At 33.8% G+C, this 72,089-nt stretch overlaps 1 protein-coding gene across 1 annotated transcript; it reads right to left on the bottom strand.

Annotated features, from left to right (window-relative positions):
• Positions 1-47,787: 47,787 nt before the first annotated feature.
• On the bottom strand, positions 47,788-56,563 carry LOC143072970 (uncharacterized). The gene is made up of 2 exons (XM_076248161.1): positions 56,349-56,563; positions 47,788-48,492 (listed from the first exon to the last, which is right to left on the bottom strand). The coding sequence occupies exons 1-2, from the start codon at positions 56,460-56,462 to the stop codon at positions 47,950-47,952; spliced, it is 657 nt and encodes a 218-aa protein (XP_076104276.1). The 5' UTR covers positions 56,463-56,563; the 3' UTR covers positions 47,788-47,949.
• Positions 56,564-72,089: the final 15,526 nt, after the last annotated feature.

The following is a 72,089-nucleotide window of genomic DNA, read 5'->3' as shown; positions in this document are numbered from 1 at the left end:
ATTATCTCGTTTAAAAATTACATGATTTAAGAGTGTGTGATATCGATTTTCTTGATCTTGAACTATATTTATGCATTTTAGTGATTATCGGTATATCTTGGTGCAGCTACATAACCACACAAGGGCATTTCTGAAATTGTTTATTTCATCCACAATCAGCTCAACAGAGATGATTGATGTCAAAAGGTGAACATGGTGAATAAAAAGTAATCCAACAATTTAAACATTTTTTTTTTACTATAACAGTCCACTTAATCTGGATTTGAAATAATACATATAATTTAATATGAAAAGTAAGTAAAATTGTATATAATTTCAGAGAAATACATCTGGGATGACTCAAGCATTAAAAGGCTGATTGAGTATCGTAAGGAGCACTCGTATAAATTTGAGGAGAGAAGGATAACAAAATAGGCAGTATGGGAGATTATTGCCCTGAAATTTAACGCAACTAGTAGTAAAAAGGCTCATTCTGTCACTTGGATGCAATTAAAATCCAAGTGGCAGAAGCTTGAAACAAAATTTAAGCAGGTGGAAGATAAAAACAGGAAGAGTTGAGAGGGAACCCATAATTTTAAATACATGGAGGAAATGGAATAAGCTGTCGGGGACAACCCCAACATCCGTCCAACTAAGACCATTTCCTCCATGGATTTGAGTTTGGAAAAAAAAATAGAAAAAGAAGGAAAAGGAAAACAACTCTTTTAAAGAAGAGCTTCTGAATTAGCAGACTCCTTGGGGAAATGAAAAGGGAGAGATAAGATAGATATGAGAGGTTTGAGTGTATGGTGTCATGAACATAGAAAGAGACCTTAGAACGTTATGTTAGGTAATTGTTTCCCGTACTTTCGCGCACACTATTGTAATGTAACGTTACGCTATTGTTACGTATCTTTATCTTACGATCAAATAGCATCTCAACTAGCAAAACGTTATTTTCTTCCACAAGTATTACAAAGTTAATAACCCTCAAGATATTGGTGCCGCGACAAAAAACCACAACTAAAGACGAGTACGAAACTAAAAACAGTACGAGGAGCACATCGACGAGCAGTAATAAAGCTACTGAAAAAAAAGAGACCACACAGAAGATGTTGTTAACCTGAAATCTATAATGGAGCTGATCAAAACCAAGCAGAAGACATTGTCCGACCTTAATGATAAAATTTTGGAAACTATTGAATTAAGAAGAAGACTTCGACGAAGAAATTGAAGAAATCGACAGATACGACAGATACGAGTTGGAATAACGAAAATTGAGAATTTCATCAAAGAAGTAAGAAGTAAGTCAGTCTAAAAATTAATCCGCATTAAACCCTAAAGCACAAGACTTCGCATATACTAACCCCAGTGTGCAAGAACATTCAAGTCCGATAATTTTCATTTCAGAACAAACAAGCGTAAGCCAGTTAAACATGCTCAACTCTATGTCGTCAAGTCATTATAACAAATCGCAAAAACTCAACCTGCCCACTTTTGGCGGAAATTTACAAGAATGGTCAGCCTTTTGGGATTCCTATAATTCTGCGGTACATGAAAAAGAAATCCTTCGTTGAGAGATGTGCAAAGGTTTAACTATCTAAAATAGCAACTTTACGGAGAAGCTAGCCAGCGTATATAAAGAATGCAAATTACTACTTAGTAGTACAAATTATAACCAAGCAATACAAAAAAAACTTTAAATTTTATATTTAAGCCAGACGCGCGTTTCGTCTACAAAAGACTCGTCAGTGACACTCGAATAACTTTTTAAAAAGGCCAAATAAAGTACGAAGTTGAAGAGCATTGAGGACCAGAAATTCCTTTAAGTGTTGCCAAATACAGCTTAGGTAAATAGAAACCAATCAATGGTAAATAGTACCCAATCAACAGTATTTGGTAACTAAAATGCTGAAGTTGAATACAAAGTAACCAGTTATTGCAAAAAAGTAAACTTTCACCGCAAAAATACGTAACCACTTGCGTCCATATATATTGTATCCATGTTCTCATAACACATGTTCAAGACAATGCAAATAACAGAAAATATTGCAAATTTTTCTGTAAAAATATATTTGTTTTATGATTACCAGTAATTCTCAGTATTGCCTATTTTTAATGAGGGTGATCTTGGTTTTTTTTTAGTTAAATGGTGTATATTTGTCATATAAAAGGTATTGATTGTATTTTTTTTACTTACAGACAAAACAGGTTTCACATAAATTTACCAAGTCAACGTCGACATTAATCTATCAGAGCCAAAACAAAAAGTACATTCAAAAAGACCTGTAGGGTAAATCAATGAGTCAGTACCCATCGCTCAATAGAACAAGAACAATCACATATTAGAAAAAACGTCCGTTTCTGCATCCGTGACTACAATTCATGAATTTACATAGGCTTCGGTTTTCAAGCTCAATATTGGACGGAATTTAGTTATTCTACAGGCAATTTTTGATTTCAACAATACTTTCGCAATATCGACTTTGAAACAGGTCACACGAAACGACCACAGAACACTGCAGGTGGTTTTTTTAAAACGACAGGCAAATACTGCTATTCATTGAGATATAGTTGAAATTAAAACTGCTGAAGAAATGTATCATTTCGCTACTAAAAATTTAACAATACCAAATGAAACTGCAAACTGAACACGTAGGATTTTAAGACTATTAGATACTATCGACCGTGACGAACCAATTCCATTGAAACTAGTGACGGACAATTATTATTATAAGTCTATTCACCGTGTTCATTGCGTTGAAAGTAGAATCATTTCGGTAAAAAAAAATATCCCCTTATTCATTTGATTCATGTTTAAATGGCAACTATTTGAATTGAACTATCACCGAAATGAAACATACAATAACATTGATAAGAGAATATGAGCCTAATAGGGGAACCGATTTTGAGGCTTAGGATGAAACCGAAATTAAAGACTTACTCAACAGAGGATGCCGATGACGTATACGATCGAAACAAATGAAGTTGAAGATTGATTAATCAAATTTAAACTCCAGCAGCGCAAAACAGCTTCAGTATCGGCATATGATTAGTATTTAACGACGAGTTAAAATCATGTGATAAGTTTAGCGACAGACTCTGAAGGCCTTAGTCTTTTGTTACGTTAGGTTTTTGAGAACGTTTTAATTTTATACGTATTTCGTTGTGGGAAAACGTAAACTTCTATTTAAAAGTCACAGTATGTCGTGACGAATATTCTTTATATTTTTTTCAAGCGGTTAACGCCAAGATGAATTTATTTCACATGTTTAGAACAAATGGGTTTCATTTTAAACCTCTTTAATATCTCAATGTTAAGAAATTCTATTTTCTATTTGAATTTATTTATTTCTACCCTGTCCTTATCTATTTCCAAGAAATTGACCCTCCCTCACATTAACGGGATAATTTTCTATTTTCAATTTTCTTAATTATTTATGAGAATGTGGAAATATATTTGTCAAATAATAATTGCACACATACTAGTAAACTGTTAACTGTAAACAATTGGACTATAATATAAAGGCAGTCTTTTCATCTTATTGAGTTAACCATTTGCCTTTCATTACAGTATAAAACATATTGATCAAAGAGTTCAAAAGAAAGACTTGTTACATATTTAAAGTGTGTTACGTCATTAACTAAAGATGTATTGTCTAATTTTCAGGTATACGTAACTTTGAAACAGGTCACACGAAACGACCACAGAACACTGCAGGTGGTTTTTTTAAAACGACAGGCAAATACTGCTATTCATTGAGATATAGTTGAAATTAAAACTGCTGAAGAAATGTATCATTTCGCTACTAAAAATTTAACAATACCAAATGAAACTGCAAACTGAACACGTAGGATTTTAAGACTATTAGATACTATCGACCGTGACGAACCAATTCCATTGAAACTAGTGACGGACAATTATTATTATAAGTCTATTCACCGTGTTCACTGCGTTGAAAGTAGAATCATTTCGGTAAAAAAAAATATCCCCTTATTCATTTGATTCATGTTTAAGGGCATATCCAACAGTTTATTTTTGACGGTGAGAATTTCTTCCCTTGAAGATATTTCATTCTTCAATTGACAGAGAATCAAATTTTGCCAAAAAAAATATTAGTCGTCGATTTCGTTTTTTCAAAAAATACTGCTGAAAATTGAACATTTTTGCAATTTTTGAGTAAAAAACGTTTTTTATTTGGAAAAATTAAATGTGATTTTTTAATTAACATATACTTTTTTAATGGGGCTCAAATTAAAGCAAAATAATTCAAGATGGTTAGAAAAATCTAAATTTACCATTTAAAGCATTAATTCTTACTCAAATAAAGCCAAAACGTTATGATGGACTCAAACAACGGCAAGAAATGAACATTTGAAATGCACATTTTTAATTTATTAAAATATTTCTAACGGTGTCGATTTGGCCAAAGTAAGATATGTTATTCTTTGAAAAAAATGGAACGTCATAACGGTTTGAAAAATATTTGTCACCGTACTCGTTTTTGAGAAAAATCGAGAAATATGATATTGTTTACTAAATCCCTTCCGTAAGCCTCACAAATTGCGCCAAAAATTAAGACGTTTCGGGAAATAACGTTATATTTCCCCGCTAATTTTTTAAAGGCAGTGCGACGGCAGACAAATGTATTTATACACTGCGACTTTGTTGGATAGTTGTCTAGATAGCACTCATATCTCATATAGCATCTTCTTATTTATAATGAACTAGTATATGGACGAGATGACAATTTAGTTAGTTTTACAATGAAGTGTTTTTCTTACACTGATTTATATTAACCGTCTATAATTTCACATATCGAAATTAATAAAGAGCTAGTGAAATTTTGCAACCAAACACTTGTCTAAAAACTCACTGACTCTGTATTATTTATTCATGTTGCAGTTTTGGGCTTTTTATTATTTATAGGTTTCTAGCTTTAACAAAAATATGTATGTTGACTCTTAGTGTTTTGAATTATATGTGTCGTTCGGTTGCTGTCGTATTAATGTATATACATTTAATTTTTTTTTTCAAAAACAAAAGGATTGATTGGACAGGATATAGAAATATTCACATCTCTGCACTTTTCGCAGTATATCTTTGCTATAATTGGGTGCGGCCGTTTAGCTGCTCAAATGTATAAATTTACAGCCTCGTTTAGTCGAAATAAAAATGTCGTATATCCTATGCATAGTGTAGTGAGAGTTTCGCGCACCTACACGTTAAAAAAACAATCTAAATAAATGGTTCAAGGGATATCCGAACTATTAATAAGATCGCTTAACAACAACAAATGTCACATTAACCTTCAAATAAGTCACATGGCTGATTTTAACACATCTGTTAGATGTCATGAAAAAAACCTTTAATTTACAAAACAGATCAGAAAGGCAATAACTTGAGAATAAACTCCACCTGGTTTGGCTGCATACAATGTAACCACTGAAGTAGACTACTATATAACTATATTATTATTGATTATTCAAACAAATAAATTCAAAGAGAAAGATGCGGAAAGAAATTCTAAAATTTAGTTTAAAAATAAAATATAGATAATATTTTTTTAACAAAACTGGAAACCTGTTTAAGACAATTATCAGTTGAGAACTAATGATTATGCATCACTATATGCAACTAATAAATTGATTGCTCCCGTGCTCCAGTGGCAAATATATCACGCATATTTACGACGAGGCGAAAGTGTATCTGAATAAATAATTGATACATTATTAAGATAAAGGGTTTGCTAGCGGTAAAACGTATGCCGTACTAGAATATTTTATATTGAAGATAATTTTAATAAAACGGAAACTTAAGTGAGTATGGTCTATAATTATAAAGATAAATTGCAGTTCTTTTATAATGGACCAAGAGGACAACATCTTTTAAGATTTGACTTCTATTTCTGTTAATATTCTGTATGAGTTTTCTGCCGATTCCCGCCGTGCCCTTTCCTTTGAGGAAAGAAACCGCCCTTGTCAGACGGCCATAGCCAATGGTGATTCTGTTATGACGTCGTCGAAACAACGTTAAATTACGGGAAACAATAGACGACGGTTACGTTTGTTATTACCTCCCCTGAAACTGTTGGATATGCCCTTAAATGGCAACTATTTGAATTGAACTATCACCGAAATGAAACATACAATAACATTGATAAGAGAATATGAGCCTAATAGGGGAACCGATTTTGAGGCTTAGGATGAAACCGAAATTAAAGACTTACTCAACAGAGGATGCCGATGACGTATACGATCGAAACAAATGAAGTTGAAGATTGATTAATCAAATTTAAACTCCAGCAGCGCAAAACAGCTTCAGTATCGGCATATGATTAGTATTTAACGACGAGTTAAAATCATGTGATAAGTTTAGCGACAGACTCTGAAGGCCTTAGTCTTTTGTTACGTTAGGTTTTTGAGAACGTTTTAATTTTATACGTATTTCGTTGTGGGAAAACGTAAACTTCTATTTAAAAGTCACAGTATGTCATGACGAATATTCTTTATATTTTTTTCAAGCGGTTAACGCCAAGATGAATTTATTTCACATGTTTAGAACAAATGGGTTTCATTTTAAACCTCTTTAATATCTCAATGTTAAGAAATTCTATTTTCTATTTGAATTTATTTATTTCTACCCTGTCCTTATCTATTTCCAAGAAATTGACCCTCCCTCACATTAACGGGATAATTTTCTATTTTCAATTTTCTTAATTATTTATGAGAATGTGGAAATATATTTGTCAAATAATAATTGCACACATACTAGTAAACTGTTAACTGTAAACAATTGGACTATAATATAAAGGCAGTCTTTTCATCTTATTGAGTTAACCATTTGCCTTTCATTACAGTATAAAACATATTGATCAAAGAGTTCAAAAGAAAGACTTGTTACATATTTAAAGTGTGTTACGTCATTAACTAAAGATGTATTGTCTAATTTTCAGGTATACGTAACTTACAAAAGTTACAATCAACAACATATGTTAAGAATGACTCGGTGTTTATAGACAAGGTACAAGACTATATTACGAGCACATCAAACTAATTTAATAGGAAATCATTGGTTTTTTTTTAAGAAAGACAAAATGTTTGTCTTTACTTCCAGCATGTTTATTCTTTGGAGTGAAACGCGCAAAATTTGTCAGCATCCGCAAACATTTAATAGTTGAAGTAATTTAAAGTATGATATATGATCAGAAAAAGGGCATACTATTGCTAAAACCTCTTCTGTACTCCTTCTACTGACTATGCTTTTCATCTAGATTAAGTGTTATAGTGTTAATGTTATCTTTATTTGTATAATTTTAACCTTCTCGTTTAGTCCATTATGGTAATATTCTTTTGACGTTGCAGGGTATTTCTTCATCCCGCCCATATTGCGTGGTTGTGACAAACTATGGTATAAGACTATTCACAGGTTTCAATTACATGAGCAACACGACGGGTGCCAAATGTGGAGCAGTATCTGCTTATCCTTCCGGAGCACCAGAAATTACCCCAGTTTTTGGTAGGGTTCGTGTTACTTAGTCTTTAGTTTTCTATGTTGTGTCTTGTGAACTATTATTTGTCGGTCTTTTACTTTCTTATAATTATTTTGATATGAGCGTCACTGATGAGTCTTATGTAGACGAAACGCGCGTCTAAATTATAATCCTGGTACCTTTGATAACTATAAGCCATGGCGTTGTCAGTTTATTTTCTATATAGGCCTAATGAGTTTGAATGTCCATCTGGTATCTTTCGGCACTCTTATGTATTATTGTATTTCTTTATTGATTATAAGCTTTTCCATCGATTGATGTGTTTGGGCTTTTGATATTGCCATTTGCTTAAGGACTTTTCTTTTAGAATGTTCCTCTTTTTTCTAAAGAGCTTCCACATCCCATGGTTTTTTTTTCTTTATTGGCATTGTTTGTTTAGTAATGATTAAAATAATAACACAATGATACCTACTGTACCCTAATTTTTACGATTGATATCTGTTTGTTTTGCTGAGAAATTGTTGTCAATATAGTGAAATTTTACCAGACTGATACATGTTCGTTACTGTGTGTTACATTTAAACGTTGTGTCGTTTGTTTCCTCTTATATTTGAGTGTGAATTCACATTACTATAAGACGTGTCACGGTACTTTTCTAGCCCAAATTCATGGATTTAGTTTTGATGTTATATTTGTTATTCTCATCTGATTTTGCCTAATGCTTACCTCGTTTCTGTGTGAGTTACATTTTAATTTTGTGTCGTTGATTTTGCCATTTCTGAAAAGACTAAATTCTGAATTTTTCTTTGAGGTTTCAGTTTATTTTGTGTTTTTACTTTGCACATTCATGGACGTTTGAATTTTTCATTTAGGGATCTGTTGGGAAGCGTGTTGCTAAGCAAACATATTTACGCCATTAAGAAATTAAAATAACAAAATTGCCCGAACTTGGATATTTGAAAAAGAAAGTCCCTTATCAAATAGCAAAATCAAAACCTCAAGTCCACCAAACAAATTAATGACAATTCACTTGGTATAGGCATTTTCTTATGTAGGAAATGATGGATTAAACCTGGTTTAATAGCTAGCTAAACCTCTCACTTGTATGGCAGTCGCACAATATTCCATTATATTTACAACGATGTGTGAACAAAACAAACAGAATTAAATGGTAAAAATGTCGAAAATAGGGATACAGCAGTCAACATTGTGTTATAATCTTAATCAATAAAGAAACAAAGATATATGACAAAAAACAAAAGAAACGCAAAAAGGCTTATAGACAAAGCTCATTACAATGCAAAAATGAAAGACAAGACTACATTTTTTTTTGTATAGCACAATAACACAATGGCGGGATGCATAAGTACCGAGCCACGTCATATGTAGATGACAAAATATAGATTAAACAGTAAATATAATAATTTGTAAAGACAAATAAAGGAACACTATAACAATTTCAGTACCTACAATCTATACTTCAAGACCATCGTGTATTATTTCTGAAATTGATACGAAAGAGTTTACAAGGTCTTGATATCTTCCGATGAACTTTTTTTTTATTAAACGACAAGACGCTCATTTGATTTCCGTAATGCAGTCGAATTGTAATTCCTTGCCTTTTTTTTATTTGGTGAAGGTATTTATTAGGAATATACAACAGGTACATAGACCAAAAAGCAGGTATGTAGCCAGTATACATACATTTATTTCACTCTGAGGGTAAGATAAAGGGCAACAGGAGTATACCGCTGTTCGAAATTCATAAATCGATTGAGAAAAAAACAAATCCGGATTACAAACTAAAACTGAGGGAAACACATCAAATATAAGAAGAGAACAACGAAACAACAGAAACACTAAAATGAAACACATACAGAAAAGAGGTATAATATAACAATTGCCATGTTCCTGACTTGGCGACTCGAATGTATTTCCAAAACCTTTTAATTTTTCAAAGGTAAATTAAAAGAATTTTTTACGCATTCATTTGAATTTGAAACTAAATAATTTCTATCTGGACAGTAATAACCCTAATTGATTCGAGCGTCACTGATGAGTCTTATGTAGACGAAACGCGCGTCTGGCGTATATATAAAATTTAGTCCTGGAACCTGGAATCTATGAGTTTATTTGAGTATAGTTTTAGTTAAAACTTTTTATTTAACTGAAATATCATTAACAATTAAGTTTAAACTTGTACTTCAAAATTGTTTGAAGACCAATTTACCCTGAACTTGTTATGTATACCAGAGTCATTTTTAAAAGTCGTCTTATACTCAACTTTATAGTATCAGGCACTATCCTCACAAGAGATATATTTATTAAATGTATAGGTCAAATGACGTAGTAACATTCAAGTGATAGTTACTTTATTTATTTATTTATTTATTCATTAGTTACTGTAAACATGTGTGTGTGTGATTATGTTCAATTTGATTAGATGTCGTATTCCCGAACTGCCGGTTTTTCGGGTATATGCGCTCATGGGATTCGTGAAAAGCATGCATAAGTATTACTTGGGGGGTTCGTTTGTTTTTTTTTGGAAAAAAATGTCTCGAAAAAATTCCCTAGCCCTCGAAGCGGGAAATACTATTTTTAAATACTTTAAAAGATGCTGATAAGAAAAAAAGATGTTTCAAGATTTTGTCATTTGAATGAAATATGCAGGGTACTCATTCATGAAAATTCAACAACGTTGTTTTAGACTTCTTTGAAATATGGGGCATATTTTAATAAGCCAGACACTCGATTCAAACTGTGAGTCCAAATGATATACAGTTTAATTATCGACAAAATGTGGCTTTAGTCCAAATGAAATACTAGTACACAGTTACGAATTGACAAATGTGGCTACCCTGCAATGCTCGGGTTACAAAATAAGTGTTTGACACCATTCGATATAACAGTAAATTTACAGTAAAACAACATCAATGGTTAATATATGTTAATATACTTACTATACGGCTTGTGATACTCTCGAGTACGAAAGGTGTGAATCGTAGGTCCAGCATTCACAATTTCCTACCCAGGACCTGATATTTGTTTTCCTCTAGGTCCTATGTCCTTGACCTTCAATCTTTTATATTGACACTTTATTGACTAGAGTAAAATACTGAACTCCGGGGATAATTATAAAACGCAAATGGCAAAGTCAAAAGCTCAAACACATCAAACGAATGGATAACAACTGTCGTATTGCTGACTAAGAAGCGTTTCGAAAATGATGGATTACAACTAGTTTTATGGCTAGCTTAACCTCTTAATCTTGTGACAGTCGCCTAAAACTCCATTATATTGACAACGATTTGTGAATATGACAAACAGACATGATAGGTAAAAATGTCAAAGGAAGAAGTAGAGAAGTCAACATTGCCTTATAATCCTAAACACTATGAAACAAACAAAGATGTTACAAAGAAATATAAAAAGGCACATAGGCAGAGCATAAAAGCATAACTGAAAGACAAGAATACAAAAATTGATCAAAGAACAATGGCGGGATGCATAAGTACAGAACCACGTCATATCAAAGAAACACAAAAAGGCATATTAGCTAAAATAAAAGACAAGAATACAATAAAATATTAGAACAAGAACACAATGAGGGATAACTAAATACCGAGTCACGTGTAATGGATATCACCAATATGGTTTTCAGTCTGTTCGATTCGTAAACATTTCAATTATTTTAATTCAAAAGGCTTTAGTTTTTTTTGGCAGACATTTACCTCATTGTTCTTCATTGTGCAACAACAGTTAAACTTGTTTTATAACTGCACTGGTTAACCCGAATAATTCAGACATTATATCCGCTGATCTACGATTACTTCATTAACAAGTAAGAAGAAGAGATCAATAACAGGGGAGGGACTGACTTACTCGCTACTAGGTTGATGTGTAATGTTTCTTCATTTGTTGTGGTATTTTATCTCTTCCTATAAAGTATTCCGTCTTTGACAAATTTTGTTTTTCTAATTCAATTTTTTTAATCCACCATTTTCTACATTTGAAAATGCCTGTACCAAGTCAGGAATATGACAGTTTTTGTCCATTCGTTTTTGATGCGTTTTGTTATTCATGTGATTATGGACTTTCCCAATTGATCTTCCTCTAAGTTCAGTATTTTTGTGATTTTAATTTTTTTTCAATAGTGTACTACATGTATTCGTCTGATTGGGATTGTTTCAATTAATCGGGGGTCAACACTTACCTCGGTACTGACATGATATAACAAACTCCACTAAATATGCCCGTTTATAAATTTTGAAATTTTAAAGAAACTAAGGTTTCAACTTCCTCAGGCAAAGTTGGCTTTAGGTGAATTTTGCTATTTATTTTAGGTATTTTTGACATATATCTCTTCAAGAAAAGTGCTTCGGACGCAAGAAATTATTAAACGCGTTGTTTTCAATTTTTTAACCATGAACGGGACGTACGGATAGACGAGGGTAAATCGATATGCCCCTTTCACATACGTGAAATTGAAAGGGAAAAAAAGGAATACAGAAGTTAAGAAACCCCCTTCCATACCCTCATATATCGTACATTTGTCTTAAATGTGATACTTATAAGATGCTATAAGAGATCGCCCGTATGCATCGTCTTACTAAAAATAGCATGTTTTTACAATATATATACAATCTATGTTTTGTGTCATCACTAAATCAATTTTTCATTTTTGATGGCTAGACAGAAATACACACATGAACAGTTATGCGAAGCAGTGGGCCAAATTAAAAAGGGGCATCCTTACACACCCGAGCGTCAAAACGATTCGACATCACAAGGAAAACATTAGATGACTATCTTTCGGGGAAAAGTACAAGAGGCAAAAAGAGTGGACAAAGACCCTACCTAACACAATCACAGGATTCATCCCTTGCAAATTACATGTGTACATTTCTTCGCTGTCAAAGAGATGGTGCCAAAGGTTTATGAAAAGACATAATCTTTCTTTCAGATTAGCATTCAGAAACACTACTTTCTTCGCAAGATCAAGAGTAGTTGTATCATCACAACAAGTAATTGTCGATGACTTTACATTACTCAACACAACACAACTATTGAAAAACTCAACCTTACAGACAAACCTGCCCAAATCTGAAACGCCGACAAAGCCGGCTTTGGGAAGGAACTGAGCAAATCAAACAAAAAATTATAGCTTCAACAGACAACAAATGACGGATTACGACCTCATTACAGTTTTAGCATGTGCATCAGCGGCTGTTACTGTTATATGCCAAACATGCTGATATACGATACACCTGCAGAATGTCTGTTGTTATTGTACGATCACATCGGTTAACTTCAGGGCGAAGAGATGAGTATGCGAGTTTGCACCATGTATCTATCTTTTACTCATATATAATATTATATGGTCGCTAACAATCGATTCTCTACAAATAAAGAATAATTTCACATAAGTAAAAATACATAAATTATAATAAGATACATATTTAAGTGTTCACATTAAACTAAACAAACATAAAAACCATTTCATTCATGTATCATAAGTTCTCTCATAAGTTAAATTACGTTTAAAATAATAATTAAAAGTTACGCATACTTCTAATAAATAGTATATACAATGTTTTGTCTCTTTAAAAAAGTTTTGATGTAATAAAAAGATAGTATACATAAAAAAATTCTTACCAACTATAATCTGTCTAATAAAAAACAATGTGCATCCGTATGTAATCAAATAACTCTAGGCGTAACGTCATATAACAGAAACGTTGAATATTTCAAATCTTACAGTCATATTGATTACAGACGTCTTGTAACGGTCAATCAGGGGAGTATGTAGAATAAGAATATAAAAACGGCCACTTGGGATAATTAGCAGAGATCGTTATTCATGCAAAATTCAGTTTGTGAAAACGGACATCTCGAAATAAGCACAATCAATCATTGGGTAAAAATGTATTTTTAAAGGAGTAAATGTACTGTTACGAGTATCTAAAAATAATGCGAATCAGTATAACGAGACGGTATTAAACATCATTTTCGATTCTACTGATAATTTTTAAATGTTTATAAATGTTCATTTTTTTACAGATATCTTCACTATGGAGAAAAAGCAATATGACCCAACTGCTTTGAAATATGCCTATGATGCTGTCCAAAATGAAATGTCTGTTTATAAAGCTGCAAAAGAAAACTGGGGTATTCCAGAAAGCATTCTTAGAGGTAGGACACTTGGTTTGGTTTCTGTGGATGGGAGATGCATCATTTACCTGTTTGATGAGGGTATAGAAAACAAATGGTGGACCACATTGCACATATGGCCAGTATTGGTTATGGTTATTCCAGAAAAGATGTAATTTATCTAGCAACTGATTAAACCCTGTTTATCGGAAAAACATCTCGTTGTCCCCTCTGCCATTTGCCTCTTTGCTGTAGGGTTGGTAAGTATATCCTCAACCAACGTTTCCAGAATTCATTCGCTGGATGTTGTATTTGTTTCCACCATCGTTTTGCATATACATCCTTTTTGTCAAACACATCTAGCGGTGTTGACGTGTTGTTCTTCATCAATAATAGCATATTTGGCGTTAAAACTGGTAAATCACGACAATCGTCACTTATTGCTGTTATCGGTCTATCATTCCTAATACGCTCAGTTTCGGCCATAAATGTCAGTAATTATTCATCGCTAAGTAATTGTTGATTGATCAGTGCTTTAAAAAAGTTCCTTGTTGAACGAATCATTCGTTCCCATGCACCACCAGGGTGACTTTCATATGGTGGATTAAATGTCAAAATAATGTCCTTGTGTAGCATATAATTTGATATAATTGCTCTATTCCATTGTTCAATGTTTTTTCGAAATTCAATTTCACCGCCAACGAAATTTGTCCATTATCACTATAGACCTTTTCGGGAATGCCTCGTCTACTTGTAAAGCGTTGAAAGGCTGAAATAAAAGAATCCGTATTTAAACTGTGTGCTATTTCTATATGAACCGCTCTTGTTGTAAGGCACGTAAAGAGGCATCCATATATCTTAACAACTGACCGTCCAAATTTAACGTTTAATGGACCAAAGTAGTCAACTCCGACAAAGGTAAAAGGATGTTTGTCTGCAGTCATCTGTTCCTCGAGTAGGGGTGCCATCTGCTGTTTACAAAACGGACCATGTTGTCGTTTGCATGGTACGCAACGATCGATAACGGTCTTCACAGCACTGGATCCTTTCAATATCCAATATTTTTCACGAGAAGCTGCAAGCACCTGTTGTTTTCCCACCACGTGTCCCGTGGTTTCGTGATAATAGCGGATAATAAGCGTAGTCACGTGATGTTTGTTTGGCAGTTTCACGGGACAAGTGCTTAAGTAATTTAGGCGCCCTTTTGATCGGATAAGTTCATTAACCAAAAACAGGATTGAGAGAAGCAATACGGCATCCTTTTTTCACGGGCTTTGCTTTCTTCAAGTTTGTTATTTCATCTGAAAAATAGCTCATTTGGACATGTGCTAATATTTCATCGGTAGCCTCCCGAAGTTCTGTTACATTAATATGAACACTGTTACACGGCAAATGATGTCCAAGGTAACGATTTCTGCAATAAATCTTAAATCTCCTAAACCATGCAATAATATCTTGTCTGAGTTTTATCCTGTCGGAGAAGTATCCTAACAAATTGTCGATGGCATTATTGGTTGTAGCATGTATAGCTATCTCCTTCTTGATTTCAGTATCAGTCTCAGATATTCCTAGTTCTTCTATGTAATCATTGGCAGTTGTCGTATACATTTTATGTAACGTCTCATTACTTGACAATTTGCCATGTTATTTGGTAGCGTGGTCTCTATCGCGCCAAGTAGTCTGAGCTTGTAATGGCCATCTTCCTGCGTTATAGATGATTCCATCATTTTCATAGCCTTTTTATTCTCTATAGACAAGCCATTCTTGTCTTCTCGTGCTCTATCATCAAAATCAGAGGTCCACATCCGTTGTAATTGTCGCTGCAACAAAACATCTCTTGCCTCCTCAAAATGCACATTTATATCATTTGACGCATGCGTATCTTCAATAGGACCACGAATAGCCCATCCGAGGCGTGAGCAAATTGCATATGGTTGGTTTTCGTTACCGGACCTTACTTCTAGCGGAATGTGAGCGTTAGGTGAATCTGTACCAATTAACAACATAACCTCGGTTAAATCAGAAGAGGGTATCTGTATATCGGCTAAATACGGCAATTTTCTTATATCAACATTTTCTGCGGCAGATCGAGTTGAAATTGGAAGCTTCTTTACTGACCAGACATTTTCTAAAGACACGTTATAATTTCCGTCAATAGCTTTTACTTAATGTAAGTCAACTTCTTGACCGTGAATTGCACTACCAGAAGAGCTAACAGTAGACATCTCGAAAGTGACCGGCTTGCTGGCTATATTTAATTTCTGAAGTAATCGTTCATCACATAAAGTTTTATCTGCTCCGTCATCTAGCAAGGCATATGTTGTGCAAGAGTTACCGTATCGACCCTTAACGAGGACAGGAATAATACCTAAACAGTTCATAATCATAGAACCTTTAGTAGCTGCGCAATTAACTGAAGGCTGGGCAGCTGCATGATCAAAACCGGGCTTAGACCAACTATGCAATAAAATATTATGCTTAACATTACAGTCAGATACAGTGCATGCTTTTGGTTTTCTACAATTGTTAGCAAAATGCTTCCCTTTTAAACAATTATAACACAATTTTAACATGCGTACTAATTTATACCTATCATCTAAACTCATTGACTTGAATTTGCTACAAGATGTCAAATCTACACATGTATCTGTACAACAGTTACATATGTGCTCATACTCAGCTGTGTTATTTAAACTTTGAGTACTTAACATAGTAACCTTACTCTTAACTGTATCATTATTATGATGTTTACTTATAAAACCCTATTATCAGTCTTGTTCTGATTTTCTCTACAAAGATTGTAACCATACATAGAAGTAGCAATGCGTGATTTTTCGTCTACAAATTTTAACTAAATCAGAAAACCGGGGTTCTCTACCAGACTCGCTAATTGAATGAGCAATAACGACCCATCTTGTTCTCATATGCATTGGAAGGCGTTTAACAATACACCTTAAATTTTCAGAATTATCAATATCTGAATTAAAGCCTAACTGAGACAATGTGATTTCACATTTTTCCATTTCTAATGCCAATTTAGATAAACCTTCAATAGCTGACGCTTTAATATGAGCGCCGTACACTAATTTTTCAATACATGATCTTGCAATTAAATGTGACCTACCGTATCGGGAGTACAATATTGCCCTAGGACGTTTGTAACCCTCATCAGAATCTAATAATACAAAATCTTCTATACAACACTTTGCTTCACCTCTACAGTACTGAATTAAATAACTCCGTCTCAAACTATTATCACTTATTCTACCTTCAATGTTTGTCTCAAAGTTCCTTATAAACTTACTATAGTCTAACGAAGTTCCATTAAAAGTTAATAATTCTGGTGTTGGCAAATTAAACCCTTCGTGAAGTGTAGATGCTAGGCGTTGAAAAGCCGAATCTATGCTAGAAACACTTACATCCGAAAATCCAGACTGAGTACTGCATCCCTGTGTACTGCTATTAATGTTCATCGTTGGTTTATCAGTTGCTGCAGTTTGTCCGGAAATAGAGTTCATATTAATACATTCCTTTTCACTCTCATGAATAGAGCTCTGTAATGTTTGCGAAAAGTTCCGAATGTTCATGATTCCACTGTTATTATATGTGTCTTCTTCCACTGCTTCTTCGAGATTGGCCTCTTCCAGCTCGGATCGTTGATTAAATACCTGTTGTTTTAATTTAATTTCTATTTGTGCACGCTCTAGTTCATGCTGTTCACGTTCTTGTTCATGGTGTTCTGAGAATTTCCTGAGTGTAAGTTCTGCAATGAGCCGCTTAGCTTTGGCACTGCGTAATCTAGATTGTGATGAAACTGAAGATCGTGAACTCAAATGGCTATCAATTGAAACTGTATCACTTTCTTTGGGTGTTTCCTCTTCGTGCGATTTTTAACTCGCGATATACTGGGAAAATCTATCCCAGAATTCTACAAAGTTCTCATGACAACGTTCATAGTTCATTTCCAAACTTTTGATCCTCAGTGCTGTACAACATTGAACTTTTTTTGACTTTCTAACTTTTATATCTGGGCGTCACTGGTAAGTCTTGTGTGGACGAGGCGCGTTTTTGGCGTAATGAATTTTAAACCTGATGCCTTTTGTTATCTATTATTCATGTGTTTCTTTGCATAATACGTTCTCTTATTTATTTGTATTGTAGTCCTGTAATATTATGTTGTCATTTTAATGTTATATTTATCATTGCCATTAAAGTGCGACGTTTGTCATGCCACAAAACCAAGTTCAACCCACCATTTTTTCCTTTAAACATGTCCTGTACCAAGTCAGGAATATGGCCATTGTTATATTATAGTTGGTTTCTGTGTGTGTTACATTTTAACGTTGTGTCGTTTACTTTCTCTTATTTTTGAGTGTGAATTCACATTACTATAAGACGTGTCACGGTACTTATCTATCCCACTTCTACGTATAATTCATCTATGAGTGTTTCAGATGTATGACTAGACTGTTCACGTAAATGCTTTAATAAGGTCGCATTCAATATAAAAGGGGAACACGTTGCGCCGAATATGATAGCTTTAAAGCGGTAAGTAATCAACTCTGATGTTGGGTCTGTTGAGTCCTTTAGCCAGAAAAATCTCGTCATATCTGTCTTTCTCGTATAACGTGATTTGAAGAAACGCCTTCTCTATATCGGTGACAATAGCATATCTATTCTCTCTAAATGGCATCAAAAGTGTTGATATGTCATTTAAGATCGGGGGTTCTTTGCACAAACAATCATTCAGACTAGGTGTGTCTTGTGATCGACGACAGCTACAGTCATAAACAATACGGATGGGTGTCGTCGCTGAATCTTTCTTGACTGAATGGTGAGGGATATAATGCGCATGTTCTGTGCTTGTTGTTGGGTTGTCTATGCGTTCAATAAAACATCTCTTTTCCTGGTCGTTTATAATCTCACCATATTTTCTAAGTAAAAACAGATCGTTACTGAGTCTTCGTACTACATTTTCTGTTCTTCGTCTAGCTATGTCGATGTTGGACGAAAGTGGTTTATGGTCGTCTTTCCATGGAAGTTTTGCTGTGTATTTACAAGTTTTGGCATCGTACGATATATTTGTAGATATGAAGTTTTCCAAATATTCTGCGTTTGATTTCTCCTTATTCTGAGGCGTTATTCCTAATGACTCGATTTTCCAGAAGTTTTCTAAATCACATTCCTCTTCTTTGTGTCCAATTAAAATGTTCATCATTGAAGTAGTTCCTTCTGTTGATTTCTGTGTCGGGCCGGATAGCAAATACCCTATTCTTGACTTAACTGCAGTTGGACCATTGCCTCGTATTATCTTATCTTCAATGAAATTCCAATAATGGTCAACGCCTATTAATAAATTTACGGAGAAAAGGTCATGTCCTGAAAGCGGGTGTGCCAATTTTAATCCGCGCAAGTATGGTAAGTTTGTTGTCTCGGTAGTATGTATCCGTATTGGTGAAAGTAAAATCACAAAAATACTGAACTCAGAGGAAAATCAATTCGGAAAGTCCATAATCACATGGCAAAATCAAATAACAAAACGCATCAAAAACGAATGGACAAGAACTGTCATATTCCTGACTTGGTACAGGCATTTTCAAATGTAGAAAATGGTGGATTAAACCTGGTTTTATAGCGCTAACCCTCTCACTTTAATGAAGCTATTTCAGGAACAATGAGTATATTCAGCTGTATGCGGCTTCCATATCCCGTGAGTACAAATATGTCAGCGGGTTTCAAAGGGCGTACTGATTCGTTACCTCCTCCAAATCCAGAAATGGATATGGCTTCTGTTTCTTTTGGTTTTAATTCTAGTTGCTCCGCTAGACTATCTGTAATAAACGAGCGCTGAGCCCCTTCATCGAACAGTATGTTTGCGTCCATACTGACTTGCGCGTTCGACTGTACCGTAGCTATCGCAGTCTTGAGAAGTACTTGTGAAAATGTAGTACAATGCATTGCTGATGCGGTTTTGGCTATATCTTGCTGATCGGACGAAGCGGGTGGATTATCATTATTGTTATAATTCGGATTACTGTTGCTGGAAAACGGAGACCGACTCTTATTTAAACAAATACTGGTATGATGTTTTCGTCCACATTGTTACAAGTTCCTTTAGACTTACAATCTGTAACTCGGTGGTTGCCAAGACAATTAAAACAAGCTTTCTTTTGTTTAAAAATTTCTAGACGGGCTTTTTGGTCAACAATTTTCATACATGTATTAGGGCTATGAGACTCACCACAATAAATACATGGTTTCCGCGTGTGAACGGCTACATGTACTTCACTTCTCTGTGGCTTTCTGTTATTGTTGTTATTTTTTGTGTCAGTTTTAGCAAGGTATGCTGTGCTATGCAATGTTTCATCTGATTATAGATTAATTCTTTGTCCGGCTTCTAATATACTTATCTCGTTAAATAAGTGTTGTCATCAAGCGACCACTGTTTTAAACCATGTTCACGGGTAATATTCTCCTTAATTTTACTTGGTAATTTGTTGAGCATTATAGGTATAAGTAATGCACCATATGATTCCTTACTTTGACCTAGTGATTCTAGTCCTCTTATGAGCGTTTCTGACTTGTCATAAAATCTGCGACATGACTGTACTGTACTATCGGGTGCGGGTAAAGCTAACAAAGTCTGCATGTACGTGTGCGTGATTTTTTGAGTCTGTCCAAATCGCTGGTGTAATAAATCTATTGCTTTACTGTAGTTTAAATTTGTAAGTGTAAAAACCGAAACTGTAGTCAAGGCCTCGTTTTGAAGTAGTGTTTTCAAATAGTTGAATTTTAAATCTATTGCTTTACTGTAGTTTAAATTTGTAAGTGTAAAACCAGAAACTGTAGTCAAGGCCTCGTTTTGAAGTAGTGTTTTCAAATAGTTGAATTTCTGGGCGTCTGTTAGTGAGGGATTACTATGAGTTGCTGTGTCGTAAGATTCCCAGAATGCTTGCCAATTAAGAATGTTGCCGTCGAATTTAGAAAGATCAAACTTTGGTAACTTGTGAAATTGGTTGTTGCTGTTTGACATATGAGGAGTGTACATGAGTTGCGAATTGAACGATGCTGTTTGGTTTCTATTGACATCAAAACTCTGAGCTAAGGGGTTAAGTGAACTATCTGTTACTGGGAGTGAATAGCTACGGACGGTTGGTTCTAGAAATTTACGCATTTTGCGTATTTTTGTCTCTAAAGTTATAGAATACTCATCTGAATCAGAAATCTCCGCTTCAAGTTCCTCTTCCGATAATTCACTAATAATTTGATTTTTAAGTCTGACAAATATCTTTGCTTATCAATGATCAAATCCAAAATGGTTGAAAATTCAGCTCTGTCGAATTCTTCGTTAGATTTCACATCGTCAAACCTTCGCAAAAGCCTTGTGCGAGCGCTCCTGTGTCCCGAACGTGTTCCTTTTAACATTGTTGACATTTTCCAGCAGTCACGGAACCATTATATTGTGAAGGAAACAAAATTGTAAGCTGTATATTTGTATTGTATAAGCCACATTCAGGTATAAAGTAACAACTACAAAAGAATGACGTTACAATGAAAGTTCCTTACCGACTTAGTTCCATCTGAAACAGCATTTTCATGCGAGGATTCCGTGTTTTCTTTCATAGATCGCCATTCCATTTGACTTGAGTCGTCCCCATAATCATATGAAATCTCTTCTCCCTCTCCGATATCTTTAATGGCAAATAGACAAAGTCTTACGTCTGTTGATGAAAGACGGTGTATTTTCATTTTTTGCATTACAGTGTTTGGACAGTCTTGACTCGTCATTCACAAATCGACAAAGTCTATCTGTGATGGTGGCATCAATGCACTTGGTGCTGCCATTAAACACTTGAAATAATAAATATAACATCTGGGGTTTTCGTTTCTTTGGCTCTTTTTGTACTGTCTTTCCTTGTCAGAAGCGGCCTTCGGCTCTATTCTCTCTCCGACGTACTCAAGCAAAAACTCGCCTTTTTTATATTTCTCGAAGAAAAAACTCCAAAACCTTTGTAATCGGATATATGCTTCTTGTAGAATTCATCTTTGTCGAGGTTATTCTCGCACTAAAATTTTGCATCAGATTCTGGGCTTATTCTCTATCTATTCTGAAACATCTCAAGAGCTTAAACTTTCCTTCTCTACGAATGCTGACTCTTGAATATTACTATTATAAAATTTGCAAAAAAGGGCGGAACAGTTTGGCGGTAACTTCTTCTAAGGTTTCTTCCATCTGAAACAGCATTTTCATGCGAGGATTCCGTGTTTTCTTTCATAGATCGCCATTCCATTTGACTTGAGTCGTCCCCATAATCGTATAAAATCTCTTCTCCCTCTCCGATATATTTAATGGCAAATAGACAAAGTCTTACGTCTGTTGATGAAGCATGGCTCGCCTGGACCTGTTGATGAAGTTAACAAAAAAACATAATGATGTCCTCCCACAGCACGGCTCACCTGTAACTGTCCACGATGTTAACAAAAAAACTAAATGATGTCCTCCCACAGCACGGCTCACCTGGAACTGTTGATGAAGTTAACAAAAAACAAAATGATGTCCTCCCACAGCATGGCTCACCTGGAACTGTTGATGAAGTAAACAAAAAACAAAATGATGTCCCCTCACAGTACGGCTCACCTGGAACTGTCAACGATGTTAATAAAAAACTAAATGATGTCCTCCCACAGTATGGCTAACCTGAAACTATAAATGATCAAGCGAAAAGGAGATTCCGTCGTTTTGAACAATTTTTAGCAAGATGAAAACACGAATATTTGACTTCCTTACGAGAATTTCACCGAGTGTTTGGAAATAACAATCAAAGTGTAAAACTAGGAGATGTAGTCCAGATGTATGATGATAATTCTCCACGTACGACATGGAAACTCGGTGTAATTGAAGAACTTACCTATGGAAAAGATAACCTTGTGCGATCTGCGACGGTCCGAACATCTAACTCTAAACTTAACAGACCAATTGTTAAGTTATATCATTTGGAGATTTGTGAATCCGACGCAATTACTACACAGACGCAAAGCCAGATGCAGTAGAGAAAATCAGAGTGTTTAAAGTGACATTTTTCAATTATATTCAAGTGAAGTGACAGTAAATTTAAATTATTTTAATTTATATGAGACATTAATTTTTTAAAGAAATATTTCATTTCATTTATTTATAAAATTTCATTCAGTTCTAGGACAATTTATTTAATTTATTCAGTATATTTGAGCCACTTTCTGCGGCCCCGGAGAATGTTGAGAAACCCACGAACTTTAGCGTGAAGCAGGACGTCGGTAACGTCATTATTTTGTAGTTGTTACTTTATAACTGGCTCCATGATACATCATGGAAATTATTTTTAAATGTTTTTTTTTATTCGTGTTTTTTTCAACAAGTGATTAGGAAATAAGTTTTTGTTTCGTGAATTCCATTGGATTCGTGTCTATAGCAGTCTTGTTCAACCAATATTATCACCGAAGATACTCGTGGGGAGTAGAATTGTACTGCATTTGAAGTGAGTGGAAGAGATTAAACTTGAAAACTAACAACAAGACGTGCAGACATTGTTTTCGCTGTAAATTTTCTCCAACGAAACAAATGAAGTCCCTCTAAAGAATTTTCCGCCATATAATGTAACCATTGCCTCTTCTCCAGCTTTAGTTATTACGTCTTTCGACATATTTTCAGTCATGAAAACTTTGGCTTGTGCCTGGAGATACATATCAGTCTTTATTTTCTTTAACGCAAACCACAAACAACCTACTTGTGGTATCACAACCAGTCATGGCATGAATAAATGGAAGCTGGTTTAACATAGTTCTTCGCCGATTTCTAGTTTTGTTTTGGATATATCCCATATTTTGTGTGCTTTTGTTGTAGCTTGTTTATCTGAAGTGAAATATATTGTATTTTGGTTTTGTTCAGCATGATGACAAAGCAAAACTAGCAAGTTCGTGTCTTCTCCAAATACAACTACTTCTCTGCAAGTGACTTTGTGACAGCTGTCTGTACTATAAGTAAATAGGCATCATCTTCCGCCTGTATAGCGTCAATTCCATTTTCAATAAATATATCTTTAAGGAGAGTTACAAAACGCTGTTTATTAGCATAATTTGCAAGGAATGTTTCTTTGTACACACGAAATGGCATATCTTCCGTGAAGATCACTACATTAGACGCAATACCTTTACTACGCCTCATGTGAGTAATATCTTTAGTCGAATGGTCCCATCCAGGACAATTGTAGAAGATCTAATACAATTTCAACATGGTCTTCATACTTTGAACAAATCTGGGAGAATATTTGGCCTTTAGTCCAAGGGACTCTGGAGAATGGATCCACCATCAATGACCAGAGCAATCGTAGCTGATACAGGAAGTTCAGTAGACTGACAAGTTCCAGAATTCCAGATGCTTGTCGTAAAAAAACATTCGATTCAAACATAGATGAAGGGAAGCTTGATAGCTCAAATTTAAATAACTCTGCCATATTGTTAAAAAATTCCTGACCAGCGGTTATTAGACTTTAGAACATCTGGGGATTTACTTGCGGTGTCTGTATTATATTGGTTTTAGTAGGTCTTTTTGCGTTTAACGAAATGGCATGGCATTTCTTTTTAAATAAAAATTCAGTAACAAGTTGTTCAGACATGGATACTAATATTTTATCACCAATTTCTTTTGTATTATCAGAGTAAGCTTCATCGTTTGCATAATCACATAAGCAACACGATGGGTGCCACATGTGGAGCAGGATCTGTTTACCCTTCCAGAGCACCTTGGATCACCCCTAGTTTTTTTGTTTGGTTCGTGTTGCTTATTCTTTAGTTTTCTATGTTGTGTCATGTGAACTATTGTTTGTCTGTTTGTCTGTTTTAATTTTTAGCCATGGCGTTGTCAGTTTATTTTCGATTTATGAGTATGACTGACCCTCTGGTTGTCTTTAATCCCTCTTTTGCAACCAAACAAGTCTCAATATTCCGCAGTGATTTATCTCCTGTAAACGGACTTCTTTCCTTCAAAATTTCATGAAGCGTTACAATGTCGTTGTGATCTTTTTCTTTTCTGGTCTTAGTTGACTCAACATGCTGATCGCTTGATTTATATCCTGTGCCGTTTACTTGTTGAATCGCATATTTATATTTTGCACATTCCTAGTAACCAGTGTGTCCTTTGAGCTTCTCCCGTTCCTCTCCCTGTTGTTAACCCCCCAGTGGACTTAATGCTATTCATAAGGACTTGTTCTATAATCGGATCTAAAGACAATCATGCCCAAAGTCGGTTTAAATACTCCTACGTATAACATGATGGGCACACATAAAACGAGTTATACATCTGGATGTTTTGTTTTTAGCTTCAGCATCTGTGGGAGATAAATACATGTATGAGCCAATTTTGTATACAGATTATGGCCAGCAGCAGCTAAGTATGGTAGCTGAATTGACGTCAAAAATTAAAATCACAAAAATACTGAACTTAGAGGAAGATCAATTGGGAAAGTCCATAATCACATGGCAAAATCAAATAACAAAACGCATCAAAACCGAATGGACAAAAACTGTCATATTCCTGACTTGGTACAGGCATTTTCAAATGTAGAAAATGGTGGATTAAACCTGGTTCTATAGCGCTAACCCTCTCACTTTAATGACAGTCTCATCAATTTCCGATATTTTTACATTGATGCGTTAAATAAACAGACACAATAAATATAATAGTCAAAATATGGGTGCATCAGTCGTCATCGTTTAACAATTTTAAAAGGAACAATTTAACAGAACACAAAAACATCTACTATCTACGAACACATTTATTGATTTGAGTGTCTGACGTCAGAAAATTTTATACGTCACGTAAATTTGTCGTTCAATGTGCGTACAAACAATTTTAAAATTTTCATGGGAATGTTAGTATACAGGGTTAAAAAATCAAAAGTATGTAAGAATAAATTTAAGAAATAGACCGAGATTTAAATTAGTCCAAAAGTTATATATAAAATTTATAAGAATCCAAAAATAGTTAATTCCACTACGCGATTGAATGATTTTGACGTTTGTGGTTCAACGTATATTGTAATTCATAATAGAAATATATCATAATGACATATAATAGAACAATATCATACTGACGGGATCTTTTAAAGTACAGAGTCACGTTATAAGAACAAAAGAAATACAAAAAGTCGCAAATACAAAACAAACCACAAAAAAATGAAAGCCAATACAAACACATTGACGAGATGTATAAGTACCGAGCCACGTGAAACGTATATCACATGAAACCATTCAACAGTAAAAGTAATATTAATTAAAATGTCAATTGTTCTTGAACAATTGAGAGGTCTTTCCTTTTATAATGTAAAATATATGTTCCAACAGACGTAGAATGTATTGAAAAGCTTTAAAACACACTGAAAATCCCTTAAATAAGGTCAAAAACACATAATTCGCTATATGGGACATGACCTTGACCTTTGACCTTGTGACCTTTGTCAAGGTCATTAGTCCCCAATGTCATTGCTGAAGACCCCATGGGTCTAGGACCTTTGGTTATATAGTAAAAGCTGATTTTGTCTTTTCAGAAACCTAAAATAGGATTTATGCCCCTTAAAAAAAGGTCAAATCTCTTCTGTCAAAATATAACAAAGTTGCGCCGTAATGACCCAAACATTTTCCACTATTTAAAACTTCTGTAAGTATAATGGTTTTTGAGTTGTTCTGATAACAAGGTGTTAGGTCAAAGGTCAAGGTCAACATACACATTTGACCTTGAGGTATTTTTGAAAGTCTCATGAATTGTTGATGAATGGTGAAGATCCTAGGTCTCTACGATTTACGGTTTCTGAGTTTTGGTGGTCCACCGACACCGGTTAATTTTCAAAGGGGCATAACCCTACCAATGAGTCGTTGAATCTTTTCGAATCAAATGTAACGAAGAACCGGGGTCTGGTCCTGAACAAATTTCACCCTTCGTTTTTTTTCTATCTATTACGGTTACGGTGTTGGAACGATAACAAGGTTTTTTGGTTTCGGAGGGATTACTCCGAACCGACAAAATATTTCGACTAACAGGGTGAGTTCCGGATAGGTATTCATGACACCGATACAAAGTGAGAACATGAAAGCGACACGTCTTACGGTTTAGGCTGCTAACTTCGTCAAAGTTTGGCGGAAAAAGAATAATAATAAACAGAAGAAATACAGTAAGGTCTTTCCTTATAGAAAAAGGAAAGACCTTAATAATCAGAAGAAATACAGTAAGGTCTTTCCTTATAGAAAAAGGAAAGACCTTAATTAAAAACCAATTGTTCAGAGAACAATTGTAGGTCTTTCCACTAGTAAAGATCTATTTTGATATTGAAATATGAAAAATCAGTTTAAAATATTAGTTCCTATGGCTTTATGATGTATTTATATGAATTTAAAGCAAAGGTCAAAATCTAGAACGTCCTTTTAACCTATGACCTTGACCTCAATTTCAAGGTCACAAACCAAGGACCTTAAATCATAAGACCCAAGGTCTATAATATGTTTGGTTAATGAGTAATACCACTTTACGCGTAATTCTAAATGTAAGATGGACAAAAACTCACATTTATTGTATGCGCACCCTTTCAACCAAAATATACAAGTAAGGACATGTCGCAACTAACAATTTAGGAAAAAATATTTGTCGATATGTCATACGGTATTTGAAAATAAGTGAAAATAAGCCAAAATCAAATTTTAGAATATGACCTTGACCTTTGACCTTGACCTTATTTTCATTTTTTTGGACCAAGGATCTCAAATCAAGAGACCCTAGGTCTATATCACTAATGGTTTACCAGTTAGAAACGCATATCACCTATATCAAATACATAAGGGGGAATAACTCTCATATGGAGTCTCTGGATAGCTTCGGTCAAAATTAAAATCCTAATCCTGAAGATGTAACGAGCAATTTGGTAAAATAATTTTGTCGTAATCTTTTACGGTTGCGAGGGAGTAGTGGCCACAAGAAAAACAGTGATTGGGGAGATAACTCTTACAACGTAAAGTATTTTGTTACGCAGTTGTAAATTTTTAAAGCGTATAAACTATACGATATCATATTCCAAATATCTAAGCGACAACTTATTAAACAACAATACTACGCAAGAAAAAAATTAGGCGGAAGAAAAAAAATAATAATTAAACTGTCAATTGTTCTTGAACAATTGAGAGGTCTTTCCTTTTGTAATGTAAAATACATGTTCAAACAGACGTAGAATGTATTGAAAAGCTTTAAAACACACTGAAAAACCTTTAAATAAGGTTAAAAACACCAAATTCGCTATATGGGACATGACCTTGACCTTTGACCTTTTGACCTTTGTCAAGGTCATTAGTCCCCAATGTCATTGCCGAAGACCCCATGGGTCTAGGACCTTTGGTTATATAGTAAAAGATGATTTTGTCTTTCCAGAAACCTAAAACAGGTGTTATGCCCCTTAAAAAAAGGTCAAATCTCTTCGGTCAAAATGTAACAAAGTTGTGCCGTAATGACCCAAACATTTTCCACTATTTAAAACTTCTGTAAGTATAATGGTTTCTGAGATTATCCCATAACAAGGTGTTAGGTCAAAGGTCAAGGTCAACATACAAATTTGACCTTGAGGTATTTTTCAAAGATACATAAATTGATGATGATTGGTGAAGATCCTAGGTGTCTACGACTTACGGTTTCTGAGTTTTGGTGGTCAACCGACACCGGTTAATTTTCATAGGGGCATAACCCTACCAATGAGTCGTTGAATCTTTTCGATCCAAATGTAACGAAGAACCAGGGTCTGGTCCTGAACAAATTTCACCCTTTGTTTTTTTTCTACCTATTACGGTTACGGTGTTGGAACGATAACAAGGTTTTTGGGTTTCGGAGGGATTACTCCGAACCGACAAAATATTTCGACTCACAGGGTGAGTTCCGGATAGGTATTCATTACACCGATACAAAGTGTGAACATGAAAGCGACACGTCTTACGGTTACGGAGGCTAACTTCGTCAAAGTTTGGCGGAACAAAAAGAATAATAATAATAATAATAATTAAAAACCAATTGTTCAGAGAACAATTGAAGGTCTTTCCATCAAAACAATGTATTTTGATATGAAAAGTTGTGAAACTAAGTTTAAAATGTCATTTCAATCGTCAAATGATAGCTTCTAGTAAGCTGATTCCAAAAATATATTGTTTCCATACATTTTTTTTAAATAAGGGAGATAATTTGTTACTTCCGGTTTGAAAAATGTTACTTCCGATTATATTTGAATATTTACTTGACACTGATTCCAAAAATATCTGGTTCTATATACTTTTATATTAATAAAGTACAAAAAATAGCTACTTCCGGTTTACAAAAAGTCACTTCCGGTTGTTTTTTTCAAGGTTAAATGGTTTGATACCTTTTTCTAAAAGATGTATATCTTTATCATGTATACATATAGAATAAAAGCAAAGGTCAAAATCTAGAACGTCAAATTAAGCTATGACCTTGAGATCAATTTCAAGGTCATAAACCAAGGACCTCAAATCAAAAGACCATAGGTCTTAATTATATTTAACTAACAATTTAGTAAAAATAATTTGTTGATATCTTATACAGTCTTTGGATATAAGTGAAAATAAGCCAAATTCAAATATTAGAATATGACCTTGACCTTTGACCTTGACCTAATTTTCATTTTTTGGGACCAAGGACCTCAAATCAAAAGATCCTAGGTCTCTATCACTTATGGTTTATAAGATAGAAATTCATATCACTTATATCAGATGCGTAAGGGGAAATAACTCTCATATGGAGCGGTCATATCGCTTCAGTCAAAATAGGACAAATCATGCGAAGGATATAACGAGCAATTTTGTAAAATAAATTTGTCATAATCTTTAACGGTTGCGAAGGAGATGCGATAACAAGGAAAACAGTGTTTGGGGAGATAACTCCTACAAAGAAAAGTATTCATTTACGCAGGGTAAATTTCAAAAGCGCATAAACTGTTCGATATCATATACAAAATATCTAAGCGACATATTGCGAAACAAATGTTTATCGCAAGAACAAAATTAGGCGGAAGAAAAAAAAAAAATAATCAGAAGAAAAACAATAGGTCTTTCCACAGAAAAGTGGAAAGACCTAATAATAATCAGAAGAAATACAGTAAGGTCTTTCCCTTTAGTAAAAGGAAAGACCTTAATAATAGAACAAAGACAAATGAAAGAACTATAAAACACGTTGTTAAGATGATAAACAACATCAGTACGAAGAATCTATACATCAAGACCATCGTGTATTATTTGAGAAGTTGATACGGAATATTTATCAACAAGGTCTTGGTATCTTCCGATGAACGTTTTTAGAAAAAGAACGAGACGTTCTTTGACATACCCCTGTTTCATCAACTTTCTACTCAGACACTGATGACGTATTACAAAGTCTGAGTAGGAGCTGCAAGCTCTTGAATATCGAATAAGTTGGGAAATATATATCCCATATGCAGGTGAAGTTGGTATATTGCTACTAAGGTGAGGGAAATTTATGATTTCAAAATTAAAATCGTCTCGTTTGTCATAGATTCTGATACTGAGATGACTGTGTAAGTCAAATTCGAGATAAAAGTCTAAAAATGAGGCGGAGGAAGCCGTGTCTGTTGTTTCTTTAATCTCTAGTTCTGGGGGATATATTAATGGAACCCAACCAGAAAAGTTCGGATTGTTTATGGAAAGAACATCATCAATATATCTGAAAGTGAAATTAAATAATCTGGCTTCTTTGATTCTCTTGTTTTTTACAAGTGTCTGGAGGAACTCCGATTCATATGAAAATAAGAAGAGGTCGGCAAGAAGAGGCGCACAGTTTGTTCCCATAGGAATGCCGACAATTTGTTGGAAAAGTCTACCTCCAAACTCAACAAATATGTTGTCGATAAGAAACTCCAGCATACTGACCACTTATTCTTCTGTGTAGCATATTTTACCTTTTTGTTTGTCACTATTTACGAAATATGCCTTATGAAATCCCAAAGTAATAAATTTATAGCGTATGCTACCATTTTTATGTTGAAAGGCATTGTGGATTATTTCTTTTAGGCGATTTTTCAATTTCACATGGGGAATGGTGGTATACAGGGTTGAAAAATCAAAAGTTTTGATGGAACTAATTTCAGAAAAAGACCGAGATTTAAAATTTTCTAGAACTTCTTTAGAATTTTATGTAGTTCCCAGTCACCAGTTCATTTAGCCAAGAGAAATCGTGCAACCATTTCTTTAAACAACTCTTTAATTCTTTCTCAATTGCTTCTAGATCGTCATGATTCACTGCGGTTTCTACTGGTATCTGTTTGTTCAGTAGTTTGTCTAACAATTGACCGGCCTCCATCAAAATACTGTTGGATAGTGGAATTTCAGTATGCTCTGTTTCCTCATTCGTTTCATTTATTCGATACCTCTGCTGGTAGACTATCAGTCCCCGAGGGTACCAACAGCTCAATAGTCAGTACTTCGGTTCTGACATGATTTAACATACTTATTTAAAATTGTCCGTTTATAAATTTTGAATTAAAGAAACTAAAGTTTGGCTATTTGTTTTGGGTATTTTTGACATATAGCTCTTCAACGGTTTCGGTACTTATACATCCTCGGATTTCAAATGTTTGGCTTTGAGAGTTTCTGATGAAGGTAAATCCAGAAAAGCGCTTCGGACGCATGAAATAATTTAACGCGTTGTTTTCATTTTTATACATCACTGGGTCGACAGCTCTGCTGGTGGACTACCAGTCCCCGAGGGTATCATCAGCTCAGTAGTCAGTAATTCGGTACTGACATGATTTAACATACTTCTCTAAAATTGTCCGTTTATAAATTTTAAAATTATTTAGAAACTAAGGTTTCAACTTCCTCAGGCAAAGTTGACTTTAGATGAATTTGGCTGTTTATTGTAGGTATTTATGACGGTTTCGGTACTTATACATCCTCGGATTTCAAATGTTGGCTTTGAGCGTTCCGGATGAAAGTAAATCCAGAAAAGCACTTCGGACGCATGAAATTATTAAACGTGTTGTTTTTAATTTTATTTCAAATAATTCCTCTGTAATCAACCAGTGTAAAGCAATGTCAACCATCATAAAACCTCTGACACATAAATTTCAAAATAAAGGATAATTATATCAATGCAGTGGCTAACAACGAAATACGACGAAAGATAGAACAATCAATGATACTCCGTACATAACATAGAAACTTTATACTGAGCACAAAAAAACAACAAAAAAAAATAAACCGGGATGTTTTCAGAAACTACGGGAGGGTAATAATATTCTGCTCTATATGTGGAACCCATAGTTTTGCTCAAACTAACCAATACATCTTTTATTAGTCCATTCAAGTTGTTAATATTGCGTTATAATTTAATGTTTTCAAAAATTCACGAGGGTCATACATAACTTCCATTCTGACATACTATGTTGAAACTGTTAGGCACACCTAGTAATGCCCTCTAATTGAAATTTAACATCTACTCCTATAAGATAGTGTTCCATTTCTGCTTTAGCTAGGCGCTATTTTTATTTCCACACTAGAGGCAAATGTCTTACACAATTGCCTCTAACATTTTAGAGTTATACAAAAATTTCCGTTTGATCCCATTCTTTAAAAATGATGCTCATTAGACTCCTATTGACTTAACCAACCCGGAAGTAAATTGAATGCGATATATGTACAGTGTAGGATTATAAATACGCAACCACGTCAGGTAAGCTATGAGGATTTGGTACGCTTTTAGCGCGTTCAATCTTCATAAGACTGATAAAATACGTAGTATTCAGGATTCAGAATTCGTTTTAATTGCAACATTTATTTTCCTATCGAAAAAAAACCAACAAATTCAATTGGCTTATTTTCAGTGGCAGTCCATGGTATTGCTCGCCTTATGTTCCTGATCGTTCATTTTGTAGGAATTCTAAATTTGTTCTTGCCTTAAAATACATTTATATAAGTTAACTTCCAATGTGCCTTAAGCAAGCGAAAATCATCATTTTTGAGTAATATATTTTCCTGTCAAGGTTTAACTTGAAACCTCATTACCCTCTTTGTTTGACAGATAATAAAATATTGCGTTTTATTATGGCACCCTCAACGGAGTTGGGGTGACATATTGTTATTCTACGTTTCTTTTTTTTCTTATTATTTTTATTTTTCTTCCACACATTTTGTCCGCGCGAGTTCTCAGAATTGAACCTACCAATGTTTATGGAACTCAACTATAATGAAGAACCCCACTTGAAGTTGTGCACCTTGCTATGGAATGGTAAAAGATGGCTGCCGTTTCCATGGAAACAGCACAAATGCGAAAAAAATCAAAGTGGTCCAAACTGGAAGAAACTCCACAGGAATGTCAACTGGCATGTGCTGATTTGCAGTTTGACTTTGGAATTTTCAAAATGGCTGCCGTTACCATGGAAACAGCTCAAATATCAAAAATTCTAACTCTTTCGTTATAACATCCAGCTGGATGAAACTTTATGAAAATATTCTCCAGTATGCCAAGATGTCAAGACAATATTTGGAAAGTTCAAAATGGCCGCCGTTGTCATGGAAACTGGGGCCAAGTTTTGCATTGACCCTATGGAAAAATGCATAAAACCAGCATTTTCTCAGAGAGTAGTGCACCAAAGTTAATGAAACTGTATTGATATATAACATGACATGTGGCAAAGAGATGTACGCTTTTAGAATTTTGGAATTATCTACTGTAACCATGGTTGCAGCACAAATGTTCAAAATTTCCAAAAAAATTAAAATGCTGCAAACTGGATGAAACTTTACAGGAATAGTAACTGACATGTGCGGAGTTGCATTTTGAAGTTGGAATTTCCAAAATGGCTGCCGTAACCATGGAAACAGCAAAATTGTCCAAAATTTCAAAATGCTCCAAACTTAATGAAATTTTACAAAAATGATGACTTGCATGTGTAGATGCACTCTTTGACTTTGAAATTTTCAAAATGGCTGCCGCTCGCCTGGCAATGGGGGGACGAGGGTGCCATCCGTTATTGCTAGCAATTACAAATCTAGTTGTATAATTTTATGAAGGTATATAAGTGAACTGAAGAGGATAAACAATAAAAAATGGAATCTTCAAGTGATTTGTTGCAAATTATTTATCATTATGAGCTCATCATGTTTGCAAGTGTATACAAATAGTTACTTCATGTTGTGTAGCAACCAGACAACATCAACTCGAGAACTGATCTTGGATAAAAATATATACTTATCCCTTTGAAGTGGATTTTATACTCTATACTGTTACGTTACTTTTAATATATGCTACCTGTTTTCTGATTAGCAAGTGTAAACGTTTCAGTTATAAGATCAAAATAGATATCAGTACTTATCTACAACACAAGTGATACAATAATGTTAATAGTTATAACTTTAATAAATATTTTAACCAAAATTTTGCATGTTCTCATATATAATGAATATGAAAAAGTGACACATCTTAGCTTAACTGGCAAATTTCAGAACAAACATATAGTATTTATAAAAAGAAGATGTGATATGATTGTCAATGAGACACAAGATACCAAATGGCATAGACATTAACAACTATAGGTCAGCGTACTTTTTTTTATATGTCACATTGAAGTTTATTTCTACAAACTATATTTTCATTATTAGGTTTTAAGAATTCTTATTAAAAGAGACGGATTTGTTTCCAGCTTATTATGTTTTTGTTGAATATTTGTCATTTGTGTATTAAAATATATTGGTTAACTTAAATAAGCAATGGTCATATTAATAACATACGTGGTTCCCTTTATTGTATACCATGCATTAACGTACTATACATGCATGTTTTGTTGATGGACGAGAAAGGTATTTTTGTTATCCAAGATATTTATATATATATTGTTGGGCTCAATTGGAGACGAATTATAGATTATATATATTTTGGAAAACAATTTTCCTTACAAAGAAAGATACTAAAATACTGGTACAGAATACTAAATAGTTCTTTGAACATTATTAAGGTTGTCTGCGCCTCCTTTTAATATATATTTAACAAGTAAAGATTTTTCAGCCATAAAGATGAAGTATATTTGTCTTGTTAAAACAATATTTTATAAATAATTTCCTTGCGATCAAGTGGTTGAGCAAATAACCTGTAGTGAATGACTGTAAAATGGGTTTCCGAAGTGATTTGTTTTCAACAATTTATTGCCATAAACTTTTGGTGTTAAGGGAGTAGTCTAACCGGAGGACAAACACATTTGAATAGTTTAAAATATTTAAGGAAATGTGCATGACGTTAACATGTTCCAAATTATCATTTGTTTTCAGAGAAGATAAAAAAAAGAACCATCATCATTGCAAAAAAAGAAATAGAAACTTCCACAGAACACCAAAACTGCATGACCATCTCAAGAACCGTCAAAACCCGGGTGAACTCGGATGCTCTGGACGGATAAACATATCCTGATTCAACATTGACATACACACTGCTGCTCATAATAAGTAAAAGAAAGTGGTAAAAATTCATTAGATGCAGTTTGGTTTTCAAACTATTTTCATCTGAGCGTCACTGATGAGTCTTATGTAGACGAAATGCGCGTCTGGCGTATTAAATAAATTATAAGTCTGGTACCTTTGATAACGATTAACACTACTGCGTTAATGCCACTACTGGCCATTTGGTCATTTTTATAAATTCACTGTTTTTAAAAGTATGCATTATTCGAAATATTAAGGATTTTCTGATCACAAGTAAAGATAACCGTAGCCGTATTCGGCACAACTTTGGAATTTCTGGTCATCGATGCTCTTCAACTTTGAAAACTACTTGTTTGGTTTTCTAACTATTTTGATCTGAGCGTCACTGATGAGTCTTATGTTGATGAAACGCGCGTCTGGCGTATTTAAATTTATAAGCCTGGTACCTTTGATAACTTATTAAACACTGCAAAACATACCCAACGGTTGTATGCCTATTTTTTTTATATGCTGAATATACATAAATTATTTACCAATGAACGTGAAACATAAAAAGTAAAATAACAAAAAATCCAAACTGTGAGGAAAAATTCTAAACGGAAAGTGCAAAAACAAATGGGAAAATCAAAATCTCAAACACATCAAACGAATGGATAACAACTGTCATATTCCTGACTTGGTACAGGCATTTTCTTATGTAGATAATGGTGGATGAAATCTGGTTTTATAGCTAGCTGGTTTTATAGCTAGCTAAACCTCTCGCTTACATCACAGTCAATTAGACTTGCTTTATATTGACCAAATAAGATGATACTCGACGCATTAGATTGAATAAATTTTATAGCATTTTCGTACATTAAAGGGGGTTAAAAAACAGTTTACTTTTGATTATAATCAAAGATTCAGAATTGTGTTTCTCGAGAGCTTCGAAAGTTGGACCAAACTGTTTTTGACAACGTAGGTGAATACATGCACACGCATACAATTAAAGAAAGTAGCACAAAGAATATACTGTTATTGTTGAAATTCGTCCACTGACTTTTCATTGATCTGAATGCCAGACAAAATAAATATTTACACATCCTTGCTGCCACTTAAGTTATAAATACCAAATATATGATACATAGGAAGTCAGTTAATATTGAAATTGTAAAATTAACAATATCAAAACATTGTATAGATTAATGCCTGTTGTGACTTATGTTTATATTGTTGATCATGCCGTCAAATAATATAAAATCATGTCGGACTAAAATTCGTGAAGTAAGTTATATCAGTAGATGAGAAGATAATTGACTATTAAATGTATATTACTCTTCTGATTAAATGTATGCCATAATGAAAATTGTTTCCCTGAGTTCAAGGAGGGTTCTTATCAGTCTTATATTGCAAGATTTATCAGCGATATCGTACATGATATATCAGATTCATCACATATCATTGTAAACTGCCGTAGTGATCGTTGTTTTCTGTAGTTATAAATAACCGGTTTTTTTCTTGAAAAATGTGTTCTCCAATATAACATTTTAAGCTATCAAACATGTGAGGTATTGAATATGCCATTATTATGTAATCATTCTGTTCTCTAAAAAATACTTTGCATGCGGATAAGACATATTTCCATTGTTAAAAATGGTACTTTTTAAAAAAACTTTTGTTTGGAAAAATTAATGTGAAAAGTAAAATCACAAAAATACTGCACTCCTAGGAAAATTCAAAACGAAAATCCCTCATGTTTTATTCCTGACTTGGTACAGGCATTTTCTCTTCAGAAGTAAAATCTGATTGTATAGCTAGCTGAACATCTCACATTTATGGCAGTCGCATAAAATTCCATTAATATTGGCAACGATGTGTGAAAAAACAAAACTAACATAATAGGTAAAAATGTCAAAATTGTGTTATAATCTTTAACACTATGAGAACAAACAATTATGTAACAAAGATATGTCAGATATTATTTTAGGCATCTTAATTTCGTTATTGAATCTGAACTAATAGAAAAACAAAGGATATGGTAGGTTGCATTCTTCTTTAAACAATCAAGCATTTGAAAAAACAATTTCGTCTCTTTACGATACAGTCAGCTTTAGTATACATTAAAAGCCTGTTTCAAAGCAACATTCTTTTCACATGACTCATCTCCTAGTAACAGTCCAACTTCCCCGTCAAACATGTCGGTTGACCTCATGACAGTTTGTAAATCCCATTGTTAGTCATTTGTGTTGTACTTTCAGAATATTTTTGTTGCACTTCAGTGTTTCTGTCGTTTCGTTAGTTTCCTCTTATAGTTGATGTGTTTCCCTCGGTTTTAGTTTGTAACCAATCCGGCTATGTTTTTTATCAATCGATTTATGACTTTCGAACAGCGGTATACTACTGTTGCCCTTATTGTGTCTGATCTGGAAAAAATGAAAATATAACTTTATTTTTAAGTGCGTCAATAGCTCTTTTCTGGATTTACCATCATCATGAATGTTCACGCCTAAACTTCAAAAAGCCGCTGACCTCTTAAATCTTGCTGATCATTTTTGCAGTTTAAATTTTCACTACCCAGATATACTTAATTATAATCCTGGTACCTTTGATAACTATATACCTAAGCTTCACAAAATACAGAAGTACAAACAAATGTACATTCCCGGCTCATCTACATGTTCGACAAATGAATTGTCCACAAGATTGAATTTGTCTGTAGTGAAAAAGTGTCTACAGGTATACTGTGAAACTGTTTACTCTCGTAGTGGTATTAACCTTACGTTGATTCTAATAAAACTATAAAAAAAAAATCTGAAAATTTTAAATCTCGATCTTTCTCTTAATCGGTTCTATCAAAACTTTTGATTTTTCAACCCTGTACACCACCAATGTGAAATTGAAATAAATCGTCTAAAAGAAATAACAAACGATTCTTTTTTTACATAATAAGTGTTAGAATATGTTATAATGTTATTACTTCAGTGTTCAGTATGCCAGTTTCTTATTGACAGCATATGTGTTGAATTTTGAGGTAGACTTTTTCAACAAATTGTCGGTATTCCAACGGGGACGATTGAGCGTCTCTCTGTGTCGACCTAGTGTATTCGTATGAGTAAGAGTTTCGACACTTGTCAAACAAAAATCAAAGAAACCAGATAATTTAATTTCACATTCTGAAAAAAGTGATGTTCTTCTTTCCATTAACAATCCAAACTTTCTGATTTGGGTTATATTGATGTATCCTCAAGTGCTAGATATAAACGAAACAACAGACACGGCTTCCTCTACCTCATTTTAGACTTCCACCTCGAATTTGACATGAGCGGTCAGATAATAACCAGATTATGTGACAATCGAGACGTTTTTTAATTTGAAATTATCAATTTCCTCCAACTTTATAGCGATATACCAACTTCACCTGCACGCGGAATACACATTTCGAAACTCGTTCGGTTTTCACGAGCTAGCAGCTGCTACTCAGACTTTATAAAAACGTCACCAGTGTCTAAGAAAAAAGCTAATGAACTAGTCTAAGGGTCAAAGAACGTCTCGTCCAGTTTCTAAAAAAGGTTCATCGGAAGATACAAAAAACTTGTTGATAAATATTCTTTTTCTACTTCACAAATAATACACGATGGTCTTGACGTATTGATTCTAGGTACTGATGTTGTTTATTACCTTAATTACGTGACATGGTGTCTTTTATTTGTCTTTGTAAATTATTACGTTAAAATTATTGTTTAATCTATTTTTGTTAATATCCTTTTGACGCGGCTCGGTACTTGTCTTTCGTATTTGCTGATGTGCCTGGTCTATGTGTCTTTTTGTTTTTACCGGGCATGTATGCATGTTTCTTCAAATTGCTGTATAACTTTTAACGGTAATGTGTCAATTTTCAACTGCATCTTGCTCCATATTTGTAAAATGATAAATTGATTGAAACACCAATATCAGGTACAATGATTCGAAAAATGTAAAGAATTTAATTTAATTTGTACACGACCAGATACATAGATATTTTCATTCACCAACCAAATGCCAATGAATTGAGAACAATGCAATGGTATGATGAATAGAAATTATTACAAATATATTATGATAAAGTGGCATAAAAGATTTTACGACAGTATACACCAATGATAACATACAGAATTAATGCACAATATCATGTAGGCGTAATATTTTTTCTTCCATGTTTTCTTGGAATTCATGAAATATTGAAATGCAATACATACTGTAAATTCTTTCGGAAACCTAAGACTTTTTATTGAACTATTGTTTGCATAATCATACTGAATAACTTGTTCCTTGTGATATTGAAATACTGTCGAAAATCGTCATTATCAAAATTACATATTGTTTTTCAAATTATAAATTTTGTTTAAAAATGTTCAATTTTATACGTTACTGTATATGTGTATAATATTTAATTAATATGAACTTTCTATTAAAGTATTATTTTCACATAAACTTTCTAATAAAGTGAACTTTCTAACAATGTATTATGATAGAATGAAATTCAAAACAGTGTAGCTGTGGCCATTGATTGACACATTAAAATCATCCATTGACTGGGACAATTTAGGTGAACGTTTGCATGTAACGACCAATGCTCACTATGTACTTTTTAAAGACACTTAAACGATGGGGTCACCAAAGGTTCTCAACACCTAAATAAAGTAATTCGAAAAATTAATTAGAAATAACACGATATTTTGATTTATATCAATTATATAAATCAAAACACAAAGGTTATTCCTGATTAAATTTTCGAATTATTTTATAATTAAAGGCGTTTAGAAACCTTTGGTGACCCCACAGTTTAAATGTCTATCGTAGGTACGTCGTGAACAGTGGTCGTTACAGACAAACGTTCACGTAAATTGTCCCAGTCAATGGATGATTTTAATGTGTCAATCAATGGCCATAGCTACACTGTTTTGAATTTCATTCTTATATGAATTTTCTTAGGACATGATTTGCGTTTATGTTTTAAAATATGTACAGATTTTTCGGGATCTTTTTTTTAATACTGAAAATACTTATTTCAAATCATTCGTTCTTCTTGAAACTTGAGAATATTTGTAGTGTCAATTGTTTGGCTAATTTGATATACCGATAAACTTTTCCTTATGAAACCGAAATAATATTTATTGTATGACGTCTTATCCCAAATTTAATTTTTAGTGTAATTTTGTTTCTGTTGAAATAGTCAATTCTCTATTTTTTATTTTTTTTATTGTGCAATGATAAAACTTGAATAATAAGTTTTATATACTCGTCTGCATTATTTGTATAAAACACTGGAAGAAAGTGTGGGCGGCAACTCGTATAAATGCTTTGTGCAACAAGTTGAAAGGTTTTATTGATATAAAATAAAATTGTTAATCTTACAAAACAAACACTCTCGTTCACATTAATTTTTTTTCAAGTACATGTTATTCTGATTTATACACAGAAATTAAATTTTTCGATTGTCATTCGTGTTCGAAGTTATTTGAAATGTACTATTCTATTTACTTAACATGTCAATGACAGTAAATATTCGGAAGGGCGTGATTTTACAAATATTAAACGGACCTCAGGTTGAGTGTTTAATCCTCCGTTATCACACCAGCAGAAATATGTGTATTTTGATGAATTGTTTAATGAATGAATTTTTTCGATAGATCTATACATATAGTACGTGATTCAGTCATTCATATCTATTGGATGCGGTATTTCTGTAAATTAGAATTCCAAATACCACAGATTCTTTAACAGGTCAATCAAAGGACATGGGTTCATTATAAGGGACGAATTTGACCTAACCAGATTCTATTTCAAGGAAAATTTGTTGTTTATTCTTTTAATTACAGTACTTTTTTCACACAAACTGTCTATAAGTTCACCTCGTAGTAATAAGATAAGTTGAAAATTTACAATGAAAATCTTTATCCATTTGTGTGCCCCAATTTCATGGTCCACTGAACAAGGAAATGATAGTGCAAGTTTCAGGTTAAAGTTTTTGGTCTAGGTAGTTTTTGATGAAGTTGAAGTTCAATCAACTTGAAACATAGTACACATATTTCCTTTGATACGATCTTTCTAATTTCAATGCCAAATTAGATTTTAACCCCAATTTTACGGTCCACTGAACATAGAAAAAGGATGGTGCGAGTGGGGCATCCGTGTACTATGGACACATTCTTGTTTGGTCATGATTTGATTAGCCGTTAATAGCCAAAATATTCCTTCCCAAACGTGGCAAATATTTCATTCATATTCAGGACGAGAACAAATTAACAATAAATTCAATAGTTAAATCCTGCAATAAAGGCCCTCCGGAATCAAGGTCAATGCTATGATTTTTTCTTAGAAAAATAACCGATCATTACATACTCGATAAAACATTTAAATGGCACTTTATTGAATCAACAATTTGTTGAAAAAATTTCTTTTTTGGAACGGAGGACATTTTTTTGGTAAATTTTCTTTGTGTGATTCAGGTATAAAAGTACTCAAGAATAAAAGGAATGATCTCTATAATATCAATTTGGCAGTTATGCTTTACTTAATAAAAAACAATCAGTCAAAACCTATGCCTTTAAAAATATTTACTTAATGGATGATGATCTAAATTTCGGAAATAGATTTTTATGAATGTTTTAGAAATACAAAAAATGCAGATCTTTATAATCAAGACCATTGTTTGCCATCACTTGACATCTGTTTTCGTCCATCGTCCGTTAACTTTTACAAAGATCTCAGAAATTACTGAGCTAAATTTAACAAAATTGGAAACAATTATTATTGATGGTGACCGTGGTGATCATGCCTGCCATCTTACATGGCAGACATGGCTTAAAATAAAACATATGGGGGTAAAATGTAAGTTTTGTATATAATCTTTAAAAACCTCGAATAGAGGAAACATGACGGAGCAGAAATGTTTTGATTATTTTGATCTCGCTACTGTCCATTTAAACAAACTTTCAGAGGACTCTTTTTGGAGATATTGCCTTGTAAAGACTTTTTTCGTATTTTTCGATACTTCCTATTATATTAAAAAGTTTCTTTTTTTATCTAAAAAAAATTGTGTCTTTTACCAGCAACTATTTGCGTTTTTGTATATTATCCTCAAAACTAGAATAGATAGATAGTTGGACACTTTGAATCGGAATCGCAAAACTGATCAGCTCGATATGATTCACAGATAAGTCAACACAGCAGAAATCGTCAGACGACTCCTTATTGGGGTTATTGTCAATGACGTATTTTACACATGTTTTTCCTTTTTTATACGCCCGTCGTGTTTTAGACGGGACGTATTATGGTATACCGTTGTCCGTCCGTCCGTCGTCCACACTTCAGACAATAACTCAAAAACACTTTCACCAATTTCCATGAAACTTAAGTGAATTGTTTATATCTATTGACGTAAGCTCCCTTTCGTTTTTTTTTAATTTCAGATTTTAAGTTTTTGATTTATGGGGCTTTATTCATAAAAAAAAGGGGGATTTTCAACACTTCGGACAATAACTCAAAAAGGCTTTCGCCAATGTCCATGAAACTTTGTTGAATTGTTTATATCTATTGATGTAAGCTCCCTTTCAATTTTCATAAATTTCAGATATTAAGTTTTGGATTTATGGGGCTTTATTCATAAAAAAAGGGGGATTTTCAACACTTCGGACAATAACTCAAAAAGGCTTTCACCAATGTCCATGAAACTTTAGTGAATTGTTTATATCTATTGGTGTAAGCTCCCTTTCAATTTTTATAAATTTCAGATGTTAAGTTTTGGATTTATGGGGCTTTATTCATAAAAAAGGGGGATTTTTAACACTTCGGACAATAACTCAAAAAGGCTTTCACCAATGTCCATGAAACTTTGGTGAATTGTTTATATCTATTGATGTAAGCTCCCTTTCAATTTTTATAAATTTCAGATTTTAAGTTTTGGATTTATGGGGCTTTATTCATAAAAAAAGGGGGATTTTCAACACATCGGACAACAACTCAAAAAGGATTTCACCAATGTCCATGAAACTTTGGTGATTTGTTTATATCTATTGATGTAAGCTCCCTTTCAATTTTTATAAATTTCAGATTTTAAGTTTTGGATTTATGGGGCTTTATTCATAAAAAAAGGGGGATTGTTAACACTTCGGACAATAACTCAAAAAGGCTTTCACCAATGTCCATGAAACTTTGGTGAATTGTTTATATCTATTGATGTAAGCTCCCTTTCAATTTTTATAAATTTCAGATTTTACATTTCCGTGTTATGAATTTTTATGCTTAAAAAAGGGGGGATTTTCCAATTTTGGGACAATAACTAACACTTTCACAAAATTTTATGCAACTTTGATAAATTGTTTATATCTATTGACATAAGCTCCCTTTCCATTTTTATAAATTTTAGATTTTACGTTTTCTTAAGTAATGAATTTTTATACTTAAAAAAGGGGGATTTTATGAAACTTTGGTGAATATATTAATGTAACATCCCTTTTGATTTGTATATATATTTCTAGTTGATCATATAAATTCATTTAAAGCATAAAAGACAAGTTAAAAGAGCAACGGGCGTATCATGCGCTAAAGCGCATCCCTTTATTGTCTTTTATCTTGAAAACAATAAAGACTATATCATAGATACATTGAATAGCAAATATGATTAGCAAGACCAGATGAACAATTAAGCTTTGCTGTAATTTCTAGTAGACTCTTTGTTAGAGTGATCGCCCTTCGATGGCTAACATATTATATGTTACTAGTAGTTTAATTGGCTTATGGATGCATGCATAGATAAACTCGAAAATAAGTAGGGCTTTCTATAATTGAAAAAAAAAATATACATTAGCATAATAATGGCGATAACTATCTTCCCATTAATATGATATTTAAATGCATGTGTTATATAATGATTTCCTTGATACGCAGTTTCTGTTTACCAGGAAGAGATATTCTAATGCAATTAGTTTGTAACAATTGTTCTGATTGGATAACAGCAAGCGTAAAATTCTCTATCTCCTTGTCTGTAACTAAGGAAGCCGACTTTTTGAATTTCGGAATTTATTGACATGTTATTTCTACAATAATAAACAAAAAACTCACTTGTTGCGCCTAAAAATCTTCTTTTTAACAAATTTTATTACATTTTGAAGCGGCACAGAAGCCAGAAAACGGCCGGTGTTTATGTTTGACGCCGGAAGCATACCTATGACGTCACCTAGTGTAAGGACCAAAGAACATAACATCTTTTCGCGGAATTTTCTTTAATGAACATTTTACACTGAAATAATGATTGAAATTTAATTATGAACTTGTTTTGCATTAGAATAGAGATAACTGTATTGTATTTGAAGCTTGATGGACGTCCTTAAAGCTTCAAATACAATACAGTTATCTCTTAATTCGGTGATAAGTCGTAATTGTAAATCGACAGAAAGAGGACGGGATTGTGATTACGATTGTATTGAAACATCTCCGTAATAATATGTGTCACAAATATTTCATAACTGTGAAACATATCATGATAGCTTCTGTAATACTATTACACTGGTGTGGCTTCATTGTATTCCGATAAACCTTTTATTATTTAAGAGATAACTGTATTGTATTTGAAGCTTTAAGGACGTCCATCGGTAGTTTTACTGTCGCAAATTTAGTTTACCTGGCGACGCGGAGCGGAGACAGGTAAACGGGTATTTGCGACAGTAAAACTACCGATGGACGTCCGCAAAGCTTCAAATACAATACAGTTATCTCTATTCTAATGCAAAACAAGTTCATAATTAAATTTCAATCATTATTTCAGTGTAAAATGTTCATTAAAGAAAATTCCGCGAAAAGATGTTATGTTCTTTGGTCCTTACACTAGGTGACGTCATAGGTATGCTTCCGGCGTCAAACATAAACACCGGCCGTTTTCTGGCTTCTGTGCCGCTTCAAAATGTAATAAAATTTGTTAAAAAGAAGATTTTTAGGCGCAACAAGTGAGTTTTTTGTTTATTATTGTAGAAATAACATGTCAATAAATTCCGAAATTCAAAAAGTCGGCTTCCTTAGTTACAGACAAGGAGATAGAGAATTTTACGCTTGCTGTTATCCAATCAGAACAATTGTTACAAACTAATTGCATTAGAATATTTACTTGACTTGAGCAACGCGGCAAAGGGTGCCAATAGTTGAACTGAAACTGCTTATCTTCAATTGATTTTACCTCTGGGTTTTGGTTTTGGTCATGCTACAAGATCTGTAGTTTTCTATTTTATGTTTTGTGGACCGTTGTTTTGTCGCAGAAAGCTCGACATAGGGATAGTGATCCGGCGGCGGCGTTAGCTTACTTTTAAAAAGCTTTATAATTTAGAAGGTAGAAGTAAACTCGTCATAGATACAAAGATTGAAATTTTATATTAACGCCAGACGCGCGTTTCGTCTTCAAAGGACTCATCAGTGACGCTCGAATCAAAAATGTTTAAAAGGCCAGATAAAGTACGAAGTTGAAGAGCATTGAGGACCAAATATTTCTAAAGGAAGACTTGGATGCTTTATACTTTTTATAATATGGATGCCTCATGTTACGAAGATTACGTCAGTCGCATGGCCAATATCCTTGATCTCATTTTCATGGTTCAGTGACTACTTGAAAAAAAGTTAAGATTTTCTGTAATGTTACATTCTCTCTTATACGTAATAGGATAACCATATTTGGTATGTGCGTACCTTACAAGGTCCTCATGCCATTCAGACAGTTTTCACTTGACCTCTACCTCATTTCATGGATCAGTGAACAAGGCTAAGTTTGGGGGTCAAGTCCATATCTCAGATACTATAAGCAATAGGTCTAGTATATTCGGTGAAACATTGTAAGGTGTACATGTCCAACTGGCAGGTGTCATATGACCTTGACCTCATTTTTATGGTTCAGTGGTTATAGTTAAGTTTTCGTGTTTGTGTTTTTGATTGTTTAATAAATTCCCCCGTCTATCAACTAAAATAAAACAAACACTATTGAAAAAAGCACGATTTATTGTTGTCTTTTGCAATAGATTGAGGTTAAATTTGACGTTTAAAAAAAAATAAAATATTCAACTCGTGACCGAACAACACTGATAATTAACTCATGCGCTACGCGCATTCGTGAATTAATGTGTTGTTCGGTCACTCGTTGAATAATTTTCTCTATTTGAATTCTTCGATTAGTTATTCTATAAATATTATTGATTTATTAAATAATAATGGAAGAGAATATGAATATAACTAACATCCTACGCAGATAAATCTCACTAACTTTACAAAAAAGGTATACATCTATTTTTCATTCAAAATCATTAAAAATATTGAAGACATGAATGTTGATTTTTCAAACGTGAATAAGTCTTATTGTATCTTCTGATAAGATATGTTATGGTTTTTTTTATATACAATATACGATCGAGCCTCATCCTTATCTGCTTAACATACCATTTTTCGGGTCTGCAAACGTTTCTAATATGGACAACACAATATTTTTTCAGTATTGAAGGATCATTGAAGATGTATAATAACATTTGTTTGTAAAAGGAAAGTTTACCTAACTTAAGATGGTTATAAAATAGAGGAGCTTTGTGATTCGTATTCATAAGGACAATAAAATATAGAGTAAAGAAATGTGTAACATCATAAATAGAAAAAAACTCTATAGGTTTAAAGATTTTTATGAGCCGTTTATTTGTCTTTTTATGTTGACATATGCATTTAATTATATAATGGGTTAAAGGGTAGCTTTGGTGTCAAAAGCATGCAAGGCAAATGTCTCAAAAGTCAATTTCATAATTTGTTTTGTGTTTAAATGTCTTTTTATCTTTACCGTCTCAGCTTTAAAGTGTGGACGTAAAGTTTATAACATTTAGGCGTACTTTTAATATGCCGAAAGATGTCTGAGAATTGCAATTTTGACAGCTTTTGGCAGATTCAGACTGACTTACTAAACCAACACGGATACTATATCGAAATTCGACGAAAGCATGAGCTACCTTTCATATACAAAAAAAACCCTTATTTTTGGTTTTTAAAGATTTTCTTTCTACTTAATTCGTAACAAAAAACATCTCGACATTGCCTCCAAAAGCAATGTCTCAATTTAACGGATGCCACTAGAGTGAAGGTTGATCACCCCCGTTAATTTTGGCGGGCTTTGTGTTGCTAAATGTATTTTTATGCAGACGGTGGTTCTGTGGATTTGTTTGTCTTTTCGTCGTCTCTCATTTGTTGACTATTTGATTACGGATTTACCGTTTTGAATTTTCCTCGGAGTTCAGTATTTTTGTGGTTTTATTTTTGCTCTGCGTTGTCAGTTCACATTGACGTATGAGCTTTGTATGAGCCCTTAGTATCGTCTCGCACCTCTTTTGAAATATAATTTGATTAAATTTTTGAAATTCTATTTGGTAAATCAAGTGGACTATATTATCAAAATTCCAGAAAGTTTGGCGAGCAAAACATATACAGAGGAATTACCTCTATCAATCCAAAGCACATCGTCTTAAAATTTTGAAGCCAACAGCAATTAAACTTTGTACCAGACCAGCTTTTACTGATATTATATTAAACAAACGGTTCTAAAATAGACACTAGTTTGTTTGTATATACATGTATATAAATTTATTACAAATATTTTAAAAGATGATATCAAAGCATTAGAACAATCGTATATCACTAATAATATTGTATTGGTATAACCCAACCTTTATTTGCACAGACAGATTGTCTCTTCATAAAATAACAAGTTAAATGTTAATTTAAAAAGTTATTGCTGCTATAAAACATATCAAAGCCCTATAGTTGATAATAAGTGAAAATTAAATAAAATTTCCTACAAAGAATATTCCAGCAGAGTTGCGTATTTCGTATTATCTTTACCAGCGTAATTAACGTTCAATGTAAGTCTCTCTCCCCTCGCTGCAGATGCACGTCCCTCCCAGTTGTCTTTTCCCATGTTTTCTAATTGTGTCCAGCTATCGCCAACTGTTACTGCTACCGCATTTGCACCTGGGACCAAGACCCGGAATTTGATGTCATTTAATGCTCCATCAGGGTCAATGGTCAGTGGTTCGGTCAAGTAACAGCCTTGCTTCCATTGAGCATATTGTTTAGGGAACTGTAAGACCCGATGAGACAGTCTAGTGCAGTTAAGAAGATAATTGTATACTCCTGGAAGAGTTTTACTATCATCTGAAGCTTTAAGTGCGAAAATCTGAAATTTATGATATCCCACGGACGACATCTTAACGATGAAACTGACGACATCTCCCTGTGTCTGTGTAAATATAGTGTCCGAGGATTCTTGTTGGGTGATACAATTTACTAGGTTTGCTGTCACCTTTACGGGGAATCTTGTTCGAAATTTGATCTCAACCTGAAAAAAATCAAAATAAAACTAGTATCTCAATTGTTTGTAAAACAATTGAAAGGTCTTTCCTGTAAAAGTGATGTTTTCGTAATGTACTTTGTACGACCTTTCGTTTCATATACGACAAGCATACCTTCTGAAACTTTTCGCTTTTAACACTTAATGACCTCATCCGGCTACATTTTTGAGATCGGAATTATGATATATGTAACATAGAGTAGATGAGCTTTCATTTGATATGCGACAACGCCATGTTCTAAAAAGTTTGATTTTTGCACTTAATAACCCTATCCAACTAAATTTTGGAGGTCGGGAATTTGATATTTCAAATGTACACATGATGACTTTTCATTTGATATACAACAACCCTATCTTAAAAGAAAATTTACTTTTTGCACTCAATGACCCCATCCAGCCCATTTTTGGGAGACGTCAATTTGAAATTTGAAATGTACGCTTTGTGTTCTTTCATTTGATATGCGACAACCTTACCATCTGAGAAATTTGAATGTTTGCACTAAATGACCCCACCCGTCCCCCTGGGATGAAAAGGGGGTTTGAAATTGTCATTTTTAAGTAGAGTTTATTAAGACCTTCAATTTGATATATCAGATGACCCCATTTGACAAAGTGCAAATAATGATGCAATATCAACTATATAAATAGAAGTTATGAAGCTCACAAAGTCAATGCAAAACTTGAAAATTTCAAATGGATTTTTAGGTGTTTTTTTCCATGGAATGTTTTTGGTATTTAGTCAAACATATAACTATGATAACCTCTTCAATTTCTAAAACATTTTAAGTGGTAAGCTCTTGTTGATTCAGAAATACATGCCGCCGCTCGCAAAACTTCAAACTGCATTATCTCTGAAACGACAATAGATATCTCAAATCTGTTAAATGGTAAATGATCTGCAGTTAAAGGACCACATTAAAGAAAAAGAATTGGGACAATTTCAAAGTTCACCAAGGTCACAATTAATCATCAAATATATGATGCAATACCAAACTTGAGAACCGGAAGTCGTTGAGACATGGGACTATCACCATTCAACTCAGGACCACTTGACCTTTCAAATATCACAGTTCAAGGTCATAGTATAATGTAAAGGTCAAGGTGAAATTTCATCATGACCTGACATTGACCTCAAATTGAAGGTCTTGAATTACTGATCATCTTTGCAGTTTATAGTAGGTTGATATTTGTTACCTTTAAAAAGATATACACAAAATACTATACTTTTAAGAATCATCCCGTTGTAACTTTTGAACAGACGGTCGGACATTTTTTGGCTTATTATATAAAATGTAGAGCTCGTCGAGAGAAACATTTTATGCACTGTATGTATGCAGCAAAGTCTTATCGTTTTCCTAATATGTAAGCTTGAAATTGCAGCGTAATTTTATTTTGCACTCTGTGACCTTTGACCTTGGGTGCATATTAAAGGTCACATGAATTAAAGATTATTGGTGAAGGTCCCAAGTCTCTACAACTTCCGGTTCTGGAAATACAATTTTTCTAAAATTGAACACAATTTTTCAAGGGTAATAACTCCTTATAAGGGTTAATAACAAAATGATTGTATATGTTCATTAACATTACCATCTGTTCCTGTACATGTTGCCGTTTTCAAATCAATTCTATCTCTAATACTTTTTGAGAAAAATGCAAAGGAAAGAAATTGCTTCAAGGGGATATAACTCTCATAGGGGACGATGCAATCCTATTCAACCTCATATGGTAATACATTATGATGAGATCTACCTATTGTCCAAATAAGGTAATGATATCTTGAAAAACAACGAGAGGGGGCCATGTTGAAAAAAACTAATAAAAGGGAGATAACTTATAAAGGGGATGATGAAATCCTTAACAGGGTCATCTGGTTATACCTCATGATGAGGTTTATCGATTGTCCATGTTTGGTCTTGATAACTTCAAAAGAAACATAGGGAGGCCATGCCAAAAAAATGTTGGAAGAAAAAAAAGAAAAAAAAGAAAAAACATTAGAAAAACAATAAGGTCTTTCCTCACGTAGGGGAAAGACCTTAAAAATTTCAGTGCACATTCTTCAGAAGATCTAATATGTCACTGAGTGGTAGAACATTTTTTTACAATGGTGTTTTGTCAGGTTGCGTAATTAAACATGACAACTACAATATAATGTATTTGGCTTATCACACTTTTTGTCTTCAGCGTACCTGATGAAGGTGATCACAGGAACACGCGTCATGCACGTGCAGTCAAACTAGAAAATCCGCGGAATGTACGTCGTCTGCATTCATAGCATTACAGGATTTAAAAGCATTCCTTCATATTCCTATTACCAAAGTACTTTGAGTGTTGATAAAACAAAATATTGACCAAACACAAATGATATTATTTACAACATGTATTGGAACATCGATTTCGTTTTTAGATAAGCTTATTATTATAAATTCAATATAATAAATGGTTTGGTAAATACCCAATAGATAAAGATAAACCCAACATAAACACAAATGTCATTGAAAGCAGACCAACTGATGGATAACACATCCTGCAGGATGATCATGATGCTTGTTTGATGGTATAACAATTCACTTAATCTGAAAATTATTTAAGTCTACCCAAAATGTTGAAACTCTGCTTCAAAACCGTGATTTTAAAGTTAGAATCTACGAAAAATGGGTTGAGAGTTTTAATTTCATATAAGAATAATGTAACAGTTGGGTAAAACAAACTTTATAGTATGAAGATTCTGTGGAAGCATAGATGTAATACCATCTATGGTGGACGCATTTTCAGTATATACCTTCAGACACAGAATGTTTATTTATAGCTACTAATCTTTACTTGCTACAATTCCTTTTCTTTTATTCCTTTCTTACTAATTTATATATGTATATTAAAATCTGCCAGTAGTATACTGATTGCCCGCTGCAGATGAAAATATAATAGAAATCTCACAATTAAAGAGGAAAAAGTAAGTATAGCAAGTTTTCTACTAACCCTGTACCGTTAAATAATGGGGAATGTGTATGCAAGTTCGCATTTGCTACATATGCAATTTATATGATTCACAAATCAAAAATCTGATTGGATTTTTATTTGTTTATCATGCATATAGCGTTTTTGTTTTATGTGTTATCTTTTAATGGATTCTGGCGAGGTGCATACAAAAACATAAGCATATCATAAAGTATATATTTTGTCAGTTCTCTGGATGAGTATACTTAATTATAATATCTTATCTCTCTACTTGCAAGTCCAAATAGACAAATCAAGTTAGCTAAACAATCATAAAATATGTAAATATAAATGTTAACATCAGAAAATAGTAGAATTTGTATATAAACAATAAAATTTATCTTTTGTTTCCATGGAAATCTTGGCAAATAAAAGTCACATGTAATTTTTTAATGCATTTGCAGATTGAGCTATAAAATACAAGTAGGACATGAAGCACTAGGATATACAGGTTTTATCTAAATGTACAAACACTGTACATTTGTTAGGGGCTCGTTTATTCTGATGCCGCGTTTTGAGAAAGTGCCAAGATATCTGAATGTTCAAGAGTCATTGAGAGGTTCGTTTGTAAACTACAAGGAACAATTGTTGCCCTGCTTAATACCGCTTTTCTCTTTAACAATATGCATATTACCCAGTCTACCTACTTTGCAAAACTTACATAATTAACTGTTTAATTTGTTTTCGACATGAATATATTTCGGCCTGAACATGTATGAAATATTTGCCACTGGTCGCTATTAAAACAATCAATAAATCAATCGTCGGACATATGCATGGCATACTGAACATCTGTGTCGGGGATGCGACAGATGAAGGTTGCTGCAAACAACTGTCTCGTCCCTATCCAATATGCCCTTTTATTTTGACTGGCAGTCAATATTCCCCTCCTTTTAAAGTCTATCATATACCTATATTAGACGTATTTCGTCATGTGAAAATGAGAAAGTAAAACAGATAATTAATCAAAATATGAGGCAACCATAGTCTCAAAGTGTTAAATTCTAAACAACTCGTTACATGTTAAGATTTCAAACATGTAGGTCTTAAGAATGTCTGAATGATGTTCTTATATCTAAGTGCGTTTATACTCTTCAAACAGGATATTGCTTCCTCTAGCGAGACATTCCTACACTGCACAATTACAAACATGCAAATCTTTCATTTGGATTTTAATTAACAAATTAGTTTCTCATGGAATGCGCTTGCTTTATTTATCGTTAAACACTGAATAAATATCTGTAACGAGTGCTTCACGATTTGACTGCATTGTTAATGCCAAAATATAATTGATTGTGCCGTAGCCTCAAGAATGGTATCCAAAAAACAAATTAGACAATCTGTTTTCTCTGCTGAAAAGGTTTTTGCAGATCTAAACAATACCTGATGGTATGATATAAGATGTGGTTTACAGAAAGAATGTGAAAATCTGCATTGATGAGAGATTTCGTTTTTGCAAAATCATCAAATAACAATCTGTTTGAAACAAAAACAAAGAACTTAGTGTTGAATTTAACTGGCAGATTCTGAATCATATAAAATTTGATTTTTTTGCACTTTTATTCATTCGTCAAGCATATAAAAGTTTTCCTTACTTTCCTAGTCATTATTGGGACGCAAGCGTGGGCGAACTTGATTACTAAGCCAGTTTTCAACAACTTCTTAAATGGACATACATTTTACAAATGTGTTGTATTCTCAAGTTTGATCACTGACAGATGTGCCGACTATTTTTATAGTTTTGTTAATGTATCATGTCATCTAAATGATATTTACAGCATAAATATGAAATTTAATCTTTTTCACATTACGTGAAGATATAATGCATCATGCAGGCACACTTGAATACTTATCGCGTTTACAATGAAATTAATTGTAAGCGCCCTGTCGCGACAACCATTATGTAACGAAGGTACAATGATTTGTACCTATGGTTACATCTATTTTTGCTTCTCTTAAATATAAATCTAGCGAAGCAAACGTTTTATGATTCAGTCTCGTTTATCAATAACGAGAAGAAGTGTGATTGATAGATGGCTGCTATCTGTTCTTTGATCGGGTTGTTGTCTCTTTGACATGTTCCTCATTTCCATTCTCAATTGTGTCGAGTCCAGTGGCAAACATTACATCCATGTTGAACGTGCTGGCGCTCGCAAGGTCATAGTTTACACAAAAATATCAACCTTTTCAAAGTTACATTTTTCGATTTGATATATACATATATCCTCTCATTATAAATACCGTAACCGTTGTGGATAAGCAGCAAATATCTCGATTTAGCCACTACTGGGATAGAAACCACGACCTCGCCTAGTCAGAAGTGCTTTTTTAAGACGAGAACACCGAGGCTTTACGAGAGTTAGGATCAGAGCCATTATCTTGCTCCTATAATCGCAAAAAAATATTATTCTCCAATCTCTTTAAAATCCTGCCAATTATATTGAGATGATATAATCTTGACACTTTCATGAAGAAATATCAATTGGAGTGTTACAATGATGTCAAAACATGTCGAAATTGACATATTTGACCCTGAATGTTTATAAAACACACTTTTGTTTATATCTCTCAGGAATGGTAAATGCAAAACAAGCCAAAATAAGAGAAGACCAGTATTATATGGTCCTATGTCATTTTGTTCAAATTTAAAAATATTGTCAAGCGATACTTAAATATCATCCGGACGGACATGACCAACACAATTTAGCCCGTCTTATTGTGGGTACGAGTGTAAAAAATCAATATTTTTACCAACTCACGGCTATTGATAGGAAACAGACCTTAAAGTGAGTGTCTTATCGAGGTATCAAGCAAATAATCTATAGACTAAGCAAATTTGATTAATGAAAATTTAGAATAAATTTTACATTTAATTCATTTTATGGTGATACTAAATCGTTACATGAAAGTTTAAAATTACTTTGATGTTACATTTCTTGTATTAATTGGTCATATAATTAAATCGGTTTCAATCTGTTTAAACAAAAAGAGAACCCGACGTAAATATCACATCTACAATTGAATTTTTAAAAGAGGGCTATAAAAGAGAAAGCCCTTTGTGATGAAGTGTAAAAACAATAGCCGTCTACGATAATTGGTTTGTTTAGGTTTTATGGGGGGGGGGGGGGTGTTATACTATGAAGGAACTTGGATAATTCAAAAGGTAGCTGAGGGACTTTGTCCACTTGTAAAAGGCAAGTACAAGCACGTCTGAATCTCTCAAACTGAATTTAAGACCCAATGCAGTTAACATCACAAGTCATAACACTTCAGAACTTGGACAAGTAGGGACAATGCATAATAAAAACCATGAACCACGTTCTATAAACGTAGATGCAAAACCGGCGTACAGACGTTGTGCAGTTTGAATTGTACTATAGGATGAATAATTATTCTTCAAAATTATGTTTGAAAACTTAAAGTTTGACATATATATAACAAGTCGAAAAGCGACCGACAAAACCATCGCAACAAACGATAAATGACGAGAATTTCAAACAAGTCTAAAAACATGACATATCAGGAGCCCCGGAAGGGTAAGCAGATCGTGATCCACACGTCGCACCCGTCGTGTTGCTCATATAAGACTTTATTTGGGATATATCTCGTTCGGCGATATTACAATCGAGGAAAATAAGACGGGTTCTAGGTGTCGCTGTTCACCATATTTTATTACGGTCAATCAACTCAAAATTGCGTCATTAAAACTTTCCACTTTACCACTTAAAAACCCTAGATAAATACATTCCTTGCAAGCAGTAACCCTCTATCAAAGATGTTTTGAGAGAACTTGTAAGCTCGGGAATAGAAAAATCTTACAAAAAGCTCTGTCCCTTCCCGGGATTGTATACTGTACTTCCGTCATGTTAAAGATAGCGAAGAAAACATGAACTATCCTGTATAAAGACTGACATATAACAGTATGTCGGCTGCTCTTTTCGTCATGATTATTATCATTACTGATAGTTTCAGGTAGAGAATTCTAATATCAATACACACCATCATAAACCATGCTTACTATGATTAAGATGATATATAGGTTAACTATGTATATCAGACATAAGTATTATTGCTCTTGATGTGGGCTCTTTTGATTAACTTTATTACAATCACTATACAGTCATGCGGAAATCAACAAATACCTGATCATTTCTCGCAGAAATTGTTCGATAAATGATTAGTAGGAATTCAAATTCCATTTACAACTTCTGTTGTTATATTATTTATCAAATATAAGTTTATGAAATATGTATTGTTCATAATAACTTTACCGTTAATTTCAAAGTATGAAATATTCATAATCGAGCATTTAAACTTCACAATGTATTATGTTTAAAAATAAAACATAAATCACACGTACATGAAAAATCAGAGTTTACGTTCAATATTTGAATAAGATATAATAAAGTTTCAGGATATCCCTTTCCTTTACATATGATTTTTAAAGTTGTGTCCTTGATAAAGTTGAAAGGGTATTGATCCTTGTAAACTACACAAGATTATTTGAAATAAATTTTACGCTCTATCTAATGTATATTTAAAGTTTTTTCCTCATTTTCAAAACAAATATATCAGCTGTTTGATTTTAACGACCGGCGTTTCAGCATGATTCATCAGACAGCAAAACATAGATCGACTTTTAAGAATATTTATAGTATGTCGTTTTGCCTGAGAGTTTTGCATTGACGTTAGTAATATAAACAAATGTAAAACTTCAAAATTAAAAGTGTATCTTTACAGTAACGGATACATTTGTGTAAGTCTGCTTTTAGAGGATATGTATAGTATATGTAGTTTTTCATTGAAGCTAAGGCAATACACTACAAATGGTAAAGTTAAAAAAAACCTACCTCGTTAGTATCCAAAGTAATCTCAGGATTATCATGACTAAGTGTGCTTAGTCCAACGTCACCAAACTTTGGTTGAGCTCCTAAGTAACCCCGTGGAAGCTCTGGTTTTGCCATTTTTCTGCAAGTTAATTATCGAAAAATTTTGATATACTACAAATTGACTCAGACTGTTCAGAGCTAGATTTGTCGTCCAGAGTGAGGAATATAAAAGAAGAGAGGAGAATTATAAGTTTAAATAACGTGAAAGCGAGGGAGCCAATGAAAACACACAACGATTTACCTTTCTTTAAAGATGAAATTGATTGATAGAAATTGTAAAGGTAAACACGTCCTCTCGTATCTGTTCTATCGTTATCAGTCAGAAGCTTAACTTTGACAGAATCTATGTTTTTACTTACACTCGACGCTGTCGATACTCATCAGTCTAATACATGAATGCAAATATACACAAAGCATTTAGTTTACTGTTTATAACATGTATAATTGAAACTGGTGTTATAATGAAAAGTATGTATTAATAAAATTTAAATGGACTTACATTCAGTCAAATGAAAAAAAATTGTTGAAGAATGGCACTATTGAAATTTTTACTGAATAATAAAGAATTCGTTTTTAACTGTTTCCCTCCCAATGCACACGCTGAATGGTAACTGTATACATGGTATACATAATTATAAATATTTTGAAGAACACTTTATATTAACTTTTTATGTTATTCCTGTTTACACAATCTTATTCCTAGTACTCATTTTGCACAATGATTTTTACGGACTGATTTAAATGTGGAAGACATTAATGGTATTAATTAAGTTCGGTACGTATTGTTGGATAGTGCGACACTGGAAATGAATTCAGACGAGCGATCTACAGCGAACTGTTAATTCAGTTATAAAATACAGTCCCTTATATTTAAAATGGCATGGATGGCGGGTTGACAACGTATTGTTTGAATGTGTCAAATTCAATATATTCGTAGGTTAAATAAAGCTCGAAACATCAGATTAACCCACAATCCCTAGGGGGAGTTTCTGAAGTACAGTATATCTGTTATGGTAGTAATTTACTGATTAATTATGAAACAGTAGAGGAGTTTAATTAGGATATTCATTATTGTAGTTTGATGTTTGTGCCTAGGTATTGCCAACAACAAAAGTTTAGAACCCTCTCTTTTATTATGTAATCTGTGCATTATTTCATTTAATTTCTACATAGTTTATATACACCTACGTATATTTGATGCATTAATCTTTATAGTTTAGTCTTTAAAGCCATAGCACGTGCATTTAATCAAAGGATCGATTAAGGACTTCAGTCGAAATGATATATTATATTAAAGAATCGACTGGTATTGTTAAAGTATATCAGATCTTTCTTGAAGGGGGCTATTCAATCTTTCATCATATGTGCGAATTATAGTTAACAGGTATATTTAATCAGAGAAACTGTTTCAATTGCCAAAAATAACTGATGATTCTAGAGAAATCACGCAGCTGGAACTCTGTTATACAAATCTTGTCTGCGACTGACTCAGATTCACCTCTTACAAATTTTCATTTTAATATATCTTAAATGAATCACTCCCGAGAAATTACATTAAATCGATAACATTTTGTTTATTTACATTTATATTTTTAGGCATTTGGGAAAAAAATGTTTATCTTATAAATGCACACACATTATTTTGAAATACATAAACAAATTTCATAGATAAGCAACACAATTACCCAGTCTCAATGCTTCTAGTCATATTCAAATGTAAAATAAAGTTTTAGTAAAAATCATGTTCTGGCGCAGTGCAGCATTCAACAAAGAACATTTAGATGCAAATAAAAACTAGAACCTTACGCTAAATAGGATTGACTATCACTTATCATTAATCTGAATACGATTACAATTACTAATTCGATGCGACTTTTACACCTTTACACTTACTTATTTGCTATAACCTTGACCGAAACTTTTATGTATCAGAGGTGGCCACTGGTTAGAGTCCTTCTATTCTTTGGATTATTGGTATTTGAATTCAGTCAAGTATTTGTTAAAAAAATAATTAAAGATGTGACCAACCATAAGACCGTGAAATACGTACGTTTAGAGACCTTGACCTCTCTTCAACATGGGCTAAATTTGTTTACGATAAAGTGTTTGGCGGTACAAGCAAAGTTGTAATTCAACATTTCAATATTTTTATAGAACAATATTATTGAGACATTTTTTACGTTGTACATACGACCTTGACATGTCAAAATCATGGGCTTAACTTGTAAAGAAGGTTGCACGAGAAAAACCCTCAACTCAGTTTTGATGTATTGAATCAGAGATTGCTCCGGAATACTGAAAGCAAGCTCAAAGTATATAACCTGCTAATATTATAATATGCAATTCTACACTCTCATATTGGTGGCTGTTCCTCAGACAAGATTTCATACAACTTCATAAAAAGTGCAGTTAGACATGATCTATTACAATGCCCAGAACAAACCCGGACAAAATTTCGATGAAGCTAAAAATACAACTGTATATAAATAAACTCATCATAGATACTTGAATTGAAATTTTATATTTACGCCAGACGCGCGTTTCGTCTACAAAAGACTCATCAGTGACACTCGAATAAAAAAAATGTTTAAAAGGCCAAATAAAGTACGAAGTTGAAGAGCATTGAAGACCAAAAATTCCTACAAGTTTTGCCAAATACAGCCAAGGTAATCTATTCCTGAGGTAGAAAAGCCTTAGTATTTCAAAAATTCAAAGTTTTGTTAACAGTTAGTCTATAATCATGAACGGTATAAGACTACAACAAATGTGATCCGACGTTTATTGCTATCATTTATTGATGATGGACGTACGATGACATGTAGACTTACGAAGGTTTTGTGAAATTTAGTAATGCATTGAAAATAAATCAGACTACTAAGTATATGTAACACTCCTAGTACTAGAAATTGCTCATGTCAAGGTGTGGTAAAACAATTTACCTTAATGTTCCTCATTGGATACCCAGAGCAAATGATAAACAAAAGCTTACTTAAGGAAATGAGACACGAAAGATACCATTTGAAAAGATCTATTCAAAGAACAATTCTTAAATTTGTTAGCATTACGAGTTTTATAGCAGTATATGCTATGCGGGTGTAAAATACCATTTCTGGTAAATATGCATTTCGTGTAGGTCAAGTTATGCTTCCACAATACGTGCGGCACTACAGTGTTACTTAAGCTTCCTATTTTTCAACGGACACTTACATATATTTTTAAAGTAGGATGTATAAGTACAGAGCCGAGACACGTCATATGACGTGGCTCCGTACTTATACATCCCACCATTGTGTTATTGTTGATAATTTTTGTATTCATGTCTTTCATATATGCTAATGTTTTGCCTAAATGCCTTTTGTGATTCTTTGATACATAATCAAATCAATCCTTCATGGGTGGATTTAACATAGATAAATAAAATCATAAAATGAAAAAGCAATAAATGAGATAGTTAAATTTGATATATGTAAGCCTTTTTGTGCTTCTTTTTTTTACATTTTTTTTACATATTTGTTTGTTTTTATAGTAATTAAGATTATAACACAATGTTGACTGCTGTACCCCTATTTCTGACTTTTTTTTAACTGTTATGTGTTTTAGTTTTGTTCACACATCGTTGTCAATATAATGGAATTCGATTGTTCACACATCGTTTTCAATTTAATGATTTTTCATGCGACTGTCATACAAGTGAGAGGTTTAGCTACCAGGTTCATTCCAACATTTTCTTCATACGAAAATGCCATCCATTCGTTTGATGTGTTGAAGCTTTTAATTTTGCCATTTCAATAGGGACTTTCGGTTTTGAATTTTCCTCTGAGTTCTGTTTACAAAACTTGAATTTTTGAAATACTAACGGTTTTCTACCTCAGGAACAGATTACCTTAGCTGTATTCGGCCACAGATAACTATTTTATAGACACAACGCGCGTCTAGCCTAGTTTCTATGATGAGTTTATTTTCTCCTTTGACAGACTGAACATGTTTCGCACCACCCAGTTACATCCTGCTTTAAATTTGGCCAGAAAAACCTCAACCTGTTACTAGCCTGAATGACCAAAATAGGAATCATTATGCAACATTGTCAAGATTTCAGACTTAAGATTTTGAGGAAGTACTAACGTCAACCCAACACTATTATCAGTTACAATAAATTTTAACAAGTGTCACTATTGTGGAGGACAGGGTAATTTTTAGGAAAAATTGTAATAAAAGAAAGAAGGATTTATAGAATAAGGTACGCCAGTAACAGTTAAATCAGAATACAAACAGTAATGCAGAGTTATTATCTGTCGGAAAACCACACAGTTGGAGTAACGGGTCCTACTCCAGCGGCGCATGATCTTGATGACGGGTCCAACAATTACAAAATGAAAAGAAAAAAAATTCAATGATTCTTTGTATGTAATTGCCCGGGTGGCTAGTATTTCCACTACTTGTTTGATTGACACAGGTTCTCATTGATATGGTCACAATTATAAATTAACTATTTACAAAACTTTGAATTTTTGAAATACTATAGTAAGGTTTTTTTCTACTTCAACCATAGCTGTATTTTGGCAAAAAGTTTCGGAATTGAAGGTCCTTTATACTCTTCAACTTCGTTCTCTTTTTGGCCATTTCAATTTTTTTCCATTCGAGTGAAACGCGCGTTTAAAAAATTTATATCCATGTTTCTATGATGAGTTTATTTTATTTATCCTTTGACAGACTGAACATGTTTCACACCACCAAGTCACATCCTGCTTTAAATTTGGCCAGAAAAACCTCAACCTGTTACTAGCCAGAGCCCGGTTTATTCCTAAATGACCAACATAGGAATCATTACGTAACATTGTCAAGATTTCAGACTTCAGATTTTGAGGAAGTATAAACGTCAACCTAACACTATTACCAGTTTCAATAAATTTTTAACTAGTGTCATAAATATGGGGGACAAGGTCTTTTTTTGTGGAAAAATTGAAATAAAAGAAAGAAGGATTTAGAATAAGGTACGCCAGTACCAGGTAAATCAGAATACAAACAGTAAGGTAGCAATAAACAGTTAGGAAAAAATATTATTTATAAGTTTTACCATTCCCTTTTCCATTGCTTTCTTGCAATATTAAGCTTACTGTTTGTCATAGATGTGCATATGTATGTAATCAGAATCTTCAATAGATTTTATATCCAGTATATGAAATGGTAAAATATAATTTCTTTTGGGGGTATCTATGGCAACAATTACAAAAAAGGGGTAAAGGTTGCACATATTTCCCCAAAATTTGACCAAAAGTAGAATTTCAATCACTTTAATTTTTGAAATACTTTTTACATATATCTTTCAATAAATCCAATGAAAACCATATGTCTTTCGTCTAATTTAAAAAAAAAAAAAAATTGCGTCAAAAACTTCGTGTGGAAAAAAAGTGTTTGTAAACATTAAATTAATTTCTGGACCGATCGTCCGTTAAGCTATTAAAATTCGGCGAGTCAAACAGAAAATAGTCCATAAAACACCACAATCCTAACTGTGTATTGCTACCTAATGCAGAGTTACTACCTGTCGGGGAACCAGACACGGCTAGCGTAACGGGCCATACTCCAGCGGCGCCTGATTCTGATGACGGGACCAACAATTTTAAAATGAAAAGTAGAAAATTCAATGATTCTTTGTATGTAATTGCCCGGGTGGCTGGTATCCCTACTACTTGTTTGATTGACACAGTTTCTCATTGATATGGTCACACCTATATATTAACTATTTACAATACTTTGAATTTTTGAAATACTAAGGGTTTTCTACCTCAGGAATATATTACCATAGCTGTATTTGGCAAAACATTTAGGAATTTTTGGTCCTCAATGCTCTTCAACTTCGTACTTTGTTTGACCATTTTATCCTTTTTTGACTCGAGCGTCACTGATGAATCTTTTTTGTTTAAGAAAATAACGTCTGGTGCAAAAAAAATATTCCTTTCCTGGTATCTATGATGAGTTAATTTACAACCACTAGTTCGATGCAACTGCTGATTGAGTTTTTATTCTCTGAGGGTATCACCAGCCCAGTAGTCAGCACTTTTGTGACGAATAAAGGCAACAGTAGTATACTGCTGTTACCAAAACTTTGAACTTTTGAAATACCAAGGGTTTTCTACCTTAGGAATATATTGCATTAGCTGTATTTGATAAACTACTTCTCTCTCTAATTATTTTATGGATGATCTCTTGCTGTTCAAAGTTGAAAAGAACATTAATGTCAAATTTTGACGTCACAACTATACATCTTGACACCTGTATATGAAATGACATCTTCCTTTAAAAAGTACTATTAAGAAATGTGTAATTTATATAATGCCCCCTTTTGCCTAAACTGACTTTCTCCTCTCTGTGTAAAATAAACAGGTTTTCTTTTTCATCAAATCCTTTGGCAAGCCTCTTCTGTTGTGGCGGACAGTTCCACAAGCTCCAGTGTCAAAATTTTCAAACAAACTAGTAAACAATGCAGGACCTGAATAATAAGTATCCATGTAAACATGGTAACCTTGTCTGGATAAAATAGCTCTTTCAAGACAACATATAACAACGGTGCTGGCCAACCCTACATGCGTTCGATCCGTCTTGCCCTGGTAGATCTCACAATACGACAAATATCCAGTGTCAGACTCTGCCAATGCCCAAAGTTGTATGCCCCATTCCGTTTGTTTAGCAGTCATGTATTGCTTGAATGCAACCCTTCCTTTGTACGGTATCATGCACTCATCTATTGTCACCTCTAGTTTGGGTATATATTGGTCTCTCATTTGTTTGTTAAAGGCGTCCATAATGTATGTGAATTTGTGAGTACCATCATGATTAGCCTCCCCTCTTTGCGGAACTCGCTGGTGCGGATCAGTGAAGTGCAAATATCTCATTATCTGCATAAATCTGTCACTTGCCAAAATTGTGGCAAAATATCGGGTTTCTTAGCAATTTTTAGACCAGTATGATTTAATGTCTGGCTTTACACCATTACCCTTAAGGAAATTAATACCAAGAAAAGCCTTCATCTCAGGCAATGAGGGACAAGACCAAGCTGATTTGTTTTGGTCATGATTTATATCTTTTTGCATCTTTGCATAACTATCAGTTTTCTCAATTATCATTTGTATAAGGTTGTGAAATAGGAACAGTTGAAAAAATTCAATAATATCCTTCTTTGGGCCTAATATGTTTTGTGGGCCAGTATAACTTCTAGGCTGGAATAGATGGGGGAGACCTCTTTCAAAAATATCAAAATCTTGGTGCCACCAACCATTGTTGGGGGCATCACCGGCATTATTTACACATACCATTTGAGGTTCATTGTTATTTTTGTCTGAAAGTTCACTTTCAACATCAATGATCATGAAAACAGCACAGCTAATTTCATTTGATACCATTGACAAGCAAGTTCTACTTCACCCTCCGAAAATCCCTCAAACTCGTCCTCTGAAGTATCGGATATTTTTGTATTTTAGAATGTTACAGACGACATTTTACTATTATTTACTACGCTTTTAGAGTCCTTGACACCGAGCAAGTGAGGGAGGAAAGTGATTGGTTGGTTTTATTTAGATTTTCCATAAAAGGAGGTCGACCTTTTGCACTTGTGGGAAAAAATCTAATTACCACGCCCATGGAAGTCCAATTATAACTTGATTCTATTTTTGCCTGCAATATGTATGACAACATATTACGGTGGTTTTTCACATTTCTGCAGTTTTCTTATAGTTGATTCTAAATCTTCCGAACCAATGCCACCAAATATTAACTCCTATTCTATCGGACCTAATTTAACACCACCTGATTGACTTCTTGTAAAATAAATTTTAACAAATGTCACTATTATCGGGGACAGGGTCATTTAAGGAAAAATTGTAATCCTAAAAATTGTAATAAAAGAAAGAAGGATTTATAGAATAAGGTACGCCAGTACCAGTTAAATCAAAAATACAAACCAGACCATACTCTAGCTCTAGATAAATCCTTCAATTTCAAAATGAAATGTAATTGATTGATTGTAGGTTGCTTAACGTCCAGTGGCAAATATTTCAAATGTAGTAAATTCAGTAAAACATTGTATGTAAGTTCACGGATGGCTGGTATTCCTACTACTTGTTTGATTGACACAAGTTCTATTATAACTGTTTTAAATTCTAGGAATTTATATCAGATATCAGACACAGATAGACCCGAATTGAAAAAATACAAGTCGGTTAAAAATGGTCGATTATAATACTGTACCCGGCCTAGGAAAGGCTAATTTTATTTTCGATATTTGTTCTTTATAATTACACATGAGATCGCTGTGGTGGATATCGAGTCAAAAGTAATATTGGGTTTTATTTTGTAAAAGCATAAATGTAGTTTAGACTTGAAAAAGGAGATTTTGCGTCACCGGAAACAATAGTAGGCAATTGAGTGTTGATACAGGGAGGACCCTTTAAACTTGTAGTAGGCACACTGAGCTGAGAAGTTCAAATGAAGGTTCCGTTATCAAATCTAGAAACTAGACCTAAATCTATTTGGGGGACATGACAGGCTGATAAGGGATTTGATATAATAAGGGAAAAGTATGCAGAATTACAGCAGCAATTTGAACAGCTTAGAGAGGAGTTTATGGTAGTGTTAGATGGAACGCACTTGGGGGATATTGTACTATCGTCAGTAGATCCTACACAGCAAAAATTGCTTACCCATTTTCATGCGTACAACAGGGGTTTTACGAATGTTATAAAACGTACGTAAAACGCAAATTGAGAGCAACACATGTTAAACACACGTAAAAATGATGCGTACAGTGATAATGTAACGCCCGTTTTACGGGTAATTCAAGTTAAACGCCTGTTAATTTCTAGCACATCATGCATTTTACGTATATATATATTTTTTTGGTCCTCAATACCCGTTTTACGTATGTTTGCCCCCCTCGTCACCTGTTTTACGTATGTTTTTTTGTCCTCAACATCCGTTTTTACATATTGTTTTTTGTCTTCGACACCTGTTTACATGTTTTTTTTCTGTCCACAGCACCAATAATATGTATGTTTTTTTTCTGTTTGCTCATCTACACCAGTTTAATGTATGTTTTTCTTGTATGGTAACACATCACCTGTTTAAGATTTCCACAGCGTCCAAATACATTATAATTGTTGTGCCCCATTTATGGGCATTATGTTTTCTGGTCTGTGCGTCCGTTCGTTCGTCCCACTTTATGTTAAAGTTTTTAGTGAGGTAGTTTTAGATGCAGTTGAAGTCCAATCAACTTGAAACTAAGTACACTTGTTCCGTATGGTATGATATTGATAATTTAATGCCAAATTAGAGTTTTTATCTCATTTTCACGGTCCACTGAACATAGAAAATGATAGTGCGGATGGGGCATCCGTGTACTAGAGACATATTCTTGTTTATATTGTATTTTTCTCTGGTTGGTTATATGGATAAACCATAAATACTTGACTTTTCTAATGTAAACACTAACACACTGTTTATTTTTACATATATATTCATGTTTATATATACATTAATGGTTATACCATTTAAATATTCAGTTTGAAATCAAAATGACTACATTTGAATGTGTTGGTGTTGTCTGTCCTTTTCAAACTTGATTGCCTCCCTTCCAGAAATGTTTTTGGCAAGGCATACATTTACAAGCCCCGGTCACAACATATCGTACGATTTTTTGTCATGGAAGATCTATAAAACAGTTGTCGTGGCACTGTCACCCAAAATGTCAAAGAAATATTTCGAGTGGTCACCAGCTACGATATGTCCACGATGGGTACACGACAGAAAATAAGAATTGTTATTGTACTGTGATGGGTTTGTCGCAAGTTGGTCGCGGGACAGTCGTACGACAATCGTGAGTAGTTCGGGGCTATTTTTCAGGTTTTCATGTCATGGGATGCGTGTGAAATTGTCGTGCCACTGTGTACAAAAGTCGTGGGCCACTCGCAGGTTTAACTCAGAACTACTTGTATTTTAAGAAGGGCCATTTGCTTTCAATATTGTTCAGTGATATAGGTGCTGTCTCCAAAGAGCGAAGACAACTGTGGTTACCAACGCGAAATCCAAGAACAAGACCCCTGACAACGAAGTCGGTACTGTTATTAACATCGCCCTACCAGAAGATATTTTTGAGGAACAGGAGTTAAAAATGCGGCCTGGGTGGAGGAAAACGAGATGATGTACAACTAGACATCAACAAAAAATTAAAAACAAGGCAAAAACTATAGAAAAGTTACCTTTGTAGTTGTAGTGCTTGGTTCTGGTGTTCTGTGGTGTCTTGATTGTCACATGTTTGCTATCGATGGCCCAACAGCAATTGTGATGATTCCCTCGAGCTCGAAATCTGTTTGACAATTGGCGCCATCCATCTAGTGGTGGCATCGTCTTTCCAAGATATTCATCAACGATGGCCTGCACAATCTCCGGAACGACCCCTGATATGGTGTTGTGGTGGACACGGAAGGAGTATGTTAGGCTGCGGTAACTTTTCCCTGTGGCCATATAGCGCAGGGTTATGCCCAGCTTCAGTCCAGTCACACGAGGGGTGTGGCAGCCTCGCAGTGGACCATTGGTGATGCGAGGGGCGACTCTCAACAAAAACTCTTGAAACATGACGAACTTCATCCGCATGAATCCAACAAAACCACTGGCAGATTCCCGCCCCAACTCTTGCATCAGTGTTCTATACTGCCGAAACATCAGACGCTGTTCGATGCATGGCCTAGCCCACCAACGTCGGGCATTTCTTTGGTTCGTTTAATGCTCAAACCAACGCTAACAGGACCATATTTTGCACTTTGTATCTTCTTGTAATCGTAATAATTCTGTTGGAATAACCATCATCTTTAAACGGCAGACGGTACGGGTTTTTTTAAAACATTCATTCCCGCCGAAATGTATTCTTCTAAATAAACCGAAAACATGTTGCACGACGAACGTACCACTGTTGTACGACATACAATCAATATTTTTTTTTGGTATTTATGAGACCATCGTGCGACTTTAACACAAGTGCCTTGCGACAGTCGTGAAATTGTCGTACGACAGTAGTACGATTGTTTTATCAAAATGGTTAATGTTGGTACCAAAGACAATGTGTTTATCGCACGACCATGGTAAGAAAGTCTCACGACATAAAATTGTACAGCAAAAAAGTTGCATGTCCTATTTTCGACACACGACAGCGTCATGATGCTTTAAATAACGTGCGAGTGTCGTACAACGATCACAGATCACCCGCAATTTGACCAAATGTCATGTCGTGGCGCTATATAGATGTGTTGTGTGTCCGTTGTGACTAGCGCTTTACAAGTAGAATGGAAGCACTATTTTTTATGACATCCTATACAATTATTTTTTTTATAAACCTAAATCCATGAAAACACCCTCACAAGAAAGAATATCAATTGCCATTTAGAATGGACTATTTGACCTTAAAAATGTCTTTTGGTTATTATAGATATAGGAAGATGTGGTATGAGTGCCAATGAGACAACACTCTATCCAAATAACAATTTATAAAAGTGAACCATTATATGTCAAGGTACGGCCTTCCACACGAAGCTTTGGCTCACACCAAACAGCAAGCTATATGCTTTTATGTTTATCTTACTGACCTGACGTAAATAGCCCAGTATTCAGCACTTCTGTGTTGAATTGAGTTATTATTCATATGTTCATAATTATAAATTAACTGTTTAAAAAACTTTTTTTTTTAAATATTAAGGCTTTTCTACCTTAGGAATCGATAACCTTATCTGTATTTGGCAAAACATTTAGGAATTTTTTGTCCTCAATGCTCAACTTTTTACTTTTTTTTAAGCGTTTTTAATATTTTTTTATTTGAGTGTCACTGATGAGTCTTTTGTAGACGAAACGCGTCTGGCGCAAATATAAAATTTCAATTCTGGTATCTTTGATGAGCTTATATACGCAGTATCTCCTTTTTTGTATTTATGTTACACTCAGTATAATATTCTATATAAAAGAATAGATTATGCTTAAGCCATGGTGAAGAAGAGAAGGTTCATTGACCAACAGAAAAGGGGATTGTAGTTACGACAGCTTCATATCTTGACTTACATCTAGAAATTGACAATGAGGGTCGGTTGAAGACAAAACTTTACGACAAAAGAGATGATTTCAGCTTTCCAATTGTGAACTTTCCATTTCTAAGTAGCAACATTCCAGCAGCACCTGCATACGGGGTATATATCTCTCAATTGATACGATATTCCCGTGCTTGCATTTCCTATCATGATTTTCTTGATAGAGGGTTACTGCTCACAAGGAAGCTATTAAATCAAGAGTTCCAAATGGTGAAGTTGAAATCATCCCTTCGTAAATTTTACGGACGCCATCACGAGTTGGTTGACCGTTTTGGAATAACCATTTCACAAATGATATCGGATATGTTCCTCACGTCGTAACTACAATCCCCTTCCCTTTCATGAATTTGACCTACCGAATTAGACTATTTACCGGATTTGTAATCACATAAGCAACACGACGGGTGCCGCATGTGGAGCAGGATCTGCTTACCCTTCCGGAGCACCTGAGATCACCCCTAGTTTTTGGTGGGGTTCGTGTTGTTTATTCTTTAGTTTTCTATGTTGTGTCATGTGTACTATTGTTTTTCTGTTTGTCTTTTTCATTTTTGGCCATGGCGTTGTCAGTTTATTTTAGATTTATGAGTTTGACTGTCCCTTTGGTATCTTTCGTCCCTCTTTCATGTATTAGGGATAAGACATCATCTTTTTCTGTTGGTCAGAAATTGTAAGCACAACTGTGATTTGGATGGTTGGTTGGTGTTATGATAGAATTTGCAAACATACCTCAAAATATGATGGTCATATACGAACCTTAAGAATTTAGTTGTTGAAACTCCAGCACTCATAAGAACAGGGACCATACGAATTTAGTTGTTGCAACTCCAGCATTCATAAGAACAGGGACCATACGAATTTGGTTGTTGCAACTCCAGCATTCATAAGAACAGGGACCAATTCAATAATTCAAAAGTTCCTTGGGATGGACAAATCAAAAAGAAACAGTAGGAAAAAAAGGCACAATATCTCTGGTTCAAAGAAAACGACACAAGAAACCTGCTTTGGAGACTGATGATGTCCTTAGTTTTGCAATCATTACTTTGTTAAATATGACAGATCTCAATTTTGCAAAGTATAGTTTATTAAAAGGATCTGCTGTGTTAAACAAGGAGCAGATCCTCGTTCATGGAGGAGAATGGATAACCTATTTAAATGCCAACACAGGTTACTTTTATTATTGCCTAAAATCTATTTACATGATTCAAAAACACACTTAACCAGACTATGGATTCTTTCTTTTCGTGGATACTAATTTTCGAGGATCAAAGAAACTTATTTATAGTTATGGAAATCTAATTTGAAGGTTTTCCCAATGTCTGCAAACAAGTGATTAGATAATGTTTCTAAATTAGTCCATGGTCGATTTATCTGAAACATTTGGAAATTAATGAGGTTCCATTTTGAATTCACAATTTAACAGAAAACATGTTACTTGAAAGTCGTTTGTTTGTCAAAAGGTTCACCTAAAAAATAATGAACTCCCGAGGAAAACTCAACCTGAAAAGTCCCTAATCAAATGGAAAATCAAAAGCTCAAACACACCAAACGAATTTACAACTGTAACACATTTTCATATGTAGAAGATGGTGTATTGAACCTGGTTTTATAGCTAGCTAAATCTCTCACTTGCATGACAGTCGCGACAAATTCCATTATATTGACAGCAATGATCAAATCAAATCAAATATAATTTATATTGTATTTACGCCCATCACAGGCAGAATTATTACAAGTTAAATGTGGTACAAATGATTACAAAATCATTGAAAATGATTACAATGAAAAGAAAACAAAGATACACTAATGTATATTTATAAAATAATGTGTATTATGTTTCAACTTTGACAAATACAGTGATCATGAAAAATATAGGAAACTGAATTTAAATATTCTGGTTTTTCCCCTGGTGCTTTTATGATCATACAATATATAAGAAGCTAAAATTACAAATATCTAAATTATGCCTCTGTCTTTTTGACAGTAAAATATATAAATTTTCGAACAACATTTAAATTATTAATTAAATTGCTCACTTCTTTGGACATTTACAAAACAAACTGACACAATAGGTAAAAATGTCAAAAATAGGGGTACAGTAGTTAACAATATATCATCTTAATCACAATAAAAACAAACAAATGTAATAAAAAAGAAGCACAAAAAGTCATACATCAATTTGAACATCCTCATTTTGCTTTTTTATTAAAATTGAGAATGGAAATGGGGAATGTGCCAAAGAGACAACAACCCGACCATAGAAAAAAACAACAGCAGAAGGTCACCAACAGGTCTTCAATGTAGCGAGAAATACCCGCACCGGATTTCATTTATCTATGTAAAATCAACCCATAAAGGATTGAATGATTTTAAGTACTTGCGTAAAATCGCGCTTTATGTCTCACAGGTACATATAAAATAATTTTGTCGTTTAAAGTATGATGGGGAAAATTACAATTGTTCGGTATCGGCTTAAGCTACTAGATTTGAACCTAAAAACAATCAGAAATTATTAGGTCTAAAGTAAAAAGCAATGTCGAGGAAAAAGGAGGAATTTCACCAGAATTCACTCCGGATGTGATGCGGCTGGCTATATTGGCATATTCAACGGCAGGGGTAGAACTTAGGGATAGGGAGGTCAGCGGACAAATACTATTGGTAATTTACCTTCTGATACAGTACGAAATCAACAGTTGATAAAAATGCCTTCAATGAAATTTACAGTTCTTTTCTTTATGGTTATATCAATGGAAAGATAATAAATCAAAGTACTCAAATATAACAATTTTTTACCGTTTCAGTCTTATAAACAAGGACAACGAGTTGTTTGAAGCGACATCAGAAAAATATGTTGCGTTGAATTTACCTCCGCCATCTTGGTGTGTCTACCGTGATACCTTTAGTAAAACTTCTTTTGATTTGCTATAATTATTTGTGATCTCGCGTAAAACGTGAGCACCTAAAGACAGATAAGAAGCATGTCTGGCAGACGAATTAAAAAAAAATATTAATTGATTCGACCTCAAATACGAATTTTTGCCTTGAAAATTGGTAATTTTCAGACATCTTGAAAACAGAGAACTTATGAAAAAAATCAGTGTATGAACTGTACACACAATCTTACTAAAGGTTGCTTGTGTGCAGTGCATTTCAGCGCAAATAAGAATTCCACGACACCCCCTTTTTCCCACTTCCGGTTTTGAAAATGTCTGTGTTTAAAAAACAATTGCAATTAAATTTAACGAATTTTAGTTTTCCTAAGCATTATAGTTTAAGTGTATCTATACTTTAAAACGAGAAGACCTCATTTTGTGTGTCGCTTCTCTCCCTTCCACAATAAATCAATTATCATGCCTCTGTGTCCTATAGGTAACAGGCATAGTCGCATTTGTTATCCATTCTTATGATTATTCAGATTGAGTTATTTTGGGAGAAAAACGACAAAAAAGGAGTCCGGTTATGATTCCGTCATCTGACTGAATTTTAGCCATGTATTTTTCAATTTTGAATCTATTTTCATGTTTTTTTGCATTTTTGTGTAGTATATAAAATGTCTAGAAGTATTGACAAACATTGATAGTCA

The sequence above is a fragment of the Mytilus galloprovincialis genome, chromosome 4 (assembly GCF_965363235.1).
Source record: "Mytilus galloprovincialis chromosome 4, xbMytGall1.hap1.1, whole genome shotgun sequence".
Taxonomy (NCBI): Eukaryota; Metazoa; Mollusca; class Bivalvia; order Mytilida; family Mytilidae; genus Mytilus; species Mytilus galloprovincialis.
This window is presented reverse-complemented; position numbering and strand designations above follow the sequence as displayed.

Excerpts from the sequence above, each read along its gene's own strand:
- LOC143072970 (XM_076248161.1), bottom strand. The coding sequence starts at position 56,462 with ATGGCAAAACCAGAGCTTCCACGGGGTTACTTAGGAGCTCAACCAAAG. Across the intron at positions 48,493-56,348 it reads TTACTTTGGATACTAACGAG|GTTGAGATCAAATTTCGAAC; the intron begins GTAGGTTTTTTT and ends GATTTTTTTCAG.